General features: G+C 26.4%; 4 protein-coding genes across 11 annotated transcripts in view; 2 read left to right on the top strand and 2 right to left on the bottom strand.

The window, feature by feature from the left end:
* Positions 1 to 16,985, top strand: part of LOC100212028 (kinesin-1 heavy chain) — a 60,562-nt gene extending 43,577 nt beyond the window's left edge. For all 6 annotated transcript variants that reach the window (XM_065805532.1, XM_065805530.1, XM_065805533.1 and 3 more), the window contains 5 exons: positions 1 to 378; positions 774 to 845; positions 12,938 to 13,251; positions 14,085 to 14,398; positions 14,853 to 16,985. The exon at positions 1 to 378 is cut by the window's left edge and continues 76 nt beyond it. In XM_065805532.1, coding sequence (XP_065661604.1) covers positions 1 to 378; positions 774 to 845; positions 12,938 to 13,251; positions 14,085 to 14,398; positions 14,853 to 16,584 — 2,810 coding nt within the window. In that variant the 3' untranslated portion in view covers positions 16,585 to 16,985. The remainder of the gene's footprint in view (positions 379 to 773; positions 846 to 12,937; positions 13,252 to 14,084; positions 14,399 to 14,852) is intronic.
* A 13,362-nt stretch (positions 16,986 to 30,347) lies between these two features.
* On the bottom strand, positions 30,348 to 35,215 carry LOC100215653 (seipin). 3 transcript variants are annotated; one of them, XM_065805529.1, is made up of 7 exons: positions 34,997 to 35,215; positions 34,781 to 34,874; positions 34,056 to 34,140; positions 32,388 to 32,455; positions 32,117 to 32,251; positions 31,503 to 31,600; positions 30,348 to 30,801 (listed from the first exon to the last, which is right to left on the bottom strand). In XM_065805529.1, the coding sequence occupies exons 3-7, from the start codon at positions 34,105 to 34,107 to the stop codon at positions 30,492 to 30,494; spliced, it is 663 nt and encodes a 220-aa protein (XP_065661601.1). In that variant the 5' UTR covers positions 34,108 to 34,140; positions 34,781 to 34,874; positions 34,997 to 35,215; the 3' UTR covers positions 30,348 to 30,491. The 3 variants fall into 3 exon arrangements, with proteins under 3 accessions (XP_065661601.1, XP_065661599.1, XP_065661600.1); XM_065805527.1 differs by having other exon boundaries at positions 34,056 to 34,131; XM_065805528.1 differs by having other exon boundaries at positions 34,056 to 34,131; positions 35,110 to 35,208.
* Positions 35,216 to 35,650: 435 nt separating this feature from the next.
* Positions 35,651 to 57,800, bottom strand: LOC100200157 (vesicle transport through interaction with t-SNAREs homolog 1B). The gene is made up of 8 exons (XM_065805526.1): positions 57,631 to 57,800; positions 44,691 to 44,749; positions 44,467 to 44,577; positions 44,229 to 44,294; positions 43,986 to 44,079; positions 43,803 to 43,873; positions 36,845 to 36,906; positions 35,651 to 35,983 (listed from the first exon to the last, which is right to left on the bottom strand). The coding sequence occupies exons 1-8, from the start codon at positions 57,728 to 57,730 to the stop codon at positions 35,881 to 35,883; spliced, it is 666 nt and encodes a 221-aa protein (XP_065661598.1). The 5' UTR covers positions 57,731 to 57,800; the 3' UTR covers positions 35,651 to 35,880.
* A 335-nt stretch (positions 57,801 to 58,135) lies between these two features.
* Positions 58,136 to 65,857, top strand: LOC136085432 (uncharacterized). Its single transcript, XM_065806739.1, has 3 exons — positions 58,136 to 58,950; positions 59,138 to 60,141; positions 65,760 to 65,857. Exons 1-3 carry the CDS (start codon positions 58,136 to 58,138, stop codon positions 65,855 to 65,857), a joined length of 1,917 nt encoding a protein of 638 aa, XP_065662811.1.
* Positions 65,858 to 72,089: the final 6,232 nt, after the last annotated feature.

Raw genomic sequence — 72,089 nt, 5'->3', positions numbered from 1 at the left:
TAGATATCTATGGAATGCTCGAATTGCTGACCGAAAACAATGAAAATCTTCATCAACACAGTAGCAACTATGATACTCTGCGTTCTACATCAGCAATGGCATTGTTTACAATGGCAATATCTTCTATTACCAAAACACAAAAAGCATTGATGTCTGGTAAAGAGAAAAGCTTTTCTGAAGTGTATAGCTATGACACCTTAATAGAAGAAAGCCTGCAAAAGATGGCAAAGATAAAAAGTGAAATTCTGCACATAAAAAGAGCAGATAAAAACGATTTGTTTATAGAGTCTGCTTATATGATTTCTGAAATATGCACAGACATTGAAAATGTTCTTGAAAAGGTTGTAGCTGAAATTGAGAACACAGAAAACAAACCAGGTCAGTTGAACACATAAATTTATTCATTGTGAAACTTATAAATAAATATAGTTAAATACAATGAACATTAACTATATTTAAAAGTTTAACTAAAGTTAAACTTTTAAATAAATATAGTTCATTGTATTTAATTTTTAGCATTTCTTGATTATTTAACTTTTAGACAACTATATTTTAAAATATAACTTTTAGACAATTATATTTTACTATATAACTTTTAGATAACTACAGTTTACTATATAACTTTTAGACAAGTATAGTTTACTATATAACTTTTAGATAACTACAGTTTACTATATAACTTTTAGACAAGTATAGTTTACTATATAACTTTTAGATAACTATAGTTTACTATATAACTTTTAAACAACTATAGTTTACTGTATAACTTTTAGACAAGGACAGTTCATTATACAAAAAAGTCAGCAATGCTTTACAAATTATCTCACTCAAATGTTCTGATAAAGGTAAAATTAAATTTTCATAAAATCTTTTTTTATATTTTATTTATATTTTTTTTATAAATGGCATTGCTTGTTTCAGAAGTTAGGTTGTAGAGACTTGTGGTGTTTTGAAATTTAATCATGAATTTTAAAATCAAAATTATCCTGAAAATTTGCTAATAAAATTTTGTTTTAAAACAGATAAATTGTGAAGTTGTCTTAAAATTCAATTAAAATACCATTATTCTAATTTTCAAAATTTTCAAAACTATGTTGAATTTTTAAATATTTTTTTAATAATTAAAAAAAAACCCCTAAAGTTTAACTTTACAACACTACTAAAGACTTTTTAATTAACTATGGTTAGCAATTGTATGCCATTTAAATAATTAAATATCACTTATATATATTATATTATCACACTCATGTATAAAAGATATTGCTTATATTATATATATATATATATATATATATATATATATATATATATATATATATATATATATATATATATATATATATATATATATATATATATATATATATATATATATGTATATATATATGTAGAGTTCCACGCGGTTATTAAAACAAATCTCGTTTTAAAAAATAAAAATAATGAATTTTTTTTTTTCATTACTATAAGTATATAGTCTTAAATGTTAAAAAAAAATAATTAAAGAAAAAAAAAAAAAAAATTGAACAAGCTATTTATAGATTTTAAAGTAAACGGAAAAAGTATAATTTCATTTAAGAAAAAGTGTTTAACTTTCATTATTTTTTTAAAATCTTGTAGTGATCCAAAATTTTTCCAATTAGTTTTAAATTGGTCGGCTGCAAAGCTGGTTTAATATGTTAAAGCACTAACATTTAATTTTTAGTTATTTCACGCGATATAAGCAAAATAGTTTCTTACACAATCATGATGCGTAGCTGACCGCTGGGAAGGAAAAGTTGTCTTTTTTCATCAATTTAAATTTTTTTTTTAAATCCTTGTCGATTATTTACGTCAACTAATTAGCCATATTAAGGTTTTGCAATAATTAAAAAAAATTGGCATCAAATAGTTAAAAAAAACCCACTCAACTTCCTGTTGCGTAGCTGACTGCCAAAACTAAACATTTAAATGTCGCAAATTTTGTCAATTTTTTTAAATGCAACAAATAGTTTTGCCCAAACTATTTTGAACTTCAAAACATTTATAGTCAATTAGAAATTATTTAAAACTCCAAAAGACTTTATAGTCAATATAAAGATATGGAATCACTGCAGGAACCAGTTGCTTGCGCATCCAATGAAAATAAAAAAGGTGAGCATTGTGTTTTTATAGAGTTTTTAAGTAATTTTTACATTTATTTGAATGTTTACTTTTTTTATTACAGCTATAAAGATAAAAAATAGAAAAGCAATGAATCAAAAGAATTACATGAGTAGAAATCATGAAGAAAAGAAATTCAAAGCTAAAGAAAATGCTAGACTTCGAAGACAAAGATGGAAAAAAGATTTTCGAAAAATTGCAGCTGAAAGATTAAAAAGTTTAGAAAGAATGAGAAAATTTCGACTGCTGCAAAAAGACGCATCTTTATCTCTCGAATCAAATCACTCATCATTTGCAAATGTGCAAGTTAAAGGAAAGTATATAAAAAAATTGAATCGCTCTCTTCCCAAAAGTCTTGTTCAGAAAAAGGAACTGTTGTGTTGTTTACTCAATGAAACTCAACCATTAACTTACTCAATTCCTAAATCAACAAACAGTCTCCGAGAAAAAGACTTAGTGGTTATACAAAATTTTTATTGCGACGATGAAATAAGTCGAATATCCCCAAGAACAGCAGATTATACTTCTGTAGTGATAGGAGAAAAAAAGGTGCGTGTTCAAATTCGACACATGTTATATACGCTAAAAGAAGCTTTCGAAGAGTTTAAGCTAAACAATGCAGGTATTAAATTAAGCCTGTCAAAATTTTGTCAGTTGAGACCAATTTACGTTCGATGTGTATCATCAATTCCTCATAACGTGTGCGTTTGCATGTTACATGAAAATATGCGTTATGCTCTTGAATCACTTTCGCGGGGTTCAGATATATTCACTACAATTAAAACGGGAAACTCTATGATTCTAAACTTTATTTGTGAAAAACCAACAAAACAATGCTTCAATGCCGTTTGCAAAGAATGTACTGTTTGTAATATGTTTGATAAATTATTACTTCAGTTCGAACAATTTGAGTTAGATGTTTCATGGAATCAGTGGCAGAAACCTCAAGCAAAATCGTATATCAAAATAGAAAAGGTTAAAAAAGAAGGAACAATTACAGCTTTATTATCACATATTAAAGAAATGCGTGCAAAGTTTATTATCCATTGTAATGTCAAGAGCAGTCAATCGTCCGTATTTAAATTTAATATAGAATCAGTGATTCAAAAAGACTCAAATAAGGCTGTTATTTAAGTTGACTGGGCAGAAAATTATACTTGTATTTACCAAAACGAAACGCAAGCAGCTCATTTCGGTCAAAACCACATTTCTATATTTACATGTGCAGTTTGGCATCGTCAAATTAAATCTTTTGCGCTAGTTTGTGATTCAAGCGATCATACAAAATTATCTGTTGTTCCAAACATAAATAAAATTATCGAGCTTCTATCAGACGATATTACAGAAGTTCATATTTTCAGTGACAACGCAACATCACAATTTAAAAATAAATATATTTTGGCATCAATGAAAATTTTAGAAAAAAAGCATACAATTAAAATGCACTGGCATTTTTTTGCTGCAATGCATGGAAAACGAGTTGTGGATGGAATTGGAGCCACTGTAAAACGTGTTGCCAGAAAAAATGCTTTAACTGAAAAATATATAATTTCTAGTGCTAGCAATTTGGCAGCCGCAACAAACAATTTAAAAATTACCGTTATATTACTGACTGATAAAGAAAAGCTAGAGATAAACAACTCTCTTGGTTTGAGCACCTTTTTTAAGAAAACAAAAAAAATTAAAGAATTGCATAAATGCCATTACTTTCAGGTTTTAGACGGTAACGTTGTAGGTGAGCAGCTTTCGCCAAATATTGCATAATATCAAAGCGATAGAAGCGTCTAGACATTTAGCAGTGATCAAGTAATTTAAAAATCACCTTAAAAAGCTGTAAAAATTTCTTAATAAAAGCCATAAATAAATATTAGATTTGTTTTGCGTAGCTGATTGTTGCGTAGCTGACTGCATGATTTCTTAAAACGTTTTTTTTTTACCTGTTATTGTTATTCTATTGAAAGTCTTACTTATTTTTTTCAATACTTTTTAAGTTTTCTTGGGGTGACTTTTTTTGCGCAACTAAGCTCGGAAGGTTTATTCAGTTTATCCCTAATACATTTCGATCAACAATAACAGCTTACACGTTTAAATAACTTCTAGTTGTTGCTTTTTAAATTATTTTAGTTGTTCAATTATTGTCCAAATACTTGATGCTTTTAAAGCTCTGAAGATCAAAGTTCCAAAGTAAATGCAAGTAAAATGAATGTATTTATATACATCTTTGAGTTAAAAACGTTTATATAATAAGGTTGTGAACAGATAAAAATATCAAGAGTACATTTAAAAGGAAATTGTATTACCTACCCCCTAGCCCCATTATTTAAAAAAGTGAGAGTACTGAAGCTTCTAAAGCCCCCTCCCCCTTTTCCACCCCGGGGTCCAGGTTTCTTTTAATGTAAAATTATCTTTATAAACTTTATAAATAAGTTTTATTGTTTCTAAATACAAGCTATAAATATAGTTTTAGATTTGTTTTGGGTTTTAATTTGAATTATAATAAAAATTCGCATGTTGCGTGGCTGATTGTTGCGTAGCTGACCGCATAGTTTTTTGAAAACTTTTTATTTGACGTGTAATTAATATTATATTAAAAATTTTTTATAAATATAACTTCAATGAAATAATTGTTTTTGAAGAAAAAAACGTTTTTATAAAAAAATAAATTATAGATTCGGAGAAAAAATAATTCAAACTTTAAATTAAAAAAACAAGCTTTTTTGCGCGTTGCGTAGCTGACCGCTGTCTTTTATTTCTATTTTACTCAAATTGTCTTCTTATCCTTTTTTTTTTGTGAATAATAATAAAAAAGGATAATTTGAGTGTAAACGTAAAAAAAAATTAAAAATTATAATATAATGAGTCAGTTAAATTTTTAAAAACATGTTGCGCTCGTTGCGTAGCTGACCATAGAACTCTACATATATATGTATATATATATATATATATATAATATATATATGCATATATATATGTATGCATATATATATATATGTATACATATAATATATATGTATATATATAATATATATGTATGTATATAAAATATACATGTATATATATATGATATATATGTATATGTATATATATAATATATATGTATATGTATATATATAATATATATGTATATATATATATAATATATATGTATATATATATATATAATATATATGTATATATATATAATATATATGTGTGTATATATATATATATATATATAATATATATATATATATATATATATATATATATATATATATATATATATATATATATATATATAATATATATGTGTATATATATATATATATAATATATATATATATATATATATATATATATATATATATATATATATATATATATATATATATATATATATATATATATATATATATATATATATATATGCATATATATATTTAACCACATAAATTCAAAAATAGTCAGAACAGTGAAACAAATAAAAAATCCAGTAAATCTTTTTTTCTCAAAATGTTTTTATTAAAAACAATATAATTACCAAAAAAAATACTGATACAAAATATTTTTTTATATATTAAAACTATTAGTACTAGAGGCCTTTCAAATAATCATCAGTAGTGCTGTTTTTGGTATTATTGCAAGATATTTGTATTAAAAACAAAAATAAATTAATTTTCATATTGTTGCTATGGATAGCTATTGATTGTGAAGCATTGAATTGTAATTATAGACAGGAAATATCAATTAAATGTATCATGTTTTTGTTTGTGCAAATGCTTTTCATATGATAACAAAAAACTTTCATTGTTAAGCTCAAGAAAGACGAAAAGTTGAAAAAAAGGTTCATTTACACTTTTGTGGGCTTGTTGACAAGTATAAACATGGTTGTCAAATCGATCAGTTGATAAGCCAGTTCTGCAGCTGGAAATATGTTTGTTTATACGTAATCTTAAATTACTAGTTTTACCAGTATATGCTTGTAAAAATAATTATTCTTTTAGCTAAATTATAAGGAATATTCTTTTTAATGTGAAATGGATGATGACTGTTATAGTTTAAATAGTCATGGGTGTTAGTTTCTTTATAGTAAATGTCTGTTTTAGTTTTATTATAATTTTCAAGAATGATTGCTATGTCTAAAAAGTTAATTACACTGTAGGTGCTATCATTTTTTATAAATTTCTTGCCAAAATCTATTGTAAACCCAATAGTCATTTAATTCAGAGATTTCAAATTTTGTCATGATGTTTTGGCCAAATTATAAAACCATCATCAATGTATCTAAAATAATTTTTTTTTTACATCATCTACTTCATGGTTAGAAAAATACTGATGTAGAATTATAGGAAAAAGCTTAGTCTTTTCTAGAAACTCGACAGTAAGACATGCATAATCTGGTGCAAAATCTGTACCCATGGCTGTACCAGTTATTTGGTGAAATAATTGTTTGTCGAATATGAAATTATTTTTATTTAGAATAAAAGATATATATATATTATATACAATATTATATTATATATAATATATATATAATATATATATATATATATATAATATATATATATGTATATATAATATATAAATGTACATATAATATATATCAACATGGCCTACTTTATTTATACGGCCGGATGTTTTACATTTTGAAGAAAAAAATAGAAGGCCAGTTTGCTTGAAAATGTTTTTGAAGAAGCAGGTTTGAAAGTTCAAAAAGATGGTTAACAAATGTTGCGTTGTAAATTGTCGTTCAAATTATCATAATTATGGTGAAGTATCTACAGTAGTATTTTCGTTTCCAAAAAAAGAGTTAAAAAAAATTGGATTAAATTTGTAAATAGAAAAGATTGGACACCTACTAATTCTTATGTTATATGCATCAAACACTTTGAAAAAATATATTTTAAGAAAGGTAACACGAATCAACGTTTTAGATTAATAAAAAAACTAAAGCCTATTCCAACTATTTTTGATTGCACAAATTTGACTGAAGAAGTTTCATCACAACTTATAAAATCTTCTAATTCTTTAAGAAAATCACCAACTAAAAGAATATTTCAGCCAGATATGAACAGTTTTTATTGAATGATTTGATTAGTAGCTTTGACGATATTACTGAAAGTCTTGTTCCAGATGGTTTTTCATTCTTGAAGTATCATGATCATGTAGTTTTTTATAAATTGAGTTATAGTACTTTATCTATTCCAGAAGTTACAGAGTACATTCGTGTAAACAATGAGATGCATGTTAAATTATTTTACAAAAGTTCACCTCTGTCATTGCCTCAGTGGTTTCGTCAAGGAAGAGATTGTCGTTTATCTTGTAAAAGTATGTTTCATAATTTTCCTACCTACATTAAATCACAAGACGAACAATTTTCATCTGTATTGACTGAATTACAGCAAATTAAATATATGAAAAAACCTATTTATTCAGCCAATATTATAAAATATTCACTGATACTACGATATACTTCTATGCAGTCATACCAACTTTTGCGTGAAGGATTTACAATCATTATCATTACTTAAAAAAATAACTAGTGAAAATATTGATGCTCTAAGTTGTGCAAAACGTTTAAAATTAGAAGGTAAGATATCTTAAGACATTTGCTTGATTTTTGATGATATGTACTTGCAAAAATGTGAGGAGTATTTTGCTGGAGAGATGATTGGTAGTGATGAGTCTGGAGAAATGTATAAGGGAATAGTTTGTTTTATGATAGTTGCCCTGAAACAAAACATTCCATATGTGATTAAAACGTCTCCTGAAAAAAAAATCAATGCTGAATGGTTGAAAGAAGAAATTTTTGAATGTCTTTGTATTTTAACTGAATGTGAATTTAATTTTAGAGTTATTGTGTGTGACAACTATTCCTCTAATGTTTCTTGTTTTAAAAAAATTCTTTGTGCATCGAATCAACAAGCCAAAGATTTGTTATTTATTTACAATCTAAAAAAAATTTACCTTTGTTTTGATGTTGTACATCTTATTAAAAACATCAGAAATAATTTGTTGAATTGCAAAAGATTTTTATTTCCAGATTTTAACTTTAATGGATTTAAAGATCCTATAAATGTATGTGGGGGAGAAATTAAATGGAGCACCTTCCATAATATTTATGAAAAAGACCTCGCTCTTGATGCTGGCTTGCGTAAAACACCAAAAATAACAATAAAAGTATTACATCCTGTCATTTTAAACAAAATGTTTCTTTAGCACTTGCAATTTTTGATGAAACTACATCTGCAGCGATTCACTCATATTTTCCTGATTTTAAAAATAGTGCAGATTTTCTTACATTATTTAACAAGTGGTGGGTTTTATAAAATTCTAAATGTCAATATTCAACATGTAATATTTTAGGTAATGCAGTCGTTTCTGGTGATAAAAAACCTGAATTTCTTATGGAAATGGCACAAATCAAAAATGATTGAAGCTTGGCAATCACAAAAGATACCAAACTGTGAGAAGTTTACTTTAAATGTTCAGACAGCTGCAGCACTAATAAGAACACTTAATAGTCATGCCTTATTGATCGAGGACTTACTTAATGATGGATATCACTTTGTTTTAACTGCAAGATTTCAAAGTGACCCATTAGAAAGGAGATTTGGACAATATAGACAAATGAGCAGTGGAAAATTTTTGGTATGTTGAAAAGATGTCACTATTTCTGAAAAAATATTAAAAATCAAAAGTATAGTTAAAGAAAGTATTAACTTTGACGATAGTTTGAAAATGCCTCTTGAGTCAGAAAATAATTTAACAGATTTGAAAAACTTTCTTCTTGATATTGATAAAGCTGAGTGTACTCCAGAAATTATGACACTTGCACCAGAAAGTAGGGAAGTAGGTGCTCATATTGCTGGATATATAGTAAAGAAACTTAAAAAACGTTTTGGTACATGTTGTAAAGAATTTTTATGTTGTGTCAATATTGATGAAAGCAATCCTGATCATACTTATTTAACAATTATTTCTAGGGGTGGTCTCACTATTCCTTCACCATCACTTTTGGATTATGTTTGCACATCCTTTGCTATGATTGACTACTCTTATAACAAAATAAAGAAATTTAATTTACATGCACGACAAGCTTTAGAATATTTTTTAAACCACTTTTATGACTCTTTTCAGACTTTTTCTTGTCCCATGCATGAGAAAATTGGGATAAAACTTGCTGGAAGAACTGTTATCAACATTTTTCTTAATAATAAAATAATTATCTCTACCAGCGAAGTAGCTGTTGATCATGTAAAATCTTTTAAAAAGAAAAAATTTGAGAATGTTTAATAAATTATTTATAATATAATTATTTTATTTTTTAATGAAAAAAGAAAAATATTTTTATATTTTTTAACTGTTCTTGTTTCTTACATTGTTTTTACTAATTCTAAATTTTAAAATAAAGACTCTTTTTATTTATTTATTTCTTAATAAATGTTCGTTTAATATCTAAAATTATGAATATATACAACTTTAGTGGACTTTTTAAATTTAGAAAGTAAAATAATTTTGAAAATGTTCAAAACGTATTAAGTTTTTGAAACATTACGATTTTAAAAACTGGCCTTCTATTTTTTTCTTCAAAATGCAAAATATCCGGCCGTATAAATAAAGTAGGCCATGATATCAATCTGACTTGTCTAACTACCACCTCATTATTCTTTTTCCTATCATAAGCAAGGTTTTTGAGTCTTTAATTAACAAACAATCTCTCATTTTGAATCATATAATTTACTTTTTGATCATAAATATGGATTTTGATCTTCTTGTTCTACTGCTGATTTGTTAATGGGAATAACCAATAAGTTTTATTGTGCATTAAATAGATGTGGAGAGGTTAAGGCTATTGATTTTCAACATTTCTAAAGCCCTTGATAAAATTTGACACACTGGTCTTCTCCATAAGCTTTCTTCTTGCGGTGTATGAGGTAACATTTTTAAAATTATAGATTCCTTCCTTACCAATTGTAGTATAAAAGTTATTGTTGATGGACAGCACTCTACTTCATATCCTGCAACTTCAAGGATTCCTCAAGGGATTATCCTTTATTTAATATTCTTCAACATTTTATTTATTTTGATTCTATTTTTCTATTGCTGACCCTCCCTTTAATGTTGTATTTGTTTTTAAAAATATTTAATTATTCTTTTAACCACAGTATCAAAGTTGCATTTTATTTGATATTTTTCATCTATCTTTTTGTAGATAACACAAGTACTCTAGTCATGACAAAAATATGTTTCCCTTTGTTGGCTTAGAATAGACAGGTGATTTTGAATGTGATTCTTCTTCTGTGACGGTTTGGGGTTTCCAGTAATTTTAACACATATAAATTTTGGTTACTGCTAATTATTATCACAATTTTGTTGATATTTCTATAATGATGAATTGTAACACTTTTACCCAGTCCTCTACTTCATGTCTCCAGATTATCCTTCACTACTAGGGTGTGTTGATTTTAGGCACTTTTTTTAAAAGAAAAGTTTTAATAAAATAATCAGGGGTATAAGTAAAAATTTTATTGAGAATCTGAATCCGGTTTAAAAAATAAAATCTGGTTTCATTTTCTAAATTAAAAATAAATTTGCTTAAGTGATTTGCTTATTTTTAGAACGGTTTTCTTTATTTATTTTAAGAAGAATGAAAAAGTTACCAGGCAATATTAAATAAAACAGTCTGTTATAAACAAAAATATTTAACTCAATATATAAAGGACTAAAAAAAAAAATTTTTAATATTATTGCAAAATGAACTTAGATATTTTAAAAAGAACTAACAATAATATTTATAAAATAATTGTTTAAAATTGTTTTAATTTAAATAGTGGTCAGTGTATTATATTTTCTATTGCTACATTATTTTTATTTAATTGTCTGCTAACTTGATCGTTGTAATGATAAAATTTATTGTTAAGCATTCAAATTAAAAAGTCAATTTCTTGCTAACAATTTATATTTTTTACCAAGTTAGAAGAATTTTATAAATTAGAAGAATTAGAAGATGGCCAGGTAGAACCAGGTAAAAATCTAGTACAAAAATAAGTATTTGGTTCAAAAGAAACGGATAAAAGAGATTGCTAAAGATATGCTACAAGTTTTATAACATCAGTAGTTAAGTGCTAGTTTTAAATTTAACCACTTGTGATAAAATAATGACATTGTGGATTAAAGCTTCAGAAATTGCTTGTCCTGGAAAAAAAGGAGTCAAACTGATGCGTTTTTCAGATATTGGTTCATAATATCTTCTGATAAAAATAGTTGTAAAATTTTTAGAACACAAGAAAAATCTCTAGAGATAAAATTTTGATAATTTTTATTAATTTTAATCATTTGGTAATTCATCACCAAGACCCAAGGAAAAACTTTTATTTTAAACTCGAGTGCAGAGATTTTGGTAGACCTGGTATCATGATAATCATTTGTTTATGAACCAGTCCTAGCTACCTCTCTAACAACTTCTGAAATCAAACAGTTTTTATCAAAACCTAATTGATTATGTGATGGGCAATCTAGTGAGCATTGTGTAAAGGAAGTTAAAGAAGCTTCAAGTACACACTTTTAAGAAGAGCATTTTTAAGTAAGGATGAATTTGTAAAAACTTAAGAAACATGTAGAAATTTTATGCCTAAAACTATCTGTAAACAAGATCTTGAAAGTTTGACAGAAATATTCTTGTAGTAAATGCTAATACTCGCTAAAAAATTGTTATATTTTGAAAATTTTTTATTTATGTTTAAGAAAATAGTTATCTCTTGTTTTCTTCACCTAATTACCTAACCAATAAACTAATGAGAATGAGATACATTTAATGATAGGTACAACTCAGACACTTTTATCATCCTCTCAAGCTGTTTCATCATTCCTTTCTAATCATTTCAGACTATTTCATCATTCCTTTATAATACTCTCAGTCTAGTAAGAAGAAATTTTCGATAAAGTTGTTATGCTATACTTATGCAGTTTTATATGTAAATTTGTATATAATATATAATATTATATACAAATTTACATATAATTTGATATAATTTGATAAAACAATTTTATACAAATTTTTAAGAAATATTTTTTCATATAAAAATATTTTTAACATTTTATTGCAAAGTTATTTTCTTGATACTGATTCTATTCTCTACCACTATAAATCTATTATATGTTTTTGTATGGAATATTGTTATATTAGAGGTGGGAGGGGGGAGGGGGAGTCCAAAATCTCATTGTTGATGTAGTTGATCTAGTTGCCAAGCTTGAGATTTTATCTCATTGTTGTTTTTCTTGTTTTGATTGGTTGGATTTCTTTTTCAATTCTACAAATTCACTGTAGTAATAGTTGTTGCTTAAGTTAGCATTTATCTTTTGTTTGATCAACTAAAATTTAATCTTACGCAACTCATTGTTCAGCAAATTTGAACTTTACTGTACCTGTTCTAACTGTAACTGTGTCTTTATGGTCAATAATCTTTCACTCATTTTTTTCTTTGAGCATTATTACTTTGAAATTTTCTTTTGTTTACATGTTTTTCTAGCTCTATTTCTAAAAAGTTTTTTATTTAACTTTTTGTTGCTCTTTAAAGCTTTTCTTTCTTTTTCTGTTAAACCTTAAATGTTGTATGTTTAGTGTGAGTTCATTTAAAAAAAGAAAATCAACTTCACAGACTTAAAACTTTTTTTCTTTTTTTAAAAAAACTAAAAATAAAGATATTCAAAACGAATTTTAAGCAGGACAAAAATATCTGGTAAATTTTTTATCTCTTGGATATAATTGGAAATAGTGCATACTTTTTAATCCACATGTTTTAAAATTTTTTTTTAGATAAAATTGCAATGCTTATTCACAACTTTCTTAATATTTTACAAATCTTTCAAATTACGCGTATACTGTTGGAATCTTCAAGATGGCACTCCAGTTTTCCGAATTCCACACAAAAAAAGTCATTCGTTGCATCATCGTTTATAGAACAAGAAATATGGGATCCTGATAACACATTTTCTCTTTCTTCAAATGAAGATGCTTATTTTTCTGATTTTTCTTCGATGGCAGATTCGGCTCGCTTTGAACGAATCAAAGTCAATCAAATGAAAAAAGAAAAAGAATTTCTCGAAAGACAAAGTCAAGAAAAATGTGTGGTATGATGTTGTTTCAATAATTTTTTAAAAATAAAAAGTTAAACAAATCAATTAATATTGTAAATATGTGCATGCTAAATCTCGCCTAAATTTACTTCAGTATAAAGTCATCAGTGATATTTTTTATAACACTATATCAGCAGTAATATACACACACATATTTGCCTGTAGAGGTTTAAGGTTCATGGTTTTACACTTGTGTTGCTAACATTTTTTCATAATGCAATTTTATGATTTATTCATTATGCAAGAGTTAAATAATTCTTTACAACCAGATGATCATTTTGGCGTTGACCTGTTTTGCAATCAAATATATATGTATATATATATATATATATATATATATATATATATATATATATATATATATATATATGTATATATATATATATATATATATATATATATATATATATATATATATATATATATGTATCAAATATATATATATGTATCAAATATATATGTATATATATAAATATATATATATATATACATATATATATATGTATATATATATATATATATATGTATATATATATGTATCAAATATATATATATGTATCAAATATATATGTATATATATAAATATATATATATATATACATATATATATATGTATATATATATATATATATATATATATATGTATATATATATATATGTATATATATATATATGTATCAAATATATATGTATATATATATATGTATATATGTATATATATATATATATATATATATATATATATGTATATATATATATATATATATATATATATATATATATATATATATATTTGTGTGTGTAATTTTATTTCATTTTTCAATTAGTTATCACCTTTAAGTAGAAGTCACTCAGTTAAAACAAAGAAAGAAATGTGGTCAACACAATGCGTTGAAATTTTTACTGACTGTGAATCAAATAATGAAATGTTACATGATCGACCAGACGAGTTTGTTGAGAATAATTTGCTCCCTACTAGACTTATTAGACGAAGAAGCAAGATTTCTTCTTTTGATTATCCGCTTACTTTAACTAAACGATACACAGCTCCTAGAAACGACAACGTTCAAAGTTCTTGCTCTGATGTAACTGAGTTAGACAACTATTTTAGCAAATCAGAGTTTGGGGAGTTAGAAAAAAGGTCTGTTTTTTTTTAATTCTTTTGAATTGATTAAAGAATTGATTAGTTGATAAAATCAAAATTTTATTTTTAAAAATCATTGTTATTTTGAATTTAACCTGCATTTATGAAGAATTAGAAAAGGCACATGTTTTTTTTTGTTTATTTAGATTTATCTTTTATTTTATTTTTTCTATTACCCTTATTTATTATACCTTGATTTTACTTATAAGTTTTGTAATATTCTTTTTATTATGCTTTCAATATTTTTTAATATTTTAAACAACAGTTTTAAATTTTAATAAAAATTTAAAATTTCAATCAACAGGAACTTTCTGCATTTAACATTTTAAAGTTTAAGATTTTTACACTAAATACTAGCAGTATTCAGTATAAAAAGTGTTTACATTTTTTTTTTTTTAATTAACTACATTACTATTATTAAATTATTATATATTAAACATAATTGGTTTAGATATACGTCTTTGGCAAACAAATTTGAAAACTTGACAAACGAAAATATGTGTTTAAATGACAAACTTACAAAAGTGCAGAATGACAAAATGGCTCTTATGTCGGAAAGAGATTATGCTAGGCGCCAAATAAATACTTTTTTACATAATGAAAGTGAAACTCGAGCGATCAATAATGCAAAAAATAATTACAGTGAGGAAGTTACTCAGATAAATTGGTATCAGAAAGAACTCGAGTACTATAAAGCTAAATTTAGTGAACAAGAAGATATAATTAAAAAATTGGATACAGATATAAAGGAATTGACATTTGAAAATGATGTTTTGAAAGAAAAAGAAAGTTCAAATGCTCAGCTGCTACAGAAATATTTAGAGGCAAAACAAATGGATAATAAAAATACTGAAGTTGAAAACAAGATACAAGCCTTTGCAACAGATATTTTGTCAATTTGCAATTGGCTGTGTTTGATTTGTGATCATAAATTGCATAAAAGACCTCCAGGATCAGCCGAAGATATCTCGTCCTTAGAGCAAGAACTATTTAAGATCACAGAAAATCTTGTCAAACATGAAGCTGCTATAAAAGAAATTCGTTTTAGATCAAACAAAGTAGCTCATAATGATGATGGCGAAAAAAAACCTGAAGAGTCAATTGAAGAATCTATTAAAATATTTCAAAAAAATACTACTTCAAACAAAGTTATTGCTCAAAATATACCTGCTTACATTACAAAAAAAATTAACACGTTAAAAAAAGAACAAAAAAAACTTGTTAATAATGTACGTAGTTCTTATATTGACCAACCAATCTCCTCAGTAAAAGAAATCAAACTCTGTCGTGCGTCAAGAGTTAAAGAGCTTATCCAAGAAAAAATAAAAATGGCAGAAACAATTAGTTCACTTGAAATACAAGTTTCTCAAAAGGAAACTCAGATAAGGGAGCAAAAAAAACAGATTGAACTTTTAATTCAGGAATTAGCTAAACTTGATTCCGAAGAAAGCAAAAAGATATCCAACGAAATCAAACCGAATGCTAATTATAAACAAATACCTGTTCTTCAACAAAAGAATAAGAAAACATTTGAAATTACAATCGCTGTGGATGAAGAAGAAGATTTGGAAATCATCAATATACCTGAAATAAAGTACACTGATCTTATGAAGTTAGCATCGATGATCAACAACAAAGAATTATCTGTAGCTAACATGTGTATTACAAATACGAATGGTTGCAGCAGTACTGTTGAGATGGTTCCAATACAAATTGTTGAGCAACTTAAAGAAGAACTGGAAACTATTAAAAAAGAAAAAACGACTATAGTTGAAAAGTACGAGAGCGGGCACCTATTCCAAGAAAATAATAGTTTAAATTGGAAAATTCAATGTCTTACTGAATCTAATAACGCGTTGATTGATGAAAACAAAATTCTAAAGGCAACTTGTCAGAAGTGTAAAGTTCAACTGAAGGAGTTACGTGAAAAAAGCAGTTTGATCACAACCGAATTTGAAAAGGCAAAACGAAATAACTTAACTACTCAAGCAAAAAGCGAGAGTAATAGACAAAAACTAGATCATAAACTATTGAAGATGAAAGGAAAAATTTTAAGATTAGAAAAGTATTCAAAAAATTTAGAGGACAATCTTAAGCTGTTAAAAAAAGAAGCGAGTATTAACCAAACTTTCAATGATAGTGGATTAGTTCAGGATGACTGTCATTACATATACTCCTCGTGATAGCTTTTAATGACGGTGGATAATTTTTAATACGTATATTCTGTCTCGTGACTTTTTATGAAAGCAGAAGATGGCTTATAGTATTAATATCCTACTTGAAATAATTTACTTAGATAAAGTGTATATATAAGTATTGCAAAAATTTGTGGGCTTCTTATTCATTAGTGCAGGTTTTTTAATAACTAAACATAAATATCTTAAATGACTCGGATAATTGTTCACTTTTTAAACAGACGCTATTTGTCATAATGCAGAATTTTATTAAAAAATAAATCTGTATGTATATATTGTATATATAATTTCTATGGAGATATTTATTTTTGTATGTAGGTTCATTTGTAAGTTGAAGATGTTTATCAAGAAACTCTTCACAGAATGAAGTATTTCCTCAAATTGAAAAAGTCTTTTCAATTATTAGTAAATTTAAAATAGTTTTTGTTTAACAAAGTTTAAAATATTTTTATACAAATAGTTTTTGGCTGCTACTTTTCAATCGCACTTTTGAACTTTTATAAGGGACAGTATTAGTTATCATTAAAATGTGTTACTTTAAAGTGTTACTTTAAATGTGTTACTTTAAAGTGTTACTTTAGTGGGTGCTAATATCATTTTAAAACTCTTTAAAAGCAGAACTCAAAAGAAGAAAATTCAAAACTAATATCTATTTTACATTTAAAAAAATAGTGCCCTAGAAAAATTTAGTCAAAGGTGTAGCCGCACCTTTCGCACTTTCTTGAATAAAGAATTATTAGACAGCCTAGCTTTTCCAATCAAAAAGTATAGTATTTTATCGAATAAGAAAAAAAACAGGACTTTTATCAAAGGAATTTAATGAAGCAGCAGAGGTAAACGACGAATAGCTGATTACGAATAGTTGATTTTAAAACAGATTCAATTGAAAAAAATTACAGAACAACAAATAATAATTAATGCTTTAACATGGTTAAGCTTCTTAACAGAGTTATAAAACACCAAACTGAAGCAATTCAAATATTTTTCCAAAATATAAAGCGTTTTGGTATTTCTTCGATTTTTTATATGAAGGTTCGTATCGCGTACACACATGAGAGTACCTGCTAGATTTTCAAGCTACATAACTATTAAAAAATTTAAAAACCGTTTATCAAAAGATTTAATAAATACAACAAAAAAGTTAATTAAAGTAGAATTAAGAAGAGCACTCCCAAAAGATTAATTGATTGAGTCAACCAACTATTTTGAAGCATTTAGAAGAACACATTAAAGGTGATTATTTAATATTATTGAGTTCTTGGGGGCTAGATGGAGCTTCTGGAAACTCTAAATATCATCAATGATAGTGATTCATATTTAATAACAGTAGCGACGACAGCATTGCAGCTAACACTTTACAATAGCACAAAAAATTTAACGTGGCTAAATCTTATACCTCAAGGTGTAAGATTCTGCTTACCTATATACGTGGAGTTTACAAAAGAAAACAATGAGAAATAAATACTAAAAATCAAACAAAATAAATATCAGTTTTAAAACCAGTAGATGTGTCAAATGTCAAAATCGATGTGCCAAATGACAAATTGGTCATAGTAGGTTTTTCAATTATCTTAAGTATGATAGATGGCAATATTATGGTGTTTATTATTTATGAAATGTTGTCCTATTTGAGGAGCAGCACTCAATGAGATGATTGATTTAAAAAAAATAAAAAGTTCAATGTAAAAAATAATGCTCCTCTGCATGGCTTGTCACCTGTACATTATTGGGTTCAATTTTTTGAATGCCTACTACACATTGCCTATCCTGTTGAATTTAAAGTTCGCCAAGTAACAAAGGCAAGGGGTACAAAAAAAACTATGCTAAAGCAAGAAAACGTATACACCTTTTAATGCTCGTAAGTGCTCAATAAAAGACAATTTGATATATTCACACTTGCAATGAACTCAAACTTAAGTTTTTTAAATTTAGAGTCTAATTGCAAAAGATCGGCATAAAAATCGCCTAAGTTCAGACAGTTTAGTCGAAATAACTATAACTTCGTCATTTGTCAGATAATTTGTTTAGGTTAGACAATTTGCTAGAATCTTTATTTTTTTAAATCAAAATAATCTTGTATAAAAAATACTACACAAAAAAATTTTGTTTCAAAATGCAAAAAACAAGAAAAAAGGAGTTGGATCTGTTTTTGTTAAGGACGAAAAATGTCGATCTTTGGAGAGGAATAGTTCATTAATTTAACTGATTAATGGCTTCGTTGACCCAAGACTTTGTTGAATAAATTCTCACCCGACTGGAATTTGTAGAAATTGTAATGCAAACTTGTACTTTAAACAGAAAGTATGTATTAAAGGTATAAAGGCTATTCGTAAACTTCTGGATACTTTCTTGTTAAATGGTTGCCATCAAGTTAAAATGTTGGAAAGAATGAAGCAAGAAAATGACAACTGCTGTTATACTGTTTGCTGTACATGGCAGTGTGACAGTGTGTTACTATGGCAGTAAAATAGTCACAAACTTAATCATTCTATAAAATTTGTTTAAAAAATCATTTTTTTCAGAATGCAGTCAAGTAGTTAGTTCTGGTATTAGTTGCCCATGCAACGAAAATAAGTGTTCAAAATTTCAAAATACCTAAAATAAAATAAAAAAGCCAAACTTTAGGTGTCAAACATAAAGGAAGTATTAAGTTAAGATTTCCATTTTTCTTCAAAACTACTATTTTTTAAATTATCTATAGAAAAAATCGTTTCTTTCGTTTCAAAATGTATTTTGATAGATTCAATTTGAAAAAATAAATTTACATTTTATCTAAAATAAATTTTGCTAAGAAAATGTAGGGTATTGTGGTTTAACCTCCTCCGGCTAATTTCCATATGAAAGGCCGGATGCCCGGGCCTGCGAAATTGACTTCAGCTCCATAAGAAGCGTCATAGCCCGCTTCGCAGGCCAATAGTAAGTGAGTTTAGGAAGAACGAAGGATAATAAAAAAAAGTCAGAAGAAGTCGAGTTAGATAGCATAGAGAAAGCGGACAGATATTGCACTAATTTAAAAATGTGTAATTAATACTATTAATTAGATTACCTTAATAATGTACTACTCATTTCGTAAGTGAGATAAAACCGCGCTAGAGGTTCCCTAAGGAAATGTAGGGGAGAACGGGGTTGGTTGTCACCAGTGATGTTTAAGTTCGAAATATAATTTCTATTTTAGTTTCTATTCAGCACTTGTGGCGTTGATTTAATTTCTAATTCTAATTTTACTTATAAAATAATTCCTATTTCAGTTTTAAATCAGTTCTCCTAAAACTCTTTTCAGTTTCAGTTTCAGATTTCAGTAATTCTACTTCTTATTTTAGTTTCTAATTCAGTTAACATTTTACTTCTATCAAGTTTTTTGGAAATTTTTAACAGAGTATTAATTTATTAAGTACCATTATCAAAGTTTCAAGACAACAATGTTAAAGCAATTTCTTAATATAATATAATACAATATAAATAAGCAAACAATAATTGTAAAACAGTCATTTAACAATTCAATTCAATTGAGATAAGATTTTTTAAGAGAGATTTTTTTTTTTTTCGATTTTTTTATGTAAGAAAATATATGCTTGAATTTCAATCACATATTCTTGTTTAGTTTCATAAAAACATCTTTAATGATGTTTTCATTCGATTTACAGCGCCCAACAGTTAAAATTCTACAAAGTAAAAAAATCCTTTCCACAAAATCTGTGATGCTGGGGCGGACAACAAATCTTTAGCCAACACCGCTATCTTACTATACTTGCTTTTGTTTTGTTTTCAAAAAAGCCGTTATCTTACAGGGCGTAATTACATTTGATGTTTGCCAAATATCTTAACAATTGACCTGAAACAGTGACATTGTCTTGGTTATTAATAATTCCTTTATTTGAAAGGACTTTATTCGACAAGAATTTAAAGCGCTTCATGGCAGTAGATTCACATTCAGATCCATTTGACTTGGCAGCTGTTTTTAATTCTGGCTCATCTCCACAAACACTTGTAATATACATTTTTGCGGCATAGAGTAACGTGTCCATTTCCAGCGTAAGAATAAAAACAGAAACTGTTGGATCTAACAAACATGCAGCAGATGGAAGTGGATTAAACGTAGTCGAGTCAGGCTGCAAAAATGATTTAAACCTTCAACGTAGATCTCCAAGAAGATTCACAGTCAAAGTCTAGTTTTTAGGATGTTCTTGCAGATGGCTTTTTAAGATGAGTATAGATGGTAGAATCTGTGAAAAGGATTGGGCATCGGTTTGAAGTATGTCCGTTTGTAGTGCGAAGGATTCTAAGAGTGAGGAAATGTTTTGAAGACAGACCCATTCACTTTCTTTGAATGTCTCAATTCCTAAATTTAAGAAAACCATCTGAAATTAAAGTTTACTAATATAATTTTAAAAACGGATATTTCTCATCGTTTTTTCCATGTCCCTTTTTCCATGCTTTTGTGATCTGATTTAAATAGCAGGATGTAGCCTTTACTATATATCCTGTCTTGTTTTTCAATGATAATGTGTTTGATCAATGGTGGTTTCATAGAAACACACAGATACTCCAAGGAACTATGCTGTGAGACCCTTCTTTGCCCAACCATCAAGAAAAATTTTTACTTTGCGTGCACAAATCAACAATTCTTTCAGTCTTGCAGGTTGCAACAAGCGAATAAAATTTGTTTATTCACTTGTTAAGAGTTGCAGAACCTGCAATATAAGGCTAATTTATAACATTTAAAAATTGAATCTAAAATACAACATTTTACAAATTTAGTTGTTCATTACCTAGCAGTTTAAATTTTGGGTCAAACGTTTTTATGACCTTTCAAAATGACGGCTGAATTAGCAATTCCAGTGGGTAGCTGATATTGACAATTATTTCAACCACGCTATCTTGACGCAGTCTATATCCACTTGGTTATTGGGCGTTCAAAGCACTCTCCTATTGTCTGGATCTTTGTTTTTCCACCATTTCGGGATAATGTAGAATCATTATCATCAATATTACACTTTAAAAATTGTTTTTTTGCATCTTGCTTTTTCTTTTCTTTAATGTAAATTTTGTGTCTCTTTATGTATTCTCCGAATATGCGTTACCAAGTAACTGGAATTTTTTGCGGCAAGGGTTGTGTCATACGCGCCCTCATTATTCTTGTGCTGAACTAAGCATGTGGATGTGTCGGTTTTTTCAATTAAGCATGTGTATGTGTCGTAACTAACTTTAGTAACTAAGCATGTGTATGTGTCGTAACTAACTTTAGTAACTAAGCATATGGATGTGTCGGTTTTTGTATAGTAAATAAAAATTTTCCACACATAATTTTCACGTTTCCTACCTGCTAACAACCTTGATAAACTCGTTTTTTTATTGATTGGTTTTTAACACTTTTACTTAACATTAACTTAAATATCACTGGTTGTCATGCGGGTTGGTTGTCACAAAGTTTATGACTAAAAATCTAGATAGAATTTAGAATTTTTAAATCGTGCAGCAGAAACCTTATTAAAAAAAGACATTTTCACAGATATGTCTATCTTTTTTCAATGCGTAAGAAAAAATGTTTTTTATTTGTTTATGTGTATTTTTGATATTTAAAGTTGAATTTCACATATTTAGAACTTTTTTCTAAACGGAAATTATTTTTTTATTCACAGGACTGATGACACGGGCACAATCGTCAATTTTTTTTAAAAGTCCTTCATATCTAGAATTTTCTTACAACAACAGTCGACTCTGACTCATTTGAGAAACATAATCTATAAAGAAATTCTTATGAAGTTTACACGCTTTAAAGTAATTTTACAGATGTCTTTCTACTAACATAGAAGAGGTTACTTGTCACAAAGTAAATGGGGATGGTTGTCACGTTTGCCTCGACTGCGCGCGTTGTTTTTTAAACCTCTTCTTTAAGTACTTGGTTAGTGCTATATAATCTCGTTCAAAAGTACGACATATAAGTATCTCTCATAAATATTTTGAGTGGTTTTGCTGCTATGGGTATTTACCTATTAAATTATGATCGCCTAAATCCTTCTCATATGCTGATTCAAATAAAGAACTCTGCCAACCGTATTCAGTTCAACTAGAACCACAAAATAAAAAGTTTTATAAAATTTAGTCAGCGAGACAGAAGTATCAAAGATTTTTTTTTATCAAACAAAATCTCTGATCATGAGCTAATTATTCAAATACTTTTTTAAAATTCATTCCACCTAAGATTAGAGCCGGCCAAAGATTAGCATCAAAAAGAGGTAGGAAAAAGCGTTCATCTACGATTCTTACTAACTCACCTGTCAAGCATCGCTTCAAAGCATGGCTTACTAATGATAAAAGCAACCAAACTAGTTAGACTAAAAATCCTAATTTACATGTGAATGGAAGTAAAAAAAAAATATTGAAGTCAAATTGAGCTAAAAAAAGTATTTTGATAGTTTTTAACTTAAAGATGAAGAATATTTATCTACTGTTTTGAATCATTTGTTAATAGCAGATCAAGAGAACAGTGGATTCAAAGACAGCTTTGCAAAAAATGGGTTCATGAAGAATACACACAAGACTTCCTGCAGTTTATTTGTGAAACCCGTTCTTCTTATAACAATAATTAAAACATCATTTATAAAACTAATGTTTTAGTATATTACATTTTCTTTATTTATATATTAAGATTATTCCAAGATAAAGATTATTCCACATCTCTGAAAGAATAGCGCTCAACTTGTTTCTCCATGCAGCGACCTTATTTGTCTAAGTTTTTTTGTTTTTCAGAATAATCTTTTTTTGTTTTCAGAATAATCTGAAAAACTTTAGTCACAGGATTATATAAAAAAAAATTTTTTTTTTATATAATTCTGATTTTTTTAATATAATTTGAATTAACTGGTTATAATCCAAACATACCAAGAAATGTGACAACCATCCCCGTGATTGGAGTTTGTTATCACACAGCAGAGGTCTTTGAAAAATGATTTTATGAAAAAGTATATTTAAATTAGAAAATGTTTAAATTAGAAAAATATTTCTTTCAGAGCAGTCATCTATTCACTGAATATATAAAACAAATTTTTTGAAAAACTTGAAGCTAGGATGAAGATCTACAAGTTTTCTGTTAGAAGTTCAAAACAACATATTTTAATATAATCAAGTATAAAGTATATATTTTTACTCACAAACTTATTTAAATGTATAATAATTGCAATGATTATGTCATCTCTGATCTCAGGTTCTTTATTTTGAGGTAAGAAATATCCTCTGAACTGAATAATTTATCCAAAAAGATAATTATTAAGTTTCTGTATCATAAAGAATTTCTTTTTATTAGTTGAACTTGTAAGTGAATTTTCAGTCCAGTACCACACATGTCTATGAAGTAGTTTTTTACGACGAAGAAGATTTTTCATATCAAAAAAAAATTTTTTGCGACGAAAAAGATTGATCTAATCAATATTATCTCTTTATGGTCTTTTTGAAAACCTTTTCTGCACCAGATATTTACTCCTTTTTTGACAAGACGCTCTTTAATATCAGTCTCACATTTGAAACATGGGAGTTGACTTACTACCTGATATACTCCTTTCTGTGTGGAACAACCAATATTGTATTTTGTTGATTTAAACCTTTGAAGTTTTGAAATTTCCTCTAACTGCTTTGAGAAAATAATATAGAAATATCTTCTTATAATGTCATTATCGGTTAGCGACTCACATTTGAGAAATGGTTTTGTTTAAAAGATACAATGATCTCTTTAAGTTTTTTTACCCGTTATTAATATTTATTTCCAGATCTTCTGATTTTCTTTTTAAAATTTTTTTTTTTTTTTTGCTGCATTTTTATTGCTTATTTCCATAATAAGAGAGAGCTGGGCAAAGTGGCGTATGGGGAAAAATAGCTTTTCATGTAACAACTCAACAAAAAAAAACTTAAAAATAGGTGAAACGAAACTGTATTTACATCTTGTATTTTAAAACGCCTATTGGTTTTTTAAATATTATTAACGCAATTTCATACGCAAAAGTTTACTTTTTGCGCTTAAAAAAATATACCTCGGTTTCGGTTATTCATAATGAATGGTGTCTCTCGGCTATAATTTTTTTTACGAATACTTTTTTGCGACGCGTGTTTTTTATGTGTTTATTTTGTGTTACTTTAGTTAGAGTAGTTAGTAGTTTTTAAAATTTTATAAAATTGGAGGCAGAATTAAATAATAATAAATCTTGCCGCGTTCACGTGATCAATGACAAGTTTTTCTACTTGAAAACTGAAATTTCATGCAAGCAATTAATTTTTATGATAACACAAACATACTGACTTAGTATTATTGCTTCATAACCAAGTTTTTCAATAACCCAGGGCTTTTAAAATTTTACCATCTTGCCCCTTCTTCACCTATTATTTATTTACTGATCTAAAAAACATAATTTTTTTGTTTTCTTGCTTTAACATTTGTAATTCGCTTGGTCGTAAAGTTGAACAGGTTTTACATATTAAGGTGGAAGACTGCTGAAAAAAAAATCATGTATGTATATAATATATAATTTTGTTTCATCAATAAAGACTCATCAGAAAATCTGATGAGTCTTTATTGATGAAACACGGTGTTAAATGAGATAAATTTCTATTAAGTGATTTTCTACTAATTTATATATATATATATATATATATATATATATATATATATATATATATATATATATATATATATATATATATATATATATATATATATATATATATATATATATATAGTAAAAAACTAAATAATTTTAACACTCGATTTATTTAAAACATTACTCAGAGTTTCACGCAAATAGCGATCATCAGATTGTTACAAATCTAAAAAAAAAAAAAAAAACTACAAAAAAAAATATATATTAAAAATACAGTGGAGTGTCTTCTTTGATGACATTAAAGTTATTCATCATATATTTGTTTTCATGGCAACACTTAGACGCAAATTCGTTTCGCTTATTTAGTAAAGGCAATGGGGATGAAATTATAAGATATTTTTCGATAAAGCATAAGTTGCATGACTTACCACCAGGTTTAAACGGTTCAACCTGGTCTAAAATTTTCCACGAAAGGACGTGATTTAAACCTTTCTTTTTAACACTCCACACAAATTTAGAAAGTTCAGTAGAGTTTGACTTTCATAACGAAAGAAATTATTGTGCTTGTAAAGGCGATCTTTAAAAGTTTTTTTTGTGAGCCCAATATAATATCTTCCTTCATCTTGCGGATTTGTCTTAACATTACATAAATAAATGACATTTTTAGTTAAACATTTTCCATTAAGTGGACATAATATATATATTAAGTATATATATATATATATATATATATATATATATATATATATATATATATATATATATATATATATATATATATATATATATATATATATATATATATATACAGTATGCTGTTTCTCTAATATAAACAATCTAGAGCATTTTCTTTCTTTTAATAAACCTCATTCATAAAATATATAAGGCACTCTCTTCAAGTTACCTTACTCTACCACTACCATTTTTTACTGAAGCTTCTACCTCTCTACATGTTGATACCTAAATTATTTTAATTTTCTCTAACAAACGTTGTCCGATAAGAAGTTTTTTTCTAATCTGTCTAAGACTATGCCTCCTTTTCTTGTCGTGTTAGAGTCGCACCACACATTCATCTGATCATCTTCTAATTTGGCAAAGACCACACCATATATATACTAAAGTTTATATAAATATGAAAGGATATTGTTTTCCAGCATCTAAATAAATAGCAAAAATATATGTTTATACCCATAATATGTATGCATAAAGCACATCTTGGAAGCTTTTATTTCTTCTGGAATAAAAAATTGAAAGCTTCTATTCCTTCTCTTCATTATTAAGTCAAGCCTTATTCTATTCTGCATTTTTTACCATCTTGAGCTTTATTAAACAGTAATCATTTTTTTCATCTTTTTTATAAGAACATCTCTCTTATAAACAAATGCCCTTTTATTATTCCAAGAAGCCGATGTAAAAAGGTCTTGTCTAATGTTAAGCTCTGTTATTCTAAGTTTACTAAATCATGTTTCTTATCTCAGATGTAGAGACTTTTGGCAAGTCTCTACATCTGAGATAAGACTTTAGTTAATGACACTTCAACAGTGTCATTAACTAAAGTAAGTCTAACATTTAATATCTAATTCATGGGTCTGACTTTTTACTTCTTCCCAGAATAAGGCAGAGTTTTTTGCAAAAAAATCTTACTCTAGTTCAACTCTTAAATCTAATGGCCACTTCCTGCAAGTTAAACAGATTAACCCATTGTTAAACATTAAAATTACTATGGCTTCCAATGCTAAAGTTAGTTCTCAATTCTACAGTTTGTTCTCCAGACAAGATTTCCATCATTTTCTTGAAAAAGTGTTCTCCAGAATTCTCTTTAATTTTTGCTAAACTTTTAAAAAGTGCTAAATAAGTGGTTCCAATTTTTTAAAACTCTAGAAACTACCCTACGATTAGTCTTCATTCTGTTATTACTTTCTTTATATAAAGTTTTTGAGATTAATAAATTATTTCTTTCTAATTGTGGAATTAAAGTTATTCTTGAAGGCCTAAAATTGGGGTTCAAAAATTTTCCTTTTTTTATGTATAAAATTAAGCAGTTTTACTAAATTTAAGGGTTCGAGGACCCTTAAATTGAAGAAATAGAAGTGTTAGGTGTAAAAACTGAAAAATAGGCATTTTAGGATTTTTTATTTGACTTTTCTCATGAATGATACATTTCCACCTTTCCACTTCTTTCTATTTCATTTATTTTGAATTTATAATTAGGCAAGTATGATTTTTAATACTATTACAGAGAGTATGTAATATACATTAGTTAAATCAATACAACAATAAAGTTTATGTTTTTTGATATATAAATAAATACAAATATTGAAATAAACAATGCACAAGAACAATCTGTAAAAAAAAGAAACTTAGGAGATGTGGAAAATAAATTTAACAACGTGGTTGTAAACCAAAGGAGACCATTTTTTCTTTTGAACAGACTGATTTTAGAGCTTCTTAAATAATAGTTGCCAACAAATAGAGATACTTTAAGAAGATATTGTTGTATTACTTCCTCAAAGCAATTAAGGTATAAGTCAATAAAATCAAATATTAGTTGCTCCATGCAGAAAGGAGGGTATCAGCTAAAATATCAACTCCCTTGTGCAAAATATGAGAAAATGTGAAAGTACATTATGTGGCTTTTATGTTGTTGACACATATAAGAGAGACACGTCAGTTATTTAATGTAAGCGTTAACAAGAAGGTAAGTTTTGAGTAGTTTTGAGTAAATCAATGTAAAAAATCTTTATACTCTTACCATAAAATTTATTTAAATCCATCGATAATATGTTTTACTCGTGATAACATAAGCATTTGCTATAAGTAACTAATAATAATAATAGCAATAATAACAATAATAATAATAATATTCGTAAGGATTTTTTCGGTTTTCTTATTTTAGGATTTTTATAAATCCAACTGGACTGTTAAAATTAGCTTTTCTCCTGAACTTTTCACTTTCATTTTGCGCATGATCATTTCCTGGACAAATTAATGACCAAGAAAAAAGTTTTTCATAGTGATTGAGTTAATGCAACTGTAAAGGCAAAACTTTTATTCAAATAGGTAAACTTCAGGTCACAATTGGTCACAGCTACAATTTAAGAGAAACAAATTTTGAAGTGTTGGTTGCTAAAATTACTATGAAGAAAAAAGCTGAAGCAACATCTGAAGAACTCCTCTCAATTTTTCAAAACACTGTGAGTGAGGCCCCTGCAGTTATTTCTGAATCTGTTAGTTTTCCTCAAATTATCTCAAGTCTTCAGAAAAGGAGAAGGCTGAATAAACCCTCAAATCCAAAATCACCGAAAGAAGCAGCTGAACTTCTGAATGATAAACAGTGGGATCAGTTAGAGAAAATGACAATGCAGCATTGCTGTTTGGGAATCGTCTAGTCTTCAAGGCGAAGTTAGATAAAAGTGTGCTTTGTTAATATGACTTATTCAAAAAAATATATTTTCTAGAAAAACAAATTAAACATTCATTTTAAAAAAACTTCAAATATTTGGATTTTATCCTTTAGCAACTAATAACGTTAAGTGGAACACTTTTATTTAAAGCTGTAAGTTATACTTAAAGTTATTGAACTTTCAGGAAGACGCTACGGAGAAAAGTTGTATTAGCTCTTGATATTTTCTGTTGAGTACTCAGAAGTGTTTGAAGACTCAATTCCAGTTGAGGATCAGATGAATTTTGATCTTGGGGATCCTCACCTTTGGGGCACATCTGCTCCAGTTGTATGACAAAATCTGAGGCTCTGTACAATCTAGTTTTTCCAAAATACAAGAAGTTTTAGATTTCACTTCATTTTGAACAAGGACTATAGAATGCTTTAGGAGAAACTTGGAGTGAAAACTTGGTGAATGGTTGCAGGTAAAAATTATTACTTTTTCGTTTGTTTTTTTTTTAATTTTTTAAATAAGGAAAATATTCAAATAACCTTTAAAATTTACTTCTAACAAATTTTTGGTAAAATTATGTAATAACGATTTCATACTGCAAAATAATAAAATCTTCCAACTTTTTAAATTTTATTTTGTTTAGGTGTTCCAAGAAGTCCATACGATCTTATCATAGAGCACCGCGGAAGAGCATTTAATAGGAAGTTCACGCCTCCTTCCTAACCAATGTCGCAAAACTTGCTCAGAGGTGGGGTTTGAACCACGGATACTTTGTTTCTAAGGCAAGCGCACTACAGGCTGCTCAAAAATAATAAAATCCAAACTATATCATAGTCATATCATAATTATATTATGATCATATCATAATGATCTCGTAGTAGATCTATTACATCATAACATGATACGTTAATGAGATCATAATGACCTCATAGGAGATCTATGACATAAAATGATACGTTAGTGAGACCATAAGGATTTCGTCGGAGATCTATATCATAACATGATACGTTAATGAGATCATAATGATCTTATAGAAGATCTATGGTATCATAACATGATACGTTAATGAGATCAGTATGGCATCAAAACTAAATCACAATTATATAAATTTGAGTTCAAATATGGTATCATTATATGAGATCTTCATGATATCAAAAAATGACCTCATCCTGTTATCAATGTTTCACAAAGTTTGTTATCAAATAATAATCTCATTATAATCTCATGATGATGTCACAACCGGATCAAAACTTTGATTTTAAATTAAATTCTCAAGTGCGTTGTTTTCATCATCAATGAACAAAATGCATTAATAATGCCTTGCAAACATTTGTTTTATCTGCCTTGCATTTAACAAGTCTAGGAGAGCAATACACCTCATTGTCGAACTTGCCCAGGACCAATTTCATCCATTATTGAATTTTTTTAGTAATTCAGTAAAAGTTTCCTCTTTACCTGCGTTTTGAAAACTAGAATGTCACACAAATGTTCAAATTTTGTATAAATAAAAAAATTTAATCATTATCATTTTCGACAGTTCAATTTTTAATTATTTCGATATTTTTTATTTTCTGCTAATTTCAAACTTAAAAGTTTTTAATTATTTCGAACTTAATCTCCTTTGAGCATGAAACCAAGAAATACACAAAATTCTTGAAATTATAAAAATCATATTTGATTTGTTCCTTACATTTAACATCATGAACAATGCAAATAGGATTTTAATAATGACAGAAAAGTAATGAAAAGGCACTAAAGATAGATCATGTAAAAATGTCAAAATCTGATATATTATTTAATACTTTGAATATTATATATAATGTCTTTTAAATGAAAATAAACTTTATATTATTTTATCATAAAATCCCTTCACACAAAGGTTGAGCAACCCTAAAGATATATTTCATAAAATTCACTGTTCTTCATTGACAAAGTTTTCCCTACGACCCAAACGACTGCCACCATCAATCTCCTCAATCTCTACGTTATTAGAATCGCTATCGTCGTCATTTTCGTCTAAACACAGATTTTCATCTGTAAGCTCTTTATTGTCAGTTTCTTCATTCACATCATCGTCGCTGTCACTTAAATCATCAGCAAGATCAAGTTGTATTTCTTCTTGTTTATTTCCTCTGCGCCAAAGAAACACCATGGTTACGACAGCAAGAATGTTTGTAAAAGCAAAAAAACTAAACGTGATCGGCCACTGATGCATATAATACCTAAAAAATACGCATTCATAGTTTTAAATGAGCCTAAAAATAATACAGATTAAGTTGGTCGTAAAAGATTAAGAAAAATTAAGTTAGTCGCGAGCTTGTTTTTAAAATTGAAGTACCTTTTCAAACCAAAAAAGAGGAACCATTTTGAAAACTTTGTAGAGAAAACAAAATACCAAGCTATGCCATACTATGCATTTTTAAGCAGAAATAAGATTTTAGTTTTTGCAATTATTTGCCGATGACAAAATAGGTGTAAAAAATATTTTTCCTTTTTTGATATTTGAAGGGTTGGGTTTAAGAAAACTCTTGTTTTCATTAAACTGCATAATGAAATTTTGTATTTAATTCCAATTAAACGATCGTATATATAATCAACTAATTATGAAAAAAAAAGTTATTAAAAGGAAGCTGTACCCACTTTAATTGACCTGGACTGTATTTCAGTTAGAATTTCCTCAGAATTTTTTTATTTAAAACTTCTGCTATACCTTAAGGTTTATGTGTCATGTATCAACAGTGTAACCGTTACATGCCTCAATCTGCTGAGTTATTTTGTATTGAACTATTTTTGTTTTCTTAATCTTGTCATGATAATCAATATTACTCTTTTCATTATACTTATTTTTTGTAATTAGTAAAATAACACCAAACAAATATTATGGTATGAAACGTATTATAAATAATTAAAACTTAAAATTTACCTAATACCAGAAAATACTGCTTTGATTCTCAAGCGTGCTGAATAGAACTGTATACGTTTAGAATAAATGGTGATCTTTGCAACTTCTGCTGGTTCATACTAAACAACAAACTATATATATTTAGAAAAATGGCCACCTTTGCAACATCTATTAGGGTTCATACTCAACAACAAAACCCTTTTTCTATCAAATAAATATTTTTTAATAATAAATTTAATATAAATATTTTGATATATATATTAAATCTAATACTTGTTTATTAATTTATCATATTTAAAAATAAAATAAAACTTAAAGTTATCAAAGAGAAATAGATATAAATAAAAATATATATAAAATAAAAATATATAAAATGAAAACTTATCAAAGATATTAACATTAGTTCACTTTTTAATTTGTACATTTGTTTTTAATAACACAATTTATAAGAAGAAGAAAAAAACAATAACACGGTAAAAAAAACAATAACACAGTAAAAAAAACAATAACACAGTATACATGGAACAAAAATAGGAAGTAAAAAATTATTTTTGAATTTAAGTAAAAAAAAAAGACAACAAAAAATTGAATTTGAAAATTATATAATTAAATTTTCAAATGTAATAAAAGCTTACCGAAGAATCAATAAAACTGTCCAAAAGAACCACTTCCATCCACTTTTTTTGTTCTTGAAAACCAAATAACAATGGAAATATAAAGAAGAAAGTGCTTATAATGCTTAACAAGTTACTTTCATATGTAAACAAGCTCTAAATGAAATGACTTTTCATATAACCTGATTAAAAACAAAGAAAAAAAATTGCAAAATTTTCTCAGCAAGTTTAAATTACTTTTTTTTTTTTGATGAAAGTTAAAACATTACAACAACAACAAAAAAAAATTTACAGATCTTTCAGAGGAAGCCAAAGTTTTCCCATCTTTGTTGAGTATATCTATCTTTGATAAAAACATACCTTAAAAAAAATACTTAAAATTTAGTAATAATGAGGATTTTGACAACTAAAATAAATAAAAAAAACACTTTTGGCAATGCTGCTTTGTTTTAATTTGAAAATGGTCAAGTGAATGGACTTAATACCAAAATTTAAAAAATATTGATAAACTTGTTTCATAATAATGCAAGATGTACAATGTTTACTTCTTTATATTATTATCTCTATTACTTTGTTCTCTAATCAGTATCTAATCACACCGGTATTTAATTTGATTTGAAGTTATTACAATTGCACTATTATACAATTTGAATGTTTTAAATCAGAAAATATTAGCCGACTCATAATTAATTTCATAAATGTAACTCCTGAATCAAAATGCAGATGAAATATAATCTTATATAAACCCTAAAAAAAGATATTTCATTATTGCTAAAAGCGAAATGATATGTATTTGAACCACCAAAATTATATGTTCAGTTTGTTTACTGTTTAGAATAGATAAAAATTTATATTTATTTCTTGTCAAATGCAACTTTGTTATCTGCATAATATTAATAAGTGTCACAAAAAATGCAACTTTGTCATTGTTTACTCTCTAGATTGATACAATCTATCCATACCCTAGTTTATCAGTCAATGTAAGTACCAAATTACTCTTTCTAATGTATACAGAGAATTATTAAAGAAACTATTAAAAATGAACAAAATAAAAAACTTATTGAAATATAATATTTCAAACCTCACCTATGGGAAACAAACCCCACCTAAGTAAAAGGTAACCTCACCTAAGTGAAAGAAACCTCATCTAAGTAAAAGTAACCTCACCTAAGTAAAAGTAACCTCACCAATGAGAACCACACCTAAGTGTAAGAAATCCCACCCAAGTAAAAGTAACTTCACTTAATTGAAAGTAACCTCACTTAAATAAACTTTATTTAAGTGAACCCAAGTAAAAGTAAATTCACCTAATTGATAGTAACCTCACTTAAACTTTATTAAGTGAACCTAAATAAAAGTTAAACTTCATAACTTTTAAAATTTTAATGCTAAAAATAATTTTGAGAATTAAAATCAAAACTGAGAAATTCAGAAAAGGAAATAAACGCACACTAAAAATACCATAATTTAACAATACATTTTAGTTTTTACTTAAGATGGATACTGTGAATAAATAAATTTTTTTTGCACAATGTCTTTCTTTTATTATATTTTATATAATTATTAAAACATAATATATAAAATATATAATAATCTTTTAATATATTTCTATCAAAACTATCCACAAAATATATAGTAAAAAAGAAAAAGAGAACTGTTCAACAATCAAGAAATGATTTTGAATAAAATTTCCTTTGTGCATTTTTCAAAAAGTAAAAACACAATAAGAAATGCAAAAACATAAAATAGAAACATAGATGTATTCGTTAAGATCAACTAATTTCTCAGCGCAGCAAATTTGTTAGTCTTGTGTTTCGAAGTTAAAAGGATTGAGAAAATAGCAATTTTCAAAAGAAGGAGTAGCCTACTTGACTGTAGTGACCTCTGTGACCTTGGGAGGTGAATAAATTAAAACTTAAAAAAAGTAATATCTGTGAACAAATTAAAAAGCACCCCTCACCCAAATTTCTATTCTCTTCAGAGAAGGGCATATCCAGTTGAACATTGATCATATATTCTTGACCTCTGCTAAGGACCTAAAAATCCTTCCCATACAATATTAGAAATTAGAAAACTAAATATTTAACTTTTTTTTAGCTTATCATTTTAATAATTTATAATTAAATAATAAATGCAAAATAATAACAATCAGCAATTTCTCTCAAATTTTTATAAAATACTTATATAAAAGAAAGCAAAAATAAAAGTTTAATGTTTTATGTTATGGGAATAATCATACAATGTACGCAAAGCTAAATGTTATTGGTAAGATTATAAATCAATGCTAAAAAAATACTAACAATCACAATATAACAAAACATTGTTTACCTTTTATATAATTTGTATCATAAATCCTTATATAAAAGTGTGGTAGCATACTCATTGAGTTAGCTAACTTTTTCTTACCTATCTCCTCCCCTACCCTAAGAGACCCTGTTTATTTAAAGCTACATACTCCTTTAGTTTTAGTTTTTTTTTGTTCTTCATATTATTTATTTGTTCTTCATATTATATTATTGTTTATGCAAAATTACCAAAATAATTGGTTAATTAGTCATTGTACACAATGACTTATATATGTATACATATGGCCTATATGACATAGGGAAGTTGTAACAACGACCATTTTGTAATATTGCAAGCAGATCAATATTATAAAAAAACACAACAATAATCAATACTTACTCGTATGGCTTCTTTAGTGGGCTTATAGAAATCATGCAAGGATACGATGGCAGTTGGATAGGAACACACTTGATTTGAGTTTTCACAACTAAAACTATAAAAAAATGAATACTCCGTTCTTTCAAACATACTTAATAGATAAAATGATGATGATTTGAACAATTGGTTTAGAATAAATAGAGAGCAACCATAAATTAAACGGGCATACAAATTTACTTGTATTTAAAATGTACAGGCTTAACGTGCTCAGGAGATGGGAGGTAGAGCATGAAAAATGCACCATAGATTACAACAGATATAAATATGGAGTAAACAAAAAACCAATAAACCTTCCATATAGATACAACAGCTTCATACTGTAAATTCAGTATTGATGCTAAAAATTTTAACATTTTATTTTCTAAACAAAACAAAAAATATATAATAACATGAAAGAAGTAAAAAAAAAATAATGCATTAAATAAGTAAAAGGTACAAATACATGAAATAAATAAAAAAATATATAAATACATAGAATAAATAAAAACTTTCAAGAAATACACATAGTGATAAAAACAGGATAAAAAATAAACAACAATAAAAACTTTTTTAATATATTTTTCTTTTGAAATTGAACTTTTAAATAATAAAATAGTATGTTTTTTCAGAAATATTTTTCTTGTAAGAATCTATATGTAACATTTTAACATTAAATCAGACAAGAAGATTATATGAACTTAAAAAACAGTAAAACTTAAAATTAAAAGTAAGCAAACTAATAATAAAAAACCTCAAATATTAAAAATATAAATCTTAGGAGTCAAACATAAACTTGCTGTTAGCTACAGATTTCAGACCACAGGTTTAAAAAAAAAATACATTACTCAATAATCCAAAAAATTCTCAGTTATATATTTAAAAAAAAAACTATATATTGCATATAACCTATAAATTCTAGGTGTAAATACAAAATTTAATTCATAAAAATGTAAAACATACTGCATGCAAGTATTTTCAATCACTTTTTATATATTAGGCTAACAATCATTACAGAGTAAGAATGAGGAGAAATATAAAAGTATAACTGATTATTTTTATTTTTGAAATCATTAAAAGTGAAACTACTGCTTCTTATTTTTGAAAAACCTTAAATAAACAATTCCGCCAATTATCGCCAACTCAACAATTATAATAATTACTAAAAGAAGTTTGTTCGTTGCTAACCTAAAATAAAAACAATGCAATAGAAAGAAAAGACCAGATTTAAAAAGTTGTTTTAATAAACAAAGTTAGAATGATTTTAAATATAAAATAAAAATATAACAAAACTTTTAAAAAACAACATTTTAAAAATGGACTAAAAAGTAAAAAATAAACTATTCACGAGACTGTATTAGTATTTTGTGTACGTATACAACCTGAAATATCCATTAAAGTCAATGACTGAAAATGTTGGGCAACTAAGTACAACTTGTACCTATTGGCGCCCAATGTTTTCAGTCATTGACTTTAATGGGTATTTCAGGTTGTGTACGTACACAAAGTACTTGGGTCCCGTGAAATAGTTTATTTTTTACTTTTTAGTCCATTTTTAAAACGTTGTTTTTAAAAAGTTTTTATATATATATTTTTTTTATTATTTAACAGCGATTCTATTTATTTACACTAAACTAAAACGCTAAAAGTTTGTTGTTTGTTTTAATTACTTTTCGTAACAACTTCTTTTATTTACGCTAAACTAAAGTCTGTTTTGAGTGGTTTGTTTTAATTACTTTTAATTACTTTTTTTAAAGATTTCTTTTATTATTACCGCTGACCTCATGTTTGTTTTGCACGGACACCAAAATAAACGAACCAACAAGAAAGCAAGTTAAATAAAATGTTGTAAAAATACAAGTTAAAATTAATTACAATTATACATATACATATATATATATATATATATATATATATATATATATATATATATATATATATATATATATATATATATATATATATATATATATATATATATATATATATATATATATATGTATATATATATATATAATTTAAATGCTATCAACTTCTTATGCTTTTTACCTAACACTTAATGATGCTAATATTCTCCTACTTTTACCCAATTCAGCATCTGTCTTTTCCAGCTGTATGCAAAAAAGATAAAATTCATATTAAGTTATAAAAAACATGAAAAAATTTAAGTTACAAACTTTCATCAAAGTACCTGTTTTATCAAAATACTGTTAAAAATAAACTAAATTGAAAACTTTCAAAATAGCTAAAATTAAAGGACTTCAGCACAAGCTTTTGTTAAAAAAAGGCCTTTTTACAGGCTCTTAAAAAGTTTTAAAATCAATTATGAGAAACTGATTATAGAGAAATCATCATTGCTTCATCTAATCATCAATCTCCGAAAGTTTGAACTACTTATTTGGCACTGTCTAAATTTTTATAACAAAATATTAAATTTAAATATGTATAAATAAAAATAGACATAAAATAAAAATATGAAAAAAAAAAAGATAAATGAAAAATAAAGAAAAGTTATTTACAGGAAAAAAACGAAATGTCCCCTCTAAATGTCGACTAGGGGTATAAATATCAGATGTGTATACTCATGGTTGCCTGACAGTACCAGATAACCGAATTTTGTGTATGGTGGCTAAAAATATTCCTTTAATGCAATCGAGTCATCTGAAAGGCCGACTAATGGTTTTTATAGCTAGTTGTTAGCTTTGTTTTTAGTTTTTTTTAAAGAATTCTATAAAAGTAAAAGTAACTATCTATATAATAATAAAAATATATTTTTCAAGTCTTCAAAGTTTGTTTTCCAAATTTACTATTATTAATTAGAACTTAAGAAAATTGTACGAGCATTTAAACGTGTTTAATAAAATATTTCCTAAATAAAAATTAAAGAGCCAGTTTTTAAAAATTTAAACAAAAATACTCTTTCATTTTTATTTTTTTACAATTATTATTTAAGAATTTAGAGATAAAGTAATTAAACTAAATTGGCCAAAAAAAAAAACTTTAACAGGTGCTACGCAGCTCACTTTTTTTGTAAATGTTCAATTAAACTTTTTTTGTAAAATTGAAATGTCGAAAGCGTTTCAGTTAATCAAAATTGCTTTTTTTTTTGAAAATTCAAATTATCTTTTAACTTTGATTATGTGACGTTTATTCAGAAAATATTAGACATTAGAAGCAAACTGCTTATAAAAAAATTTTAATTTTATAAGACTTTAAGTTAATTGAGATTTTAAAAATTCAAATTTAGGTTTGAAGGAATGTAAAATGTAAAATTTAGTTAAAAATGAATGCAAAATAGTTTTGCAATTTTTATTAAATAAGTTTTTACTAATTGTATGCTAACTAATTTATTTTGTAAAATATAAGTCTCTCCATCATCGATTATCATAGATTATTATGAGCAAAAGGAAATTCAAAACTTTTTTTTTATTATAAAAAAGGAGAAGTGCTTTTCTTTCAGAGAATTCTTTTCACCAAAGTATTTTTTGTTTCTTATTAAATCAATATGGTGTAAAGTTCTTTTGACGCAATACATTTATGAACATAAATTATGGTTACAAGTACTTATGGTAACTCATAAAATCTATCTATAAATTGTTTACAACCTTTATAAAAAATACTACATTAATTACATAATAATTAAAAAGATAAACAAAAAAAAGATTAAATCAAGTATAAGATTGTTTTAAAAAATATATTTTAAGGAAATATAATCTTTTTCAAATACCGAATTTAGATTTTATTAATAATTTTTGTTAAATTATTTTAAATAATTATGAACAGGTTTAAAAAAAAAATTAACTACAACACGATACTTTGAAATACATTTAAAATATCAATAGCTTTCAGGCTCTTTGAACAAATAAGTTCTTAACAATTACAACATATTAAAAGCAAAGGGTTTTCAAGTATTTGAAAATTGTTCTTAAATATTTGTCAATAATTTGTTGTTGTAAAAAAGAGCGCATATTTTTTTGATAAAATAATGCTCAATTCAAGTGAAAAACCTAATAGCATATATATCAGCATGTGCTTTATCTGAAAGTAGAAAGGTGAATGTTATAAATAGTTTACAATATTACTTATATTTATTTACTTATATTTGCGCATATTACTTTTAGTCTACACTTATAGCGCACAATGAAAATATACAATGAAAAATGACTAGAATATGCGAGAAATCAATGAAACATATAATAGCAACAGTCCACAAAAAATAACGGGCAACTCAAAAAGTCGGCTGGCAACCAAAATTAATGAACTGGTTACTTTCAGTCGCCCTTCTGGTGACCAATCAAGAGTCCAAGAAGTCCTTGTCTTCATTTTTTTTGGGTTCTCAGAGTCTGTGTAATGTTAGCCGCAATCAGACTTAATAATTCATTTCATGTGTTAAACACATTCATAAAAGTTTTGGTATATGACATCACCATAAATACTTTTAAGATATTGGTTGTTTTTTTTTTTTATAAAAAGTCACCATATATAAAAAAAAAATTTTAAGCAATGAGATTTTTTTTTACCCATTTAATAAGCCGTTAATTGCTATGTTTTTTTTCTATTAAAATGATGTTTCAATTAATAATTAATTTGGATAAAGGACAGTATATATTAGGGATACTTAACAAAATGTTATCTCTATATAAAGTTTGCAACATCAATAAGTCTAGTCACTTGTAGAACATATTTAGCAGTAAGCAACTAAGAGAAAACCGATGATTGAATAATTAGATAAAGTATTAGAGTACTAGTTATACTATTTTGAACATTTGTATTTTTTTGTTTTTTATTTGAATATTGTCACAAAATATTGCCACTATTATAGTTGGAAGTTACTTGAAAAGGAAATATGAAATTTATAAAAAAAGATAATAATTAACAGACAACTTAAAAGATGCAAATTATATGAATCAGGAAAACAACATGAAGGAAGCGAATGATGCAAAGGACTGATGTTTGAAGGAAAAAATTAGACAAAATAAGAATTTTTTGTTGCACCTTTTACTGTGACAACAGTCACAGTAAAAGGATGAGACTTAATTGAAAGACGTGTAACACGAGAATGAACTATCTACTATCTGTACCATCTATTTAGTAGATAGCACAAGAGATGCTAGCTTTTTAGAGCAGTGCCCATTAAAGTATTTATAGAAAAGAGAAATAGAAACAACATTACGATGATGTGATAATAGTTGGAGGTTGGCTGCAAGAGCAGGTCCAATTATGTTTTCAATGTGTTTTTGCAACTTTTCTAAAAGATGAAGAGCATAATTTTAAAATCCTGCCCAGATATGGTAACACTATTCCATACAAGGACAGATGTGAGATTTATAGAAAAAAATATATAATCCTGAGTAAGAAAGTGGCGAGCACGATAAAGAGATGCAAACTTACCAGATGCTAATTTTGCAATGGATTTGATATATGGTTTCCAAGAAAATTCAGAAGTAAGAGTTAATTCTACAAGATGAAGGGTAGATAACTCATTGAGTACATTACCATTTATAAATATAGAAAGATCTAGATTATTGCAATAACAACTAAATGAAAAAAATTTAGTTTTATCAGAGTTAAAGTTCACTAGCCACTAAGGACCCCATGTATTATCAACAAACAATGCCACCTTAGATTTGAGCATTTCTGGGAGATCGTTAATGTAAACTAAAAAAAGAATAGGGCCAAGGATTGAATCTTGAGGAGCCCTTTAAGTTACAGGATATGAAGAAGAGTGCTGTCCATCAAAGACAACATTTATATTACAATTGGTAAGGAAAGATTCAATAATCTTAAAGATGTTACATGATCCACTGAAAGAGGAGAGCTTATGGAGAAACCCAGCATGCTATATTTTATCAAAAATTTAGAAATATCAAGAGTGATAGCCTTAGCCTCTCCATATCTATCTAATGTACGATAAAACCTATTAATTATTACTGTTAGCAAATCAGCTGTAGAACAAGAAGATCTAACTCTATATTGATGATCAGAAAGTAAATTATTAGATTCAAGATGAGAGATTAAGTGTTTGTTAATTAAAGACTCAAAAACCTTGCTTATGATAATGAGAAGACTAATGGGACAAGTCAGATTGCTCTCCAGAATTTTTAAAAATAGGTATAACAGATCCCACTTTTCAGCATGTTGGAAAACAAGACTCTGATAAGCACTTATAGACAACAGCTCCGTAAAACACTTTTGCAAGACTATAACAGATATGTTGCCTGGACCACAAGTTGTCGAAGAATCTAAGCAGTTTATCGCTTTAGATACTGAAGCTGGAGTGATAGGAATGTTAAGTAATGGATCAACCTATTTGTTGGCTGTATCAGGTAGAACGCAACTAGTGGAATCAAGAGGTGATATTGATGAAAAGTTCTTTGACTATTTGAGTTTAAGATTGAGAAAGGCAAAAGTTGTGGGCCTTAATGCCTGCAGAGTCACTGACACTAGAGCCAAGCCATTCAATGTGATGAGCATTAAAGTTACCAACAACAACTATATTGGCTGAAGGATAAAGAGAAAGGGCTCAGTCAATTTGATCAGAAATAACATTGAAAAGAGTGTAGTCTTGAGATGAAGGAGAGTGATATAGAAAAATGAGAAAGGCAATAGAGAGAAGTGGTGCTAAACAAAAGCACATAAAAAGAATACTTTGTGGATTCAAACTTAGTTTCCCAACAAATGGGTGAATTCTTACGATTGTAGATGACCAGGCCAAGCATGTGACTATAGGAGCCTTCAAGAACATTAAAATTAAAAGATGAGACAGCCAAATTCAAATTAGTCTCACAAAGAACAAGTAGGTCTGGTGAACTGTGCAATAGATAAGACTTGACAGAAGAAAAGTTTCTTCAAAGACCACAAATATTAGTGAACGATATATTTAGAGAACTTGGTGATGTGATAGTTTTTTGTGTTTTATAGTTTTTGGTACTTTAGTCATTTTTAAATTTGTTAAAGACTTGACTTAAAGCACAGATAGTGCTCAGTAGGCTTTTTTAATAGTCTTTTTTAAAGCAATTGTCTCATAACTTTTAATAAACCCTAAGCCGTAACAAAGGGATCCAAATGTGGCCTCAACAATGCACACTAAAAGTACAAACAGGGACACCATCCATGTACAACATGGCACTGTTAGTACTCTGATATTTTCAGCTGTTGATGGAATCAGCTTATCGGAGAGATACCATAGAATTCGGCAAACCTGACTACCAGCCGGACTAAGAACCATAAAACTGAGTTTTAGAGCTGTACCCTCATTAGGAGATAACAGAATGAGTTACCTAGTCATAAAAACAGACACGCAAGCAAAACCCATAGATTGAGTCAAGAAGATCCAGCATTCAATATTCTAAACTAGAAACAATGCATTATAAATACATCTACAGTGTTTCACAGGAAGATGTGCGATCGCAGCCAATTATATGACCACTTTTGACATACTTTCAAAATTTAAAAATGGGCTACAAAAACTTACCTAAACTTATCTAAAAAAAAACTTAAAAAAAGAAATAAAATCTTAACGAAAGAGAAAATAAAAAAAATACTTAACCAAAGCAAAAATACAAAAGTCGTATCGATTTAAATAAGCAAATAACCCAACTAAAATATAGCTCAACAAAAAAATATATCTCAATAAATAAAAATAAAACTTAATAAATAAAAATATAACTCAACAAACTAAAATGCTTAGTTTATTTAAATCATATTTTCAATTACATTCGGAGTAATTTTTTATTTTTATTTATGTTTAGAACATTAACAATCATTAGTAAACATAGAACAATTTACTTTTAATGATTGTTTCAAATATACTCACACTTGATTTAAATTATAGTGTTTTTTTACTAATTTAAAAATATCAGTTTCCATTTAAATGTAAACAAGTAAATAATTACGCATTAAAAAACCATTTCATCTTTGTTTTAACATTTGTACTTTGTTTTTATTTTGTAAATTTGTTTCAAAAGATCAACATAAAAAATAAATATTTATATAAATAAAAAAAACAACAGTTTATTAACACTTATTATAAAAATTCATTAGAAGTGTTTTGTTACTTCATCAAAAAGCGTTTCGATAATATAAAAGCATTAAATATCAAACTCATTTAATTGTAATGGCTTTTTAAAACATTTGTTTGTTTTTTTCAACGAAATTTTGTTTATCTTTTTAAATGTTTTAACTTGAATTATTCTTATATTAAAATTCATTAAAGAGACTTTCATTGTCGTAGAGTGTCATCATTTATAAAAAACAAAATAATTTTTTAATTTTTAACAACATTTATTATAAAAAATGCATTCAGCGCATTTTTTTTGAAACAGCCGCAGTCAAATCATCAAAGCAAAATGTGATTTGCCTGGTCATAAAATGACGTGTAATCGCACATCTACCTGTGAAAGACTGGTCTATGCAGACTAATAGATGAAGAAAGGGTGCAGAAGGTCAACAGACAGAATTTGTTTAACCCTTATATCTTTGCCAAGGATGCCTTCTACAAGACTGTAGTTGGATGCATTTAACATCTACCCAAGATGTGTACTTTTATTGAGACACCATCTGTAGCCTTTACTCAACCAAAAGCCCAAAAGCAGAGGGTAACTCATGTTGGAGTTGGCTTCTCCTAGCCTTTGCCTAAAAAAGCTTATCCTATAAAATAGGATAAGCTTAAAATATAATCCTATTAAAACTACTGTAAAAATGATTTACGGAAAATAAATAGCTTGTTGTTAGTGTTAATTGTCTATAAAAAATAACTGGATGAAAAACACACTTTCAACAAAAATATTCTCATTAACATATTCAACCTGTAATATAACTTAGTAATATGTGTTATAGCAGGTAATTAAGAGAAGAAAGTGGGAACGGTATATCTGTTTGTTATTAAATATAAAATTTATTGTGAAATTTTTAATAAGTAAAACCTAAAAAAAGTCTTAAATTATACAAAATGCTAAATTTAGCAACAAAATTTTAAAACAAACAAAAACAATAACACAAATCTCACTCTATCACGAGTTCGCAAGAGTGCTTCTCTTTGAGTATCTAAATCACTAATTATTCCTTCTCCAAGTTCATCTGCAAAGAAGAATTATAATTTTCATAACTTTATAATTTATTTTCTAAATTTCTAAAAAAAAATTTAATAGTTTAAATCATATAAAAAATTAGGTCACTGTTTCCCAGATACCTGTTTCAGCAGCAACTCTTTGTGACCTTAATATACTTTCTGTACCATGATCCAAAGTTTCAAAACCTTCAATTATTTTCTTTTTCTGAGCATTCTATAAAATAAAACATTTAAATCATTTCTAATCATTCTGTAAAATAAAAAAAAGCAAATGTAACATTATGACTATGCATTTAATATACATCTTTATTTATAAAAAAAGAGCACACAAAAAGTTCCTTAACAAAAACTGTAAAGACCTGCCTTTGGTTCATCATCCTCAAATCCTGAAAATATATCTTTATTACTTGAAGTATTTGAAAGCCTCGCCTAAAATTTAAAGTGAATTTTTTCTGAGAATTGTGGAGTTAAGAATTGTTCTTTTATTTTGAAACACTGACACAAAAAACCCTAAAACTTAAAAATACTAAGTACTTAATAATAATACTTTACAAATTATATTTTTTCTTTTAACACCTAGAAAAAAAAAGAACTTTCTCACTAATTCTTTACGACATTTGCTAAGTTGCACTTCAAAATCTCTTGTCTTTGACAAAAAACTTATTTTGTATGCACCAGGCGCATTTTGTGCTTCTTCATTCATGCGCGAGAGCTGAAAAAAGTTCATATAATTTATATTTACTAAATGGAATTTAAGCAGATATTTATTATGCATTATATAGCAGCCACAATGTATTATGTATTTTGTAAAAAATAAAAAAATACCTGAACACCTGCATCATTAATTTTTTTTTCTATATTTCTCAGTTCACTTTTTTTTGATTCTGAAAATATAAAATAATGTATTATCAGAGATTATCCTGGTTATATTTAAAAAATCCAGAAAATATTTTTAAGACCAATCCGAAAAAATCCGGGAATAAAAACGCTTTTGTGTATTTACAAACATCTCATGTGTTTGAAAAAAAAATTTTTGGCAGGTATTCTTTTATATAAAAGCAAAGTATTTAATTACTTACTTAAATAGAGCTTATAAATTAAATTAAACTAGATTCTAATAGTCAAAATAATTAAAGTGATCTCTATGTGCTGAGTGTTTACATATCATAAATAATCCTTTAAAAAAAAAATTCATATTATTTATTCCAAAACAAAGTATTATTTAAATTTATTAGCAAAAACCTATATAATTTTTAAAGCCATTTTTTTCTTTCTCAAATATAAGTTCTAGCTCATTCATTTTTTTTTGAATAAATACTGGTGTGATAAATGCTTTTGTATTTAAATACTGGTGTGATAAATGCTTTTGTATTTAAATACTGGTGTGATAAATGCTTTTGAATAAATACTGGTGTGATAAATGCTTTTGTATTTAAATACTGGTGTGATAAATGCTTTTGAATAAATACTGGTGTGATAAATGCTTTTGTATTTAAATACTGGTGTGATAAATGCTTTTGTATTTAAATACTGGTGTGATAAATGCTTTTGTATTTAAATACTGGTGTGATAAATGCTTTTGAATAAATACTGGTGTGATAAATGCTTTTGTATTTAATAAAATGCTCTTTCAAATAACTTCAATTCGAGTTATAGACAGTATGTTTGGATTTTCCCTTTTGCAATTAATTATTATGTTGATCAATGCTTTTCTATATAACCATTTATAAAATGTATAATAACTGAATAAAAATAACAATCTCAATTAGTAAACCCTTTAAAATTCTAACTTATATTTGATTTACTTTAAAAACAAAATTAATATTAATAAATTTAAGACATATTTTAAATTTTAAAATTATGATTCAAGTTTTGCTGATAAAATTCTAAAACCAAAATAACAACTTTTATTTTTAAATTAGATTTTACAGTAATTGAAAACGAAATATAATGGAAATAAAAATAAAAACAAAGTAGTGGTCTTTGTTTAATTACAATTTTTATTTGTCATAAGTCTTCACTTGAACTAAAACGCAAAAATTTATTTATTCCTAATGTAATTTAGATAATCTTATCGTTATAGTTTATTATTTATTTTAGTTAAGTTTTAATTTAATTTTTTTATTTTAGTTTTAGTTAAGCTATTTTTATTTTATTTTTCGTTCTTTTAAAAAGATTTATTTGATTCTTTTACGATAAGTTTTTTTTAAAGTTTTTTTTTAGTTAAAATAATTTTATCAGCACATTTTTAAAATGTATTACATTTGTATACAAATTTTCAAAACATATTAACAGCTGTGGTCAAGTTTTTAACATCAAATAGTATTATATGATCTGGTAACAAACCATAGAACCCATAGTAAAAAACCAGTTGTATATTTCAAAGCAACACTACAAATAATTAAGAATACCAAACTACTGATTATTATAGTGGAAGATTAGAGTCATCCACTATAATAATCAGTAGTCTGGAATTCTTAATTATTTGTAGTGTTGCTTTGACTTTTAAATAATTCAATTGTCAACTAAATTGAGTAATATATTTTCTCAAACCGATAAAAATTGGCTGAAAATTGACTAATACATCTTTGAAACTGACCAAGTCGACTAAGAGTCAATTTAGTTTAAATATAAAAAAATGCTTTTTGAAATAAATTCTAATAAAAATATTAATAACATCTTTTTTTAACATCACATAAGTAAATAGTAATATATTTAAATAAGTATTTTTAGATTATATGACAAATAATTAAACAAAAAGGAAATCAATAAGTTACACAAAAATGTATAGTGGTTTGTAAAATATTGTAAGTAAAAAAAGCATTTTTGTTTTTCCATAGCAAATAAGTTTATATCAAAACTGAAACAGAAAAAAAAAATTTATTTCTCTTAATTAAAGTTTTGGCTTATAACAAGTTATATCTAAAAAGTATTTATGTTATTATTTATATATTTTATATTATTATATATTATATATTTTACATTATTATACATTTATGAATTTTATTATTATGTATTTTATTATATTAAATATTTGTAGCTGCTAAAGCACTATGGAGTTTCCAAGGTAGTAAAATTGAGACACCGACACCTCTAATTATAAGGTAATCCTATTAAACCATGAGGTGTTTTTGTTGCTTTGTGCTGAAACTTTTCAATTTTCTTGATGTCACTTTTTAAGTAAGAACATCATACCAGAACAACAAATTTCAGGTGTGGCCTAACATAAATAGTGTATAGTTTACTCCAAAGCTTCTTATCTCTTGATATAATTTTTTTTCAATAAGCCCAGTATCTTATTCGGTTAGCGTGTTGCAACCTGTATGTGTTGATTCTATTTTAGACCATTGGATATAAAGATACTCAAGTCACTCAGTTTGAGTTAGTGATGTATTTCCATCATTCATTTCATATTCATAAGTTTACATTTCTCTATATTCAATTTCATTAGCCATTCCTTTGACCATTCTGTGATGTTTAAATTCTTTCAAAGAATCAGACAATCAACACCATGAAACTCAGGTCTCATTTTTTGAAAAGTTTAGTGTTATCAGCACAAAATTTATGAAATGATTTTATCTTATCTGTTAAATCGTTTATACAGATGATAAATAATGTTGGATCAGTCACTATAGTGTTCACCTAAACCAATTCGCTGTTTTCTTCTAATCAAAAATGACTCAATCCAATTAAGAACATTGCCATTGATCCCATATGCTTTAAATTTGTGAAGTAGTTTACAATGAGAAACTTTATCAAACGCTTTTATGAAGTCTAAAAATAAAATATTAAGTTTTATTTAGCTAACCCTTTCATAATATAGTTGACACATTCCAATAAGTTACATGTGCATACTTTTTTGGACATAAATGCGTGTTGATTATGTGCGATGCAGCCTATTTTTTCAAGATAATTAGTTATATGTTCCCTGATAATCTTTTCTCTTATTTTACATGGTGTAACAGGATAGACACTGATCTGCAATTAGCGGCATCGAGATGACTTCCTTTTTTAACAATGGTATGATGTGTGAGTGCTTCCAAGCTGAAGGTATCGAGGCTTCAGACAATGCTTTATTGTAAAGTAAAGTGCATTCTTTGAGTACTTTTGGACTAATGTTATCAACACCATTAGATTTATTTGGGTTCAAATCTTTCAAATAAGTTAGTGTCACTTAACTTCGCCTTCTTCTTAATCATGCTTTCTCTCAAAAATATGTAACTGACTATTTTGACTATCAACAAAAACTGATTTGAAGTGTTAGTTAAGTTTGTTTACAATACGCATGCCCAATGTTAATGTTTCACCTTTTGCATTAGATATAGCACCAACAGACACATGAATATTTTGTTGCGGCTTAGCATAAGCATACACCATTTTAGGATTTTTATCTGATGCTAGTTCTGCATTAAATATTTGAACATGATGTTTACATGCTTTCTGCACTTGACTTATTAGTTTCCTATATTCATGAATAAGTGATAGTTAGCATTTCTAATTTAGTTCTAATTTAGCATTTTTTATTGGCCATTTTTAAAAGTAATTTTTTTATCAAAGTATTTTATAAGGGTCATAAAGTACATCACGCTAAATTTATCATTTGAAGAAGTATGATCATTTGCTCTCTTGCGTAGAGATTTTCATTCTACATAAACTCAAAATCAAAATCAAAAATCAAAAAATCCTAAAAGATTTAAATTAATTTAAATCTCTGGTTGGAAGCCATTAATATTTTAAAGTTATATTCAGCTTGATTTACTTGATGGATAAAGTACATCACAGTAAATTTACCTTTAAACTAAATCAAAACAATCAGTTAATTTACTAAGTTAAGTTACTCAACTATTAAATTTACTAAATATAGCCTAATATAAAGATATAGAAAATATAGACTCGCAAAAATTAGCTATTAAAATGTTTCAAATTATATCTTATATATTGTTAATTCATAATAAACTTCTTACTAAAAGTAATATTTCAAAAAACTAACAATTATGAACTAATGTAAAAAAGATACAATTTATACTAACGCAACCCCCCATTACCGCAAAGTGGCAGCAGGGATAAGGAGAGGGGGGTTAACAAAAAAAAAATTTTCACATTAATTCAAGCCCTGTATATATATGTGTGTGTATATATATATATATATATATATATATATATATATATATATATATATATATATATATATATATATATATATATATATATATATATAATATATATATATATATATACATAGTTCTATAGTTTGTTGCATTTGGGAAGCACGGAAGGAAAAAAATGATTCTTACGCCAACAAATACATCACCTTTAATTACTTTTGACTTTCATCCAACATTTGCGTGTTGGACGAAACCATTAATTTAATTACAAATTATTCGTTTTTTTAAAAAACCACAAAAACGCAAATTTAATTGACCAGAATGTTTTTAAAAACATTCTGAACGTTTTTAAAACATTCTGAATGTTTTTAACAATATAAATAATGTTTTTATTTTTATTTTTTTTAATAAAATGTTTTTATTTTTTAACTTTTTTAATAAAATGTTTTTATTTTTATTTAATTCTACTGTAAATCATGCGCGGAGTGTTGCTACATCGACTATCTTATAGCCTGACTCGCAAGGGAGTGCAGCTACATCGACTGACAAGTAGCCTGACTCGCAAGGGAGTGCTGCTATATCGACTGACAAATAGCCTGACTCGCAACGGAGTGCTGCTACATCTACTATCTTTTAGCCTGACCCACAAGGGAGTGCTGCTACATCGACTGAGGGTTTGTTTGGGGCAGGCAGTCTATCAATTAATAAAAAAAAAAATTCCGGTCTTGCATTTTAATTTTTACTTTTTGTCAACAAAGTATGGAAAAAACTTTCGGACAACATATAAGAGTTCTATATATATATCTATACATATCTATCTAATAAAAAAAAAAAATTTTATAAAAAAATTTTTTTTATTAGATAGATATGTATAGATATATATATTTATTTTATAATTATTTATTACTTCCTGTAAAAATATTTTTTTCTATAAAATGAATTTTTTTTTGAGATTTAGTAACTCTTCCTGATGATCCAGCAATGGTGAAACTTCAAGTTGAAGAAAAAAGTTAGATAAATGTTTTTTACTAGTTTATATTTATCTATATATATATATATGTATATATATAGGCTTTGGCAGGAATGGCGGGCTATAGCACGCGCCCGCCTCCACATTCATACCAATCACTTTACATGGGCAAAATAAAGCCCGTGCAAAATGAAATTTTTTGGTAAAAATAAATTTAAATATTTTTATGTTTTTATTTAGTTATTCTTTTAAAAACTTTTTAAATGATATAATTTTGTAAAACTGTTTGTTTTACTAGTTAAGAAACTATTTCATTCAGGATATACTAAAAAAATTATGAAAAAAATAATTTTTGAATATTCTGATGTAAAAATAAAAAAATAAAAATCGAACAAGTTATTTCAAACAGCTATAACTGTTCCGTATTACTCTGTGCTATGTTAAAAGATAAATAATTAGTATGTTAAAAAGCAGGCAAAATGTGCATATATTGCAAAAGAATTTAACATAATAGTCCGGGTTTTCAGTATTCTTTGGAAATTTGTAAATTTATACAATAAGAACTGTTAGATAATAAAGACAATTTCTTTTTTGTATGATCACACATTTTGATTAACTGATTGATAAACTAGTTTGTCAAACTTTAAAGTTGTTTAAAGTAGTGCATATTTCCCTGTATACTTCTGCGTTAACTTCCTGGCTTTTTGTAAAAAAGGCAGCAGTTTATTTAATAAGCTAATATATGACTTGTTATTAAAAATCGAATATCTTATTTATAATCAACAGACTGCTAATCGATTTTTATAGTATAAATTGAGTGTCTGATATAAAGTTATCAAGTTATTTAGGTTATCAAGTTATTCAAGTTTTCAAGTTGTTCAAATTTTCAAGTTAAAAAGTAAAATTTCAGTAAAGAAAATGGTATCTTCCAATAACAGAGTTACACTAGCAACATATCTGAATTGGGGTAAAGATGAAGTTTGTGGAAAGGAAACAATCATGGAAAATGGAACAATATTTGTTATAAAGCTATGGTGCAAGGTCTGTATTCAGTATAAAAAAGAATTGCTTCGCGAGCTAAATATTTGTGAGCGATATATGGAGCCATGCTTTAAAAAGTTGACAGATCCAGTACCCAAATTTATGCAAAACAACAAGTTTAATCATATACTTATCTGGGTCATACTCATCAGTGGAACGAGCCTTTAGTCTTCTGACAATGCTTATGTCAGACCAAAGACTCGAAATCAACCACAAAACACTTAACGCTATCTTGGCCATTAAAATCAATGATCCAAATTTCAGTGAAAAAGATAGGAAAAATGTAATTAAACGGGTTCCTGATATGTTTTTATAAAAATGGCGAACAGCAATTTTTAATCCAATAATTTAACCTGCTACAATAGTAAATGACGAAAAGGACAACATTGATTACAATAGTTTAAGCAGTGAAAGTAAATGGAAAACACCTGAATCGAGTGAAAGTGAAGAAACTGCCTTCGATTTTGAAATTAAAGATATTTTGGGCTAATTTTAGTGATCGGAAAATTTCGGTTTCGGCCGAAATTTTGCTTTTAAACAAAACCGAAATTTCGGTTTCGGTAGTTTTTTAAGTTTTGGTTCAAACCAAAATTTCGGTTCAAATTCAAACCAAAAACCGTAATTCAAAAAGCATTATTGAAATAATAATTAATTTTTTTCAAATTTAACTTTGTTGACAGATTTTTAATTAATTTTTCATATATAAATATTATATATTAATATAAATATTAAATGTATTAATATACCTATCTAATATACCAGGCTATAAGATGGTCAATGTAGCAACACTCCTTGCATGTTTTACAGTAAAAAAAAAAAAAAAAAACATTCAGAATGTTTTTAAAAACATTGTGATCTTTTGATTTGTGTTTTTGTTTCCTCAACTAAATTAATATGATTTGTTATAATCTAACCTTAATTTTGTCAGTCTGAATACCTTAGACAAGCGAAGAGCTTTTTTTACCACAAACTGTATATCTAAGCCCAAAAGATAATGACAGCACATAAAAACACTTTTTTCAAGTATTAAAATTCCACTTGCTGCATAAAAATTGAAAACCAATATCAAATAAAAAATTGTAGTACCATTATTCAATCCATAAATCAAAGTAGACTGAATTAAACAAAAAAAAAACTATTATGCAAAAACTTTTTTAGACTTTTCCTTTTTTTTTAATTAATTTATAAACCATTAAGTTAAAATAGTATAATGTAGAAGTTGATTTTTATCATAAGCAATTCAAAAATTTATCAAAAATGTGTTTTTTAACTCTGATTTATCAAAAATGTGTTTTTTAACTCTAAAACCCACTTTTAAAAACCCAAATTGAATAAATTATAAATAATCTTTTTATTTTAAGATGTTTTTTTACAGAATTAGGAACAATGAACCTAATTCTGTAAAAAAACATTTAAAAAGTTAAAATTGGAAATATTTTTAAGAAATGTCGATAAAATCCTATTTTGCCTGTGTAATTCAGTTTATACAGACAAAAATTAAGCCTATGCAAAATACAACTATTTTTTTTTTAAATAGCTAAAATAGTATATCAATGTTTTATTATATCAAACACAATAATGTTTTTTAGGTTGAGTTGTATTTTACTTACGTAAACAAAAATAGTAAAAAAAAAAAAAGATTTAAAAATATAATATAAAAATAAGTATTAAATGACAATGCAATAATAAAAAAAAGCAAATGTTTATTTATTAATAAGTTTTTGTGATCATCTTAAAGGATTTTAAAAGATTTTGAGCATTCTAAAAGATTTTTAAAATATTTAAAGTTTAAAGTAAGTTTTTAATGTTTTGACATTAAAAAAAAAATTTAATCTTATTTTTAAATAAACTTGATAAGCCCAAATATAACAGCTATAATAGTATATAATGTGGTAGTGGTAGAGCACTTGCTACATAAGCAAGAGGCTCCAAGTTCAATTCCCACCACGTCACTAGTAGTATCGCAATAAACTTGTTTCTCCACGCAGCTCCCTTTTTTGTCAAGTTCATGTTTCAAATTTATAGAGTTGAGAAAAGGTTATAATCACAATTAAGTAGCCTCCACATTAGCGCAGCCATTAAAACCACTTTTTTTTCAAATGTCTGCTATATAATAAAATAACACTGCAAAAAAATATTTGTGAAAAAAAAAATTTTTTTAGGGGTAGCTCAACCTTTATATATCAGAAAAATTTTTAATATCAGTATTATTTTATTATATAGAACACATTTAGAGGGTGAGAGCAGACATTTAAATAAAAAGTTTTTTTAATGGCCACCCTATTCCGTCTCTGTAGTGGCCTCTGGGAGGACTACAAAGACTCTCGGCCTTGGGGAGGTGAATTACCATTAAAAAAATTTTTTAAATTGTTTTTAAAAAGCTATTTAAATTTTTAGTTTTATATTTTTAATCAAAAACTTTTTAAAAATAAGAAATAGAATTTAACCAACACAAACTATTTTTTCAAAAAAACAAAATAACTTTTTAATACATAATATTTTAAAGTTTTTTAATAAACTTATAGAATTAGTATGACTTAATCAAAATCAAAAACAATTTATTAACCTAACAACATAAAAAAAAAATCTTTTGTACAGTTGATATATTTGTTCATTTAAATCTGAATAACATAACATAAAAATATAAAAGTATTAAACTAATTAACTCCCTTCTTTTTTTTAAAATTAGTTGCTCTCTCACTTAGAGCTATTTTAGTGCAATTTTAAAATTTTTTAAATCGAAAAAGAGATTGATTATTTTGTAAAGATTATTTCATTTTTTGTTAGGTCTTATAAAATATAAGACCTAAAAATTTTAGTCAAATGCAACAAAAAAATGTTGCTGATGATTGCTTCTCTTATATTATATAAGAAAAGCAATCACAAGCAAAATATATTATATTTATGATATGATACAACAAAATACAATGTAACTAAAAAAACTATTATTAAAATTTAATTTATCATAATCATTTTATTTTCTCCATGAGCTTACTTTTCTAAATACCAAAAGACAGAGAAAATGATGATCAATTGCGCAAGCTATATCAGCATGAGCAGCTCACATTGCTTGCCAAATCTAATTTTAGACAAATTTAGTGAGCGACATAAGCTGTCTGTCAAAAATGCCTCAGCATTTGACTGCTTGTGCATTTATTTACTCCTGCTGAAGACACTCTCTCTCTTTTTTTCTCTCTCTCACTATATATATATATATATATATATATATATATATATATATATATATATATATATATATATATATATATATATATATATATATATATATATATATATATATATATATGTATATATATATATATATATATATATATATATATATATATATATATATATATATATATATATATATATATCTAACTGGTTGTCAGAAAGCTTTGTTGACAAAAAATAAAAATTAAAATGCAAGACCAGAATTTTTTTTTTTGTTACTTGATAGACTGCCTGCCCCAACCAAACCCTCAGTCGATGTAGCAGCACTCCCTTGCGAGTCAGGCAAGACTACTTTCTGACAACACGCAAATGTTTGACGAAAGTCAAAAGTAATTAAAAGTGACGTATTTGTTGGCATAAGAAACATTTTTTTCCTTCTGTACTCCCAAATGCAACAACCTATAGAACTATATATATATATATATATATATATATATATATATATATATATATATATATATATATATATATATATATATATATATATATATATATATGTAAATTATGTTAGTGTATTTTACAAATAGAGTGCTTAATGTTCTTAAAGAACAGAGCAATAATAAATTAAATTAGTAAAATACACTTATCTAACTTTTATCTTCTACTTTAAGTTTCACCATTGCTGGATCATCAGGAAGAGTTCTCTTCATCATCATCAGGAAGAGTACTCTTCCTGATGATCCAGCAATGGTGAAACTTAAAGTAGAAGATAAAAGTTAGATAAGTGTTTTTTACTAATTTAATTTATATATATATATATATATATCAGGGCGCAACAAATTGTTTTTTTTTAATAAACGTTGACGTTCGTTTCATTATTTATTGATGAACGTCTAATTTAAGAGGTATGTCAAATATGCCTTCTAAAGGCCTTTTTTTATTTTTTTATGAGAAATTCTAAATATAGAGGACCTTATTTTAGAAATAGATGGTTGTTCACCTCCACTTCGAAACCAATGTCATCAGCCAGAATAAGCCAGTTTTATTTTCAATTCTTTTAATTTTTATTTTATAACTTTTATTCTAGTTAATAAGATATATAATAATTAGTTAAGATTAATTAATAATTATTTAACTTAACTAATTAGTTAAATAATTAGTTAAGTTAAATAATAGTTAAGATATATAATAATTAGATACTATTGAATTTTATCAATTTTTTATTAATTCAAAACAAATTTTCACGCATTTGCAAAGTGCGTGCAAATTAATGATAATTTATATAACCTTATGACTGTAAACTGTTATCCATTAATACAAAATACTGAATTTTTTTCAATTTAGTTTATTAAATTTATTTACTTATAAAAAAAGGTATAAACTTGAAGAAATTTAAATAAAAGGGAACTAAAAATAAAATAAAAGTTGTTTTTACATTTCTTTTTTAAAACATTTAAAAATAATAATATAATATTAGGTATTTAATAAGTTATTATAATAAGTTATTATAAAATACCTAATACGATATTATTATATTTATAACATTAAGTATTTAATAAAAAAATATCATATTATTGGTTTTGTTAAACGCATAGCAAAAAATGAAAACTATAATAAACATAATAGTTCTATATATTCTATTAAATTATTTATATTTCTGCAAATCCTAAAAATATTTCTGAAAACATTAAAAAGAGCAAACATTACTTTAACAATAATAGGAAAATTTAAAAAAAGCACGCTTTTATAAAAAAAAATGTTTTAGCATGGTTTCTTTTAAAGTAATTGCAAATGCATTTATTTACAATTATTTTAAAAGAAATTTTCCATTATTTTGTCAACACATGTTAAAACCATGCTAAAACTTTCTTCAGTTGCGTACTTAATTATTAAATGTAAAAGTAACGCTATTGAAGAAAGTATTAGCACCATTTTTTTAATGTTGTTGAAAATGCGTTTTAAATTTTAGTAACTTATTGTTTTTTTATATTATGTTTTTTTTATAATAAATAAAAAATATCAATTGCATAATAATTTGGAAAAATTACTGAATTGCTGAATTAATGCATTCGTTTTTAAAAATTTTAGGCAAACGCCAACATTTGCTTAAGTAAAAGTAAGGAAACATGATGTTCATTTTTCTGTCTTTTTTTTAAATAAAAGGACAAATTGTGCCCATATATACAGGGCGCCATTTGTCACGCCCTGTATATATGCAAATCTACAAGAGTGGCAGTCGTAACATTTGACACTCTTTAAGTTATTAAAAATGAACCAAAAAAGAAAATGACTTTAAACTTTCCAGAAATGTGAAATACTATCATATAATTTAGTATGTAAAAGTTACAGCAAAAGTCTTTTTCAAAAATTAACTCTACATAGCCGTAACGCTTACTTTTTACTACTCCTGAACAAACAATTTTGCAAGACTTAATGCAGCGAACAGCATGGTAAAAAAAAAATCCTTTAATGTGTGTATTTAGCACATATTGATGTTATTATGTGCTGAGTTTCATAGTTTTGACTTTTTACAAGCATTTTTGTGTTTTTTTTGTTGACGGTCATAACAAAATATCCAATGCTTAATAACAACAAATATAACGACACAATTAATGACATTAGAAAAAAAGTATAAGTAATTATTAACAATCGCGTATGTTATGTTAAAAAAATGCAATATAACATTTTCAAAGTTTTCAATTATGGGTATACGATACAATTTTTAACACTACACAACAACTAAAACACGTTTATACAACCCTCACAACTTTAAAACTATGCTATGGTATGATAAAATGTTTTTTTTAAATGACTTTTTTGCTTAAAAGTATTTTTAAAAAGTTAAAAAAAAAAGAGTTTTAGAGTTTAGTATGTGTTTTCATAACTTTTTTTCCTTTTTTTTTTCCTCTTTCTCGCGGAATTACTCAAAAAAACTGCTCACTTTATTTTTTGCTTATCTCTCAAACCTTGTTAAATAAGGTTACTGTGTGGAGTAGCAGCTTGAGCGTAGAAGTTCTAGAGGTGTAGGGTGGATTTGAATTTTGAACCTTTAGATTGTGATCTGAGCTATACCACTTTATTATTATTGCATATATACACATACAAACCATTGAAAAACTAGCATCTGCAAAGGACTTCCTCTTTATTGTGTTCACCATTTCACTCTCTAAATCTATGAATCTTTTATTTGCTTTTGTATAGAATATTGTTGTCGTATTTGAGCTGGTTTATCATATTTTCAGTCTAATTTATTTAACAAATAAGCATTATAATAATGCAGGATAAAAAATTTAAAAAAAGTAATCAGTTAAAAAATCAGTAAATCAATTAATAAAAAAAATGCATATTATATAAAATTGTAGATGATTAAGCTGGTGCTGGTTAAAACTATTTTATAAAACAAAAAATATATACAAATATTTGTTTTCAGAAATATTACAAAATATGTGTATTTTTTAATTTCTTAATTACATACCTCCATTTAATTTTGGGAGTTTGTTTTTCAATGAATTTTGGATTTCACCCAGACACAAGCGAAGTTCATCCTCGCAATCTTCAAACTTTTCAGATGACATGCTGTATAATCTACTTCAATTTCATTTTAGTTTATTTGCAAATTTTTAAACAATTATGTTTCTTATTATTACTGTTAGTAACAAAAAATATAAGTATTTAAAAAATTATGGTTCATATTAAAATTATAACAATTTATAGAATTTTTTTTTTAAAGAATTTTGAATTAAAATCTTGAATTATGAATTCAAAATGCTTTAATTTTTTTTAAATTAAAATTTAAAAAAAAAAAATTTTTTTAATTTAATTCAAAATTTATTTCATTAAGAGATAATACACTGATACTGACAAAAACAAATATATGTTAACCATCATATATTTCAAAACAACATATTTCAAAAGCAACACACATCAGACAAAATCAAAGTCCTTCTACAATTGACCTCTTATTTACTTCTGATGAAAACATGATTTCCTTTTTAACTCATCTAGCACCCATTGGCAAAAGTCATCATCAACTACTCTACTTTACTGTATCAATTGAATCTATTATAAATATACCACAATACCATACTAAGCATTTATACACAAAAGGGAACTATGACAAAATTAATGAAGACCTTGCAAATATTACACTCTGTCCAACATCCAACTCAGACCAACTATGGAGTAACTTTTTCAATAAACTTAAAACTACTATCAACAATAATATCCCAAAATCTAACTTTAATAATATAAAACGCTCAAAATGGATTGACTTTCAAATAATCAATGAACTTAATTTTAAACGAGAGAAATATCGTCAATATATATTGAACAGAAATGAAGAAACATATAATGAGTACCGCATTTCACGAAACAAAGCAAAAGCAGCGTGCAGAAAAGCAATTATTGAATTTGAAAAAAAACTGGTGAGAGACATAGACCAAAATCCAAAAGCATTTTTCTTGTATGTCAAATCAAAAAGAAAAAACAAAGAAGCATTCCTTGACATCCAATACAATAATATTGTTGCAACTACTGATCTAGATAAAGCTCATCTATTCAATATTTTTTTTGCTGATACTTTTTCAAACAAAAAAATAACAGCAACACCACCATTTAACCTAACATATAAAAATGTAAATCCTCTAACAAACAATATTGATCTAAGTCCGGAAAATATCAAAACATACCTCAAAAGTCTAAACTCATCTAAATCACCAGGCCCTGATGCATTACACCCAATAATATTTAAGAAAACTTGCTTTCAAATGTCTAAACATCTACTATTTTTAACAAAGTACTTGAGAGTGGATCAATACCCCAAATATGGAAAGACGCAACAATTACACCCATATTCAAAAAAGGAGACAGACCAAAAGCACTTAATTATAGACCTATCAGTATAACTTGTACTTTAGTAAAAATCTTTGAAAAAATTATAAAAAATCATATTATGACACACCTGATTAAAATAACTTATTAAGTCCACAGCAATATGGATTTCGTCCAGATCATTACTGCTTAACTAACCTTTTAACTGTAATTAATTATTGGACGTCATCACTTGATAATAATATTCCCATCGACAACATTTATCTTGATTTTGAAAAAGCCTTTGACAAAGTTCCACATAAATTTCTTATTTCGAAACTTAAAGCTTATGGTATAAATGGATCAATACTATATTGGATTAAAAACTTTTTGAAAAACCGTAGACAAAGAGTTGTTGTTAATGGAAATTATTCTAACTGGGTACCCATTAAAAGTGGAGTTCCCCAAGGCTCCGTCCTTTCAGCTTTCCTTTTCATTATATATGTCAACGATATCCCTGAAGTAATCAAATCAAAAGCTGCTCTTTTTGCTGACGATACCAAAATCTTCCGCTCTATTGAAAATACTCAATCTGCGCAAGAATTACAAAATGACATCAACGCTCTTGTTACATGGTCTCAAAAATGGGGAATGAAATTTAACATTGATAAATGTTCTGTAATGCACTTAGGAAACAACAACAAATCCCATACTTATAATATGCATGATCCAGAAAAAAATATAAGAGTAAACATTAAAACCACAAATTGCGAACGAGATTTAGGTGTTCACATAGATTCGAACTTATTATTTTCCAAACACACAACTATTCAAGTCAACAAAGCCACACAAATAATAGGAATAATAAAAAGAACATTTACATTATATCCAGACTTATTATCCTTCAAAAAACTATTTTCAGCACTAGTTCGCCCTCACCTAGAATACTGTGGATCAATCTGTAACCCTGGACTTCTCAAAGACAAACGGCAACTAGAAAATGTGTTAAGAAGAGCTTCGAAACGAATCAATGGATTACAGGATCTACCGTATGAACAAAGATTGTTGGCATTAAATATGACAACTGTAAAATACAGGCTACTTCGTGCAGACCTAATCAATGTCTACAAATGGTGCAAAAACAACAATAGTGACAGAAGTCTTTTTGAAATAGATAGTAAATTTATTACTCGTGGTCATATATATAAACTAAAAAAACAATCTTCGCGATTAAATTTACGTATGAATTTTTTTTCTCTAAGAATAATAAATAAATGGAACTCTCTTCCTAATCACATTGTATCAGCGTTATCTCTAAAAATGTTTAAACTGCTTCTAGATAATCATCTAAAAAATGAATGGCTTCTCTACGACTAATCCACATTTTATTTTCTATTAGTTATACAAACTCTGTAATTGTCAAGTATTATATTATTAGGTTGACAGGCAGTTTATGCCTACACAATTTATTGTAAAACCTTAATTAAAAAATATATTTATATCTTTTTAAATTATTTTCATATAAAAGTAAATAAAATTAAATGAAAATAAAACATAACTTTTATACACAAAAAATTACTACTATTATTATTATTATTATTATTTGTTTAAACAGAATCATTAATTGATAATAACATATTAACACACACACACATACATACATAAACATAATTATCAAACCTTTTCAAATTAAAAATAAACAATTCATGAACTGAAAAAAGAAACGAACTTAAGGAATGACAAAATAAATAGAGGATAAACCAAAGAAAATCAAAGCATAAAACTACTATATTTTAAAATTTAGAAACATCTAAATTAATAATTTGAGGCTAATAATTTTTTTCTCCATCACCACATTGATATAACACATAGGTTGATTAATTGTGTCATTTATGAGGCGCAACTGAAATACCGGCATTGGACAAGGGTTCAAATCTAATAATGTTTTTTTTTTTAATGTCTCGTTTGCTTTGAAGACTTTTTACTTGCAGAAAACATCAAAGTTTCAAATTTTTGAATAATTAAGTTTGGAGTAATTGAAGTAATTAAGCTTGGATTAAATAACTATGAAACTTTGAAACTTTTTCAAAATTCTATAGTGAAACACTTTTAAATAAAAATAAAAACATATATTAATTTAAAGCTTTTATTTTTTCTGGTTTATTTTTTCCTTATTTTATCATTTGTTAAGATTTATATTTTTTTAATTTAGTTATTTTTTTTTTTCCAATTTATAGTTTGTTTATTTTTAATATTAGTGTAAATTTATATTTGTTTATTCAGCGTATTTTTTAAACATGTTAACTTAAAACATAAGTCAAAGTTGTCAAAACAAAATAATATATGCGCATATATTATTTTAATATATATATATATATATATATATATATATATATATATATATATATATATATATATATATATATATATATATATATATATATATATATATATATATACATAAGTATATATCAATCTTTCACAGGAAGACGTGTGATTGCATGTCTTTATATGATCAGGCAAATTACATTTTGCTTTGACGATTTGACCATGGCTTTTGACATATTTTTAAATTTTGAAAATGCGCTACAAAAACTTATCTAAAAAAACTTATCTAAAACTTTAAAAAAGAAAAGAAAATTATAATCAAAGAGAAAAGAAAAAAATTCTTAACTAATGCAAAAACACACACACATAAAATATATATATATATAAATATATAACCCAACTAAAACAAAACTTATCAAACTAAAATGCTTTGTCTATTTAATTTACGCATTAAAAAACCATTTCATTCTTTGTTTTAACATTTTTACTTTGTTTTTGTTTTTAAATATGTTTCAAAAGATAAACATCATAAAAGATACATAATTATATAAGTAAAAAAAAAAAAAAACAGTTTATTAATACTTATTATAAATATTCTTTATAAGTGTTTTGTCATTATAAATGCGTTATTATATATATATATATATATATATATATATATATATATATATATATATATATATATTTACTTTTTAAGTAATTTTCAAGTTTAAATGATTTTTGCGAGCAAATAAATTGTTTTTAATTAATTTTTATTTTATTTTAGTTACTAATATAAATATAATTGTTTTTTAGCTGGCAATTGTGTCAGTCCACCCTATCTGTCAAAAAGTTAGGTTATTACTCAATTAGCTGTCAGTTGTTGAAAAGTGTGGTTGGAGTAAGTTCAAAATTGATTTCAATCATTTGTTTTTGGAACAATTTTTTGCAAGTTTTTCGAGTTCAGAACTATTGAAACCTAAATATTGGTTAATAGTTCAATTAGTTATAGCTAATAATTTTTTTTTTGCTAATTTTAATGTATAAATCCTGACTTGTAACCATTCTCACATCTCATTGATTTTTTTAGAATGGGCAAGTCTCCAGGCTTAACCCCAAGAAAAAGAAGGGAAATAAAAACTTTGTTTTACAAAACCTTTGCTTACCTTGTTTTACCTTGTTTTACAAAACCTTTGCTTCTTGGTCAAATCAATATTTCAAATTTTGATGGACAAAAGTTCATTTGTTTGACAACGCCCAGGAGAAAAATTCCACCAGAACTGCCTTTTGGAAAATGGTGTGGTCTGTGATCTCAGTCAAGGGTATGGGCTGCCTTTACATTGTAGAAGGGACTATGAGGCAAAACCAGTACAAGCGAGTACTGGAAAATAGGCTCCTGCCCCAGGTCCAAGAATGGTTCCCTGGTAATGAAGAATATATGTTCATGCATGACTCAGCACCGTGCCATAAAGCTAGAAGTGTTACAGTATTCCTATCTGGAAAAAAAGTGCATTTTTTCCATGGCCAGGGAATTCACCTGATGAACCCCATAGAAAATCTATGGGAGTTCACAAAACGGGAGATTGCCAAAGAAATCATCACTACCAAACAGCAATTGATAAAACCCTCATAAGAGAGTGGAATAGCAACCCCAATCTTCAACACAATGCAAAAGTCTGCATAGAAAGCATGCCCCAATGCCTGAAAGACGTTATTATAGCAAAGGGTGGCATTGCAAAATATTAAGATTATTGCCTTTGTTATGTTAAAAAATTTTTTTTGTTCCCGTTATGTTTTTGTTTTACTTTTTTTATAGTATTTTTATCATATTCATGTTTCTTTTTAATTTTTATTTTATTACTATTTTTATTTATAAATATTTAAATTTAATATACATATTTAAATTTATTACTTCATTATATTTTTTTTATACTTATTTTTGTTATCTCTATTTATTAATTATATATTATATTTCATTTTTATTTTCATCTATTTACAAAAATAATTAATTACAGAAATATAAACATATTTAAACCTTGCCGTAATCCTAACCCTAAGCCTGACCTTAATGCTGACCCAAACCAAACCCACAGTTGATGTAGCAGCACTCCATTGCAAATCAGGCTGTTTGATAGTCGATGTATATACTTTTTGCTCTCTATAAAAGTTGCTTACGGGAACATTTTTTAGACAAAAAAAACGATGCTTATGGGGACAAAAAAATAACAAGTACACAAAAATGTCACTGATAATGTTAATTTCCCCGTAAGTAAATCTGTCCCCATAAGTGATACTATAAGTGTATATATATATATATATATATATATATATATATATATATATATATATATATATATATATATATATATATATACTCTTTTAAAATAATTAACTGACTTTGCTGTTACAACTTTAATTGGAAAGTAATTTCTATGTATTTGCAATTCTGTTTAAAAAAAAATGTTCCTTCGAAGGATGTTCAGCGATTTCTTTGCGAAATTTAAAGTAATGCCCTCTTAAACAATTTTTAACAATTGGAAAACATTTTCCTATGTTTATCTTGTCAATACAATGGATAAGTTTGTATAATGCTATAAAATCTCTCCTTTTTCTTCTCTTAGTTAGGGTTGTTAAGCCTAAAGCAATATTTAATATAATATTATATATATATAATAAATAATATAATGTTTTTTCAATCACATTAAAGTCTCCTTTCATATAAGGAGACCAAAATGGAATTGCAAATTCAAAAAGTGGACAAATAAATGTAAAATAAAGAGATTTCATATGATGACAATCGAAACTTGCAAACGATTGCTTTATTCATCCCAGCATTTGATTTGCTTTCCCAATTGCCATAGTTACTGGATCATTCCATTTAATATTTGTAGAAAATGCTCCAAGATCTTGTTCAGACTTAGAACCATGAAGTTGTATACCAATTATGAAAAGTAGATAATTTTCATTAGTGGAGCCATAATGCATCACAACGTACTTGTTCATATATATATATATATATATATATATATATATATATATATATATATATATATATATATATATATATATATATATATATATATATATATATATATATATATATAATTTATATTCTTTATATTACAAATATATATATAATTTATATCCTTTATATTATATATATATATACATATATATATTTATATATATATATACATATATTTATACACATATATACATATATAATGTATATATATATATATATATATATATATACATATATGTATACACATATATACATATATTATATATATATACATATATTGTATATATATATATATATATATATATATATATATATATATATATATATATATATATATATTTATATATATATATATATACACATTTATAGTCGAATTTTTTTTTTTCTTTCTGGCCCAGCTATTCATTTTTATTATTTGTTGGTTTAATTTTGTATACAATATTAATAGGCAAATGCATAGTAGTAATGTTGATAAAAAAAAAGTTTATGAACTGTGATTATTTTTCCGTCTTCTATAATGGCAGAAATTCGTGACGTCAGGCGTGAATCATTGTTTTTTACAGAATTGCGCTCATACATTTTTACATTTTATCTTTGCTTAAACTCATTTTTGCGCAGTAAGGTAGAATAGGAAATATAGGATAAGAATATAACATGTTTACGTATTATTAAAGACGCAAAAACATCGAGTGCCCTTTAAGGTACTTATTGCGGAAAAAACCACTTATGGTTTTTACCGCAATAAGTACCTTTAATACCGCAATAAGTACAATAAATACATTCTTTATCAAAATCACTAGTAGGCTCCGATGGTTGCTGCCTTAAAGATGCTTTAAAAAAAAAAAAGCAGTGCTTGGAGCCAGAGAACAAATAAACCTTACACTTGTGCCTCAATCCAGTGCCGCCTTTGACCTTTTTGACGAGCTCGTGCAAAGTTTTTCCGGCTGCCCTTGACAAATTTTAAATTTGCTGGTAAATTACATTGAAAATGATAACAAATCAAATTAAGAAATAATACATTGAAAAGAAATTTTTATTTTACATACAAGATAAAAAAGAACGTTTTATTTATATAATTTTTTTTATTAATTTACAATTATAAAAGTACAATATATGAAATAACAAATTTTCTGCCCCAGTTTACTTACCGTCCTTGTGCGGTTCACGACCACGAAACTTTTTTATGCCAGCATTAAACTGGGGAGTTTCGTTGAATACTGGAGAAATTTTTATTTTTTTGGTGTTGATTACGCGCAAAAAGTTTCTAATCATGCATCTTTTTACTCCATCTGTTGCATTGTTCTTTGTGCTATATTCATGACAGATGTAGCTGACACTTGGCAGCTTCTAATTAAGATTTGTAAAAGAGTTAAAAAGCCGTTCATATGTGAACCTTATAGAAAATGTAGATTTTTATATTTAAATATCACAAAACAATATAATTATGTTTCTTTGATAAATAGGTATTTTGAAGCTGATTTTAAAAACAATGGCTAAGGATACAAATTCAAACTTGGTAAAATCTAGGTATCCTTACAAGCCAGCAAGTTCATTGTCTTAGCTGCACAACGACGGTGCTTTGGTAAAATGATATCATTAATGCAACTTTCTAGAATCTCCCTCCGAGAAAAAGGCGTCAAGTTGACCACTTCAACTTACATGGAACCCATATATGATAAGATTTTTTTTTTTCACTGGGAAGAGTTTCACTGGGCATGATCTCCGTTCCTCAATGTTAAATGGTCGTTTAAGCTCTCTTTGTTTAATGACAATTCATAGAACTCTGTTAAAAAAAATTTTTTTGAAGATTTTGTAATTGATTTTGTCAATTTTTGTCAAAAATTTGTCAAAAATTACCTGTCAGACAGGAAACAATACATAGTGTATAAAGAAAATGAAACAGGAAACAAAGTTATAACTTGTGGTGTTCCCCAGGGATCCATCCTAGGACCACTATTATTCTTGTTGTACATTAACGATTTATATTTAGCTTCAAAGACTTTAAATCTTATTTTGTTTGCTGACGACTCTAATCTTTTTTACTCAAATAAAAATATAAAAGATCTTTTAAAAATATTTAATGAAGAACTAATAAAAGTTAATGATTGGATTATTTGTAATAAACTTTCATTAAATGTACTGAAAACTAAATTTTTGTTGTTTCATAAACCTAGTAAGAGTGATCACCTCCCTCTAAAATTACCCAATCTCTTTATGAATAATTCAGTTATTAAAAGAGAATCAAATGTAAACTTCCTGGGAATAATATTAGATGAAAATATATCATGGAAATCTCATATTAAATCTATTGAAAATAAAATTTCCAAAAATATTTCTGTTCTATATAGAGTTAAACCATTTCTTAATATTAAGTCTTTAAAAATTATATATTTTTCATTTATCCATAGTTATCTATCCTATTGCAATATTGCATGGGGAAGTAGCAACTATGGAAAGCTTAAAAAAAAATTTATAGTAAACAAAAAATTGCATGCAAAATTATTTTTGGCGTTAAGAGAACTGCTTATGGAGAGCCTTTCTTAATGGAACTTAATGCACTCAATGTTTATAAACTTAACATATATCAAGTTATGCTGTTCATGTTTAAATCTAAACATGGTTTGTCGCCTAATATATTTCACTCTTACTTTACTAAAATTTCTCATAAGTACCCCGCAAATTTTTCAAATGATAGTTCCAAGATTCTATTTCAAACTCAGTTCATTCCAAATTCAATATCGTGGAGCATTTCTATGGAATGAATTTTTTCAAAAAATTAATAAAAATAACATTCTTCAAAACATATGTTTTGAACAATTCAAAATAGTAAACGTTTCTTATTAGGAAAAAATTTCGATCTAAAATATTTATTTTAAAATTTGATTATAAAATAATAAAAAAATATATAAACTGAATAGGTTTTCATCTACTTTTTTTGTTTGTTTTTTTTGTGAAAAAGTCATAACTTATTATTTTTTTTGATCTTCTGACTTTTACTTTTCATTTAAATATGTTGTTATTGAAAACTTATGCTATTTTAATATCTTATTATAAATTTTATAATATCTTTGTAAAAAAAAAAATATATATATATATATATATATATATATATATATATATATATATATATATATATCATAGGCGTAGAGTATGGGGTGCAACGGGGGCAGGCTGCCCCCCTTGAGTCAACTTTGCCCCCCGGGGAGTTTCGTGTACCCCCCTGGAAATTTTATCCATGCTTAATGTAACTATTATTTCAAGTTATTATTTTTAAACAGAGAAAGAAATCAAGTTTTTTTCGAAATAAGCGAAGAAATTAACAATCCATTGCTATAAACGTACCCCCTTTTTTTAAATAAAAACTTGGAAAACTTATTGATCGAGGAAATCTTTTTTTTCAGCTAAAAAATGCGTTTTTTCGATAAACTTCAAATGGTCTTTTGATCTTAAATTAAAATTTTTTCGCAGGTATACATGCTTTAAACACGCTCCACCTAGTGTATTAAAGTAATTTTTGTAACGACGTTTTTGTTTTTAAACTGAATCTGCTAAAATAATGGATTTAGACGAACCAGCTCTGCCCAGGAAAAGGAAAGTACCTGCAAAAATTGAAGTTGGTTTCAGGGATACTTATTACCAGCCAAATGACCCAAAAGAGATGTACAAGAACTTATACTTTATCAGTCTAGATGCAGTTTTAGTTAGCCTAACCGATAGATTTGAATCAACTGAAACCACTCGCCATTTAACAAGAGTCGAAGAGTTTGTTATTGGATCAAATAATACTGAATGCAGTATTGACTACATAAAAAACTTCTACAAGGACGATTTTACAAATTATCAAAGACTACAGCTTCACCGGGACCTTTTCATTGACGAAGCTATGAGAAAAAAAGTCCAGCTAGTAGATTTTCAATCAGCTCTAGATTTTATCCGTCCTAAAGAACAAATTGGATTGAGAAGCATTGTCTCGGAAATTGTCCGTTTTATAAAGATTATTTTGGTCCAGCCAGTGTCAACTTTTCTTCGATCGACCATGAGCCAAGAAAGGCTGAACGCTGTTTCTCTAATGAATACCCATAAAGAAATTACCCGGAGTATTAAAATGGATTTTTTGTTAGAGGTTTATTGAAAAAAACGAAACGCGCCGTAGAATGTTTTATTTGGAAACCAAGTAAATTCTCTACATATATTTCTATATTTCTTGATGCTAGTTAACCAAAATTTTGATAGAAAAAGTTGTTATTTTTTATCTCTATATAAATAACAATTAAAACTGGACAGTTAACGTAAATTGCTCAAAAAAATTGAACCTTCAACTTTTTGCCCCCCTTGAAAACTTAAGTACTCTACGCCCATGATATATATATACTTTTATGTTTAAAGTTTTTAAATTGTAATATTAACTGACGGCTTCAATGTTAACGGGGCTCGGTGATAAGACAGTATGTCTTCTTCTTGCTCCGGCCATTTATTATATATGTAAACGATTTTTCTCATTGTAAATAGTATTATATACTATTATATTATATAATATAGTATTATATAATAGTATACGGCAAAATAAAATTAAAAAAATAAAAAAAAAATTTGAAAAGAAGAAAAATTTCTTTATGAATAAAAAAGTAACTTCATGTTTTGCTGTATTCATTTTTGAATATATATTTTTAGAAATGGGGTCTCAAAAAACTTTTTGCACCCGGCCCCCAAGACCCTTAATTCGGTCTTGTATACAAGTACAAATTTTTAAAATGTTTTAATCAATTACTAGCAAATCATGCATATGCATTTTCCGCTAACCAATCATTGACATTGTTTAGAAGTATTATTTTTGAAAAGTACTAATTTCAAGATAAATTACTTAAAATCTTTTTTCAAAAAATTTGTATTAAATACATTAAAAAATTCATTTTATTAAGGTGCTAAAATATTTTTTTCACACGCCTAATACCAGAATTATATATGTTTATATTATATATTATATATAACCAATATATTTCTAGAAGAAACTGAAAACATTTTTAATATTATATGTGTTACGGAAACTTGGTGCTCTACTTACGAACTTGAAAATAATTATAATTTTTATCTTAAGAATTTTGAATTAGTCTCATTAGAAAGACAAACAAATAAACGCGGTGGAGGAGTTCTGATATACGTTAAAGAAAACATTGCGTATAAAGTTAGAAGCGATTTGAGCGTTCCTGACGAAGATAAAGAGATCGCAACAATTGAATTAATTATTAACAAAGGAAAAAACATACTTATAAGCAGCTGCTATAGGCCACCTGACGGCGCGTGCAAAAATTTTAGCTCTTATTTGCAACGTAATATAGTTCACGCTGGTAACAACGAAAGATTGGGGATTTTAATATGGACTGTTTTATTTATAACGACGACAAAAAAGTGAGAAGTTTCTATGATGAAATTTTTTTAGCAGGCGCAGTTCCCCTAATCAATCATCCAACTAGAGTAACTAAGAATTCTGCTACCCTCATTGACAATATTTTACTGCAGAGATCTTTAATAACTCCATTCAAAAAGGTATCATAAAAACTGATTTATCTGACCACTTCCCTATTTTCCTAACCTTTAACACAACATTATCTTAAATAAAATTAAACAAAATAGAACTGTAAAAAAACGTATTTACAACGACAAAAAAATAAATGATTTTAAACATCAACTATCATTATTTCATTGGGGGCATATCAACTTTAATGAAGATGCAAGTACTATTTATAATAAAATCTTCGAAACATTCTACTTAGTATATGACACGAACTTTCCAGTATGTAAAAAATTAATAAGTCATAAAACCTTTAACAGTCCTTGGATTACAAAAGGCTTAAAAAATTCTTCAAAAATAAAGCAAAAGTTGTATATAAAATATTTAAAGACTAAGTCTTCTGCAAATGAAATAATATATAAAAATTATAAAAATTTATTTGAAAAAATTCGTAAAAATCTAAAAAAAAAATATTATTCTAATCTGATCAATAAATTTAAAAACAGCTCAACGCGCACCAGGCAAATAATAAAAGAAATAAAAGGAAAATCACTTAAGTTCTTTACCGCAAACTATAAAATTTGAAGACGTAAATATATGTGAACCGAGCAAAATTGCATACATTTTTAACAAATTTTTTACTGAAATTGGAACCAATCTCTCTAAAAAAATTCCTATGACCGAGAGTTCGTTTGAAGACTACTTGTGTCCTATGAATAAATCTTATTATAACAATGAGTGTTCTTCTGAATTATCCCAGGACGAGCTTGATAGAGCCTTTAAATCTCTAAAAAGAAATAAAAGTATTGGTGCTGATAAAGTAAGTGGTAACATAGTTGTAGATTGTTATGAAAGTCTGAAAGATATTCTTTATAAAGTATTTAATGCATCTATAAAACAAAGAGTTTTCCCGGATCAATTGAAAATTGCGAAAGTGATACCAATTTACGAACAAGGCGACAAAACAAATATTAACAACTATCGCCCAATTTCGGTTCTATCAACTTTTTCAAAATTATTAGAAAGAATAATATATAATAGAATATTTAAATACTTTGACCAAAATAATGTACTATATACTAAACAGTTTGGCTTTAAAAAAAGTATTTCAACTGAGCACGCAATTATTCAATGTGTTAGGGAAATCTCAGAATTTTTCGAAAAAAAAACAATATACTCTAAGAGTCTTTATTGATCTTTCGAAGGCTTTCGATACTGTTGACCATAAAATATTGCTAAAAAAGCTCGAATACTATGGAATTAGTAACAATATGCTAAAATGGTTTCATAGTTATTTATCAAATAGAAAGCAATTTGTTACCTATAATGGTGGTCTTCAAAGTGACTATATTGAAATAACCTGTGGTGTTCCTCAAGGTTCTATTCTAGGTCGTCTTATGTTTTTAATTTATATTAATGATTTAAGTAAAGCAGCTAATCTTCGGAGTATTATGTTTGCTGATGATACGAATTTGTTCTTATCAAACAGTAATATTAATGAGCTGTTTTCTGATATGAATAAAGAACTTAAATGCGTATCTGAGTGGTTTAAATGTAACAAGTTAACCTTAAACCTTGATAAAACAAAATACATTCTGTTTCACCCTATATCTAAAAAACGTTTTTTACCAACAACCATGCCAAAAATTCTAATTGATGAACTTGAAATAAAAAAAGAAACTTTTACTAGTTTTTTTGGTATTTATCTTGATGAGAATGTTACATGGAAACCACATATTGACTACATTTGTACTAAAGTTTCTAAAAATATAGGAGTCCTCTATAAGTCAAGAAATTATTTAAACAAACCATTTTAATCCAACTCTATTACTTATTTATACATAGTTATATTAACTATGAAAACATTGCTTGGGGAAGTACAAGCAAAAGTAAGTTGCGTACTCTTTATCATCGTCAGAAATAGTTTGTTTTGAAAATCGACTTACGCATTCAAGGTTTTTATTTAAAAATATAAAAGTACTTAATATTTATGAAGTGAATGTATATAAAATATTATGTTTTATGTTTCAATGTAAAATCAATCCGTCATTACACATTTTTAAAGATTTTATTACTTTAAAAACAAAAAATAAGTATACACTACGAAATGATAATTCACTCTATGAACTCTTTTGTCGAACAAAATTCAATCAGTTCTGTATAGCTTATCGTGCACCAAATCTCTGGAACAAAATCATTTTACCTAATTTTGATTAATCAATTACCTTCCCAGTCTTTAAAAAAAAATTAAAAGAATTCATTCTTTTTAATGATAATATTTTGA

This window comes from Hydra vulgaris, chromosome 09, assembly GCF_038396675.1.
Source record: "Hydra vulgaris chromosome 09, alternate assembly HydraT2T_AEP".
Lineage (NCBI taxonomy): Eukaryota > Metazoa > Cnidaria > Hydrozoa > Anthoathecata > Hydridae > Hydra > Hydra vulgaris.
The sequence above is the reverse complement of the archived record's forward strand: the minus strand, read 5'-3'. Positions and strand labels throughout refer to the sequence as shown.

Coding starts and splice junctions, on each gene's coding strand:
- LOC136085432 (XM_065806739.1), top strand. CDS start 58,136: ATGATTTCCTTTTTAACTCATCTAGCACCCATTGGCAAAAGTCATCAT. Junction 58,951..59,137: donor CATCTACTATTTTTAACAAA/GTACTTGAGAGT, acceptor TAACTTATTAAG/TCCACAGCAATATGGATTTC. Junction 60,142..65,759: donor AAGTCTTTTTGAAATAGATA/GTAAATTTATTA, acceptor TTTGATAAATAG/GTATTTTGAAGCTGATTTTA.
- LOC100200157 (XM_065805526.1), bottom strand. CDS start 57,730: ATGTCATCTGAAAAGTTTGAAGATTGCGAGGATGAACTTCGCTTGTGT. Junction 44,750..57,630: donor ACTCCCAAAATTAAATGGAG/GTATGTAATTAA, acceptor TTATATTTTCAG/AATCAAAAAAAAGTGAACTG. Junction 44,295..44,466: donor GCAAATGTCGTAAAGAATTA/GTGAGAAAGTTC, acceptor TTTAAATTTTAG/GCGAGGCTTTCAAATACTTC.
- LOC100215653 (XM_065805527.1), bottom strand. CDS start 35,172: ATGTTAAAATTTTTAGCATCAATACTGAATTTACAGTATGAAGCTGTT. Junction 32,456..34,055: donor TGAAGAGAATAGAAATTTGG/GTGAGGGGTGCT, acceptor ATTTTTTTTAAG/GTATGTTTTTATCAAAGATA. Junction 30,802..31,502: donor GCAGTATTTTCTGGTATTAG/GTAAATTTTAAG, acceptor CGTATTTTTTAG/GTATTATATGCATCAGTGGC.